Below are 72089 nucleotides of genomic sequence, written 5' to 3' on the forward strand. Positions count from 1 at the left end.
TGGAGGGCCACACTACCGTTCATCATGCCCTCAGTTGGCGAGAGGAAAATCTTGTACTCGTTGCGGAAGAAGTGGACATGGAACGAATGAGTGCAACTCTGGTGGGAGAGCAGTCATGAGGCCGCCAAACGCAGGGAGAAATCAGCAAGGAAGGGGTGGTCGAGCCCAAGCTACTGGGCGGGTGTACGCAATTACTGGTGCGGAAGCAGCAAGTTCAGGTACACTTATCACCAGTACTTGCTTGTTATATGGAATGCAATGTTGTGTGCTGTTTGATTCGGGGGCGACGCACTCCTTCATCTCGAAGGCGTGTGTTGAAAAGCTGGGAATAGTGGAGAGAGATATGCAGTTTGAATTGGTGGTATCTACACCAGCGGCTGGAGAGCTTAGGACATCTACCGTATGCATTAGATGTCCTATTGTGGTAGAGGGGCATAGTTATAAGGTGAATTTAATCTGTTTACCTTTGAAGGACTTGGAGATAATTCTAGGAATGGATTGGCTAGCTGCCAACCATATTATTATTGATTGTGGCAAGAAGGAATTAGTGTTTCCTGAAGAGGATGAAGAATACTTGGGTGTAACTTTCGGTCAATTGAAAGAGGATATAATGGAAGGTGCAAGCTGTTTTCTCATCATGACGCATGAAGATAAGGAGTTAAGGGGGTTGACAGAAGCACGGATGTACAAGGGGAGCAGTATTGAGAGCACGGTTGTGAATGAATTTCTGGACGTATTTCCAGAAGAGATACCAGGATTGCCTCCTGTTAGAGAGATTGAATTCACCATTGATTTGGTGACAACAGCTGCACCTATATCTGTTCAACCTTACCGGATGGCGCCTGTAGAATTGACCGAGCTTAAGAAACAGATTGAAGAACTTATGGAGAAGCAATTCATCAGACCAAGTGTATCACCATGGGGAGCTCCTGTACTCTTGGTGAAAAAGAAAGATGGTAGCTCTCGGTTATGTATAGACTACAGGAAATTAAATAAGCTGACCATCAAGAACAAATACCCGTTGCCAAGGATAGATGATTTGCTGGATCAGCTGCATGGAGCAACGGTATTTTCAAAAATCGATTTGCGTTCAGGATATCACCAAATAAGGGTTAAGGAGGACGACATCCAGAAGACAGCATTTAGATCACGTTATGGACATTATGAGTACGTGGTCATGCCATTTGGAGTAACGAACGCTCCAGCCATCTTCATGGATTACATGAACCGGATATTCAGACCCTATTTGGATAAGTTTGTAGTTGTGTTTATAGATGATATTCTCATCTACTCCAAAACCAATGCCGAACATGAGGAGCATTTGAGAACAGTACTAACCGTATTGAGGGAGAAAGAGTTGTACGCAAAGCTGTCAAAGTGTGAATTCTGGTTAAAGGAGGTGCAGTTTTTGGGACATGTGATCTCGGCTGAAGGCATTTCAGTGGATCCCTCTAAGGTGAGAGCAGTGTTGGATTGGAAGAGCCCTCGTTCAGTCACAGAAGTGAGGAGTTTTGTGGGACTAGCAGGCTATTACAGACGTTTCATAGAGGGGTTCGCCAAGATAGTGGCTCCACTTACTCAGTTGACTAGAAAGGATCATCCATTCGCTTGGACTGATGAGTGTGAGGAACGGTTCCAGGAGCTGAAGGCGAAACTGACGAGCGCCCCAGTTTTAATTATCCCAGACACGTCCAAGCCATTTGAAGTATACTGTGACGCTTCTCACCATGGTTTAGGCTGTGTGCTCATGCAAGAGAGACGTGCAGTAGCTTACGCGTCTCGCCAGTTGAAGATTCATGAAAAGAATTATCCCACTCACGATTTGGAGTTAGCAGCAGTTGTGTTCGCATTAAAGATTTGGAGGCACTATCTATACGGATCAACATTTCAAGTCTTTAGTGATCACAAGAGCCTCAAATATTTGTTTGATCAGAGGGAGCTGAATATGAGGCAAAGACGTTGGTTGGAGTTTTTAAAAGATTATGATTTCGAACTGCTGTATCACCCTGGGAAAGCCAATGTAGTGGCAGACGCTCTGAGCAGGAAGGCAGTGCAAGTTTCGTTTATGATGGTGAAAGAGTTTAATTTGGTGGAGAGTTTTAGGGATTTGAGATTACAATTTGATCTAGGAGCGGATGTGATAAGGTGCTGTAATCTTAGAATTTCCAGTGATGTGTTTGACAGAATTTGGAAGAAGCAAAGAGAGGATGAAGAATTGGTGAAGATCTTTGATGCACTCGGTACAGACAAAGCTAAGGAGTTTAATGCTGGAACAGATGGTATGTTACGTTACCTTGGTAGGACGTGCATTCCCAACGATGGCGAGCTGAAGCGGATTATTTTGGAGGAAGCTCATCACAGTCGTCTTAGCATGCACCCTGGCATGACTAAGATGTATCAAGACCTACGAAAATCGTTTTGGTGGCCTGGAATGAAGAGTGATGTTGCACGCTTTGTGGCATCTTGCTTGACCTGTCAACGTGCAAAGGCTGAACACCAACGTCCAGGAGGGTTGCTTCAATCACTGGAAATTCCAGAATGGAAGTGGGACAGCATCTCCATGGATTTTGTGACTCACCTGCCACGAACAGTGAGGAATCATGACTCAATTTGGGTGATCGTGGACAGACTAACGAAGAGCGCTCACTTCCTACCAGTGAATTTGAAGATGTCAATGACGAATTTGGCTAAGTTGTATATCAAGGAGATCGTTCGTCTTCATGGAGTGCCCTCAAGCATCATTTCTGACCGAGACACGAGATTTACATCTCGGTTTTGGCAATCACTGCAAGGCGAATTGGGAAGCAAGCTGCAGATGAGTTCAGCATATCATCCGCAAACTGACGGCCAATCTGAACGTACCATCCAGACACTAGAAGATTTATTGAGGACATGCGTCCTAGACCACTTAGGCGCATGGGATGAGGTCTTGCCACTGGTGGAGTTCACATACAACAATAGTTTCCAATCTAGCATTGGAATGGCGCCGTTTGAAGCTCTCTATGGGAGGAAGTGCAGAACGCCACTTTGCTGGTTCCAGGAAGGGGAGAACGTAATAACTGGACCTGAACTCATCCAGCAAACAACCGAGAAGGTTAAGTTGATCCAAGACAGATTGAAGACGTCCCTGAGCAGGCAGAAATCTTATGCGGATAGAAGAAGGAGGCCTTTGGAGTTTGCTGCAGGAGATCACGTATTCTTGAGACTGAATCCAATCACTGGAGTGGGAAGAGTTGTTCGTCCAAAGAAGCTGTCTCCCAAGTTCATAGGACCGTATCAGATTTTAAAGAAGATTGGACCAGTAGCCTATGAACTCGCGTTACCTCCTCAATTATCAAATTTACATCCGGTCTTCCATGTGTCTCAGCTTAGGAGATACATATCTAATCCTTCTCATGTCTTGGAGCTGGAAAACATCCAACTGCGCCAAGACAGAACATTGGAACTACAACCAGTCCGCATTGAAGATGAACGTACCAAGCTGCATAAAGGAAAAGACATCCGTTTGGTAAAGATTGTATGGGACGAAAAGACTGGAGATTCAACGTGGGAAGTAGAGAGTGCAATGAGGAACTTATATCCACACCTATTCACGGGTAATTTCTAAATTTTCGAGGACGAAAATTTTTGTAGATAGGGAGAATGTGAGATCCTTAATAATTAGCTTAAATTAATCCTGGCACCTCACCCTTAATGCTTGCCACCTCATTCCCAGCCATTTAAAACCCACTTCCTAATCTGATCAAAATTCTGTCTGACGTGCACGAAGCACCACGCTCATCATTCTCTGAAACATTAAAACGCACTAAACTCTGCATGCACACACGCCACTTGTCACGTTGGAATCCTCTAAATCAGAGTTTGGTGTGCATGTGGCAACCTGTGACACGTTCTTCCAATTGAACGTTGGTTTAACCAAAACCAGACTTTTCGAAAACTCTCTCTCACTTGCACGAACTCATCTTCAACCTCTGAACTCACCCTTTCATCTTCTCCAACTTCTCTCTAAAAACCCTAAACTTCTCTCTGCTGTAATCCTTACGTTTCTTCTCCAATCGCGTTTTCAGCACCGTAGGAACAACCACTGCACTAAGAGCTATCCATTGGACCGAACAGCTTCAAAGACTGACACTGGTGAGTCCCTTTCGTAGTTCGTCCTTAGGTTCTGGAAAAATAGAGTTTTAGTTGCATGCAAACTGGTATTCTAAGAGTTCTGTAATCTGTGGTTAGATTTGGTTCTGGAAGAGTCAAGAATCCTAAGCAAAACGTAGTTGGACGAAGCCATTTTATACATCTAGAACAAGCTTGAATTTCAATCCGGGTAAGGGAAGTTTATATGTTTAATTTATACTGTTTGATTTATGATCTGAGATGCATGTATGGAAAGCATGATGTTTGAGTATTTAGAAACGTTTACTGATATGGAATATGATTTCTGGTTTGTTTTGCATGTGTGAAAAATATGAAGTTGAGTTGTTAGAAATGATCACTGATATCTGATATGCATTCTGGTTTGGATGAATCTGTCATGAACTGATACGGCTTGTATGAATTATATTTGATGTTGAATTTGTTTTAAATGCATGTTGAGTTGATTATGGATGAATGGAGAATGGCTATTGTGTGGTTGGAATGATTTTAAATGTTGAAATCTGCATGATGATGATGTTTGAAGGGAATTAAACCTGAAATGGAAGTATAAAGTTGGAAAATGGAAATCTGGAAAAATTCTGCTAAGTGTGAAAAATCTAAATTTTCTAATCCTTCTCTGTTGCTAAAAGGACGTTCGTCACTGTACGGTCTTAGACCGTTCGGTTTTTGGTTAACATGACTTAGATTGGAATTCATTCATTTGGAATGAATTCTGCTCGAGAACGAGCGTCCCCCAATTGAGTGAATGAGCGTTCGTTCTGCTCAGTATAGATCAAGATTTAAAACTTTATAAATAAGTGACGTTCGGTCTTAAGTCGAGCGTTCGTCCTCAATGGCGTTCGGCCTCATGTCGAGCGTTCGTCCTTATTGTTGTTCGACCTTATGTCGAACGTTAGTTCTAGAGAGCGTTCGTCCTTATACTGAACGTTCGTCCAAAGTTGGCGTTCGGTCCTATACCGAAACGCTCGTCCTATAAAGCGCTTGGGTTATAACCAGCGTTAGTGCTGATTCGTGCTTGGTCATTGACCTAGCGTTCGTCCACAGCAGGGTTCGGTTTCTAACTGAACGCTCGTCCTTATTATTGAATTCTGAGCGAACGTAATTGACGTTCGTCCAAAGTAAATTTCTGAACGTTCATTCATTGACAGTAAGAGTTGTTTCTGTACTTTAAATATTCTGGTTATTTATCTAAGTTATTCTGTAAGATAATTATTTCTTTTGATTCAACCTAAAGTTCTTGTACTCAACATCTTCTAAGTATTATTCTGAACTTCTAAATTCAATCTCATCTAAATTCTTTAAGAATTCTTAATGTCCATCAGTGAATAAGAGTTCGTTTCTTTTGTTCAGAAACGTGAAATCAAAGTTCTGTAATAAGTTCGTTTTATTTGAGTAAAGAATGCATGACGTTAATGTTAAGAGAGTGGAACACAGAATGAAAATGTGAAAATGAGAAATGTTTAATGTGGACGAATGATATGTTGAACGAATTATTGGAATTGGATTTTTACGAGCGTTCCAGGGAGGAACGTCTCTTATATGATTGAATATTGAATTGGTAAGGTATGACTGTGGTTAGTTAATGCTGGCTTGGTCCATCCTGATATTCCGTGATACACCTCTTCAAGTAGAAGGGGGTAGTCATGCGTGGGAATGGCAGGAGGTCCTTAGTCCATAAGTTAACATGGGCGACGTAAGAACGGACTTACCTCGAGTGGCAGCTGTTTGGTGTTACCCAGTTACTACACCACTCGGGTGCAAGGACGCCTGTAACTACATGGTTCATACAGTCCGGACGGTCGGTCTTATTATATACCTTTATATGATTATTATTTGATGAATTACATGCTGTATGTGTGTTTAGAAATGTAACTGTATGTGTTGATTGTATAAATTAAATATTATAAGCTTACCCTTGCATTTCCATTGTGTTGTCTCTTGTACATGTATACTCCGTCTTGTCAAATGCAATGATCATCCGTTGTGGATGTGAGCAGATGGTGGTGCATCCCTTGAAGCAATGCTGGAAGAAGAAAATTTGGACGACTCCAATCTGGTTGAAGTTGAAGTAAAGGCCGAGCCTTAGAGTGCTCGTTGTAGTTAGGCTGTATATGTTAGCATAGTTATAACGTTCGGCCACCTATTTTGTAAGGCCGTTCGCCTTATTCATCTCTGATGTATTTTGGTGCTCGTTAGTTTATGTATTTAAGAGCGTTCACTCTTGGTTTCATTGTATGCGTATATACGCGTCCTATGTACTGATGCCGTTAGGCTTTTAATCCTGTTTTAATGCAAAGACTGTTTGTGATTACTGTTAATTGTAATTAATTCTGAATTATAGTGATTACTGTATTTTGGGATGTTACAGTGATCAAACTATAAAATTTAACATTTTAATAATAAATATTTTTTTTACACAAAATAGTCTGTCACATTTAGAAAATAATTGAATGATTAAATTTATGTTTAAATATAAAATCTGTTTTAGTTTGTAAAATATTTAAAATTAAAATGAATATAAGGTATAAGAAAAAAAAATTCATTGGACGGTCAACCAATGAGGCTAGCGAATCTAAAAGGCAACCGAGAGGGTTGGACGGTCGACCAATGAGGCTAGCGAATCTAAAAGGCAACCGAGAGGGTAGTGATGTCTTTTCACCGTGAAAGGTTAATAGAGGTGGCGCCAACATAATGTCACGTGGCAGTGCATTAAATAAGCTCCCACTCACACATCACTTGCCACCTCACGGTAACTGTTTTCCTTTTTCTCTTTGAGTTTTCTTTTCTCTCTCTTCAGTTCTCAATTCGCATTCATTATGCACTCATCAGAGCATCGTTCTTCTCAGCGTGCGTTTCCGTTGCAGCAATGGAGTTTGAGCGCCCAACCGCCGCACCGCTCAACTCGCCATGACTACGACGAGGCCTCCATGGAGCGCAGCAAGAGCTTCGTCAACGCCTTGCAAGTTTCCTCTCTCTTATCTCTTATTTTTTCTTCTTTGCCGTTCTTGCTTTAATTTGAGGTCTGTGTTTGTTTGATTGACTTCACCAATGGCATTTCGGATGCATTTTCTCTTTTTCCTTTTCGCAATTTCATTCGTCGCGTATCTTCTCAGCGTGCGTTTTCGGTTCCGTTGCAGCAATGGAGTATGAGCGCCCAACCGCCGCACCGCTCAACTCCGCCATGACCTACGACGAGGCCTCCATGGTTTCGTCAACGCCTTGCAGGTTTTTTCTCGCTTATCTCTTATCTTTTCTCTTTTCTTTACCGTTCTTGTTTTAATTTCAGATGTCTGTTTGGTTGACTTTGCCGTTCTTTGCAGTTTGGGAGTTGTTTTCTTTTAGGTAAATGTTTTCCAATGTGTGGGGTTGGGGTTGGGGTTGGGTTGGCTTTCTTTCTGCTTTTATCTGTCATGCAGTGGTTGTCGTATCACTGGTTCACCTTGTTGTTGCTGGTTTATTACACAAGTCACTTTTGTTTATAGTGAGTACACAAATCACTTATGGTTGTCACCTGTGTGCAAACAACTTCTAATTATAATGTTTGGACCTTCCCTTATAGATAAGACTTTGCAGAAAAAAATAATAAGAACCTCAAGTGGTGAACAAGTTTAACTGTTTAAGTTTAATTCATGCTATAGAAAGTTACAAAAATTACAATAGCTTTGGACACTCACAAACAATACTTAACACACCACTATAACACTGGAAAATTGAAAGAATTAGAGATTAGGATGTCTACATAGGCTACGGAGGTTAGACCATCTAGGGTGCCAACATTGGGATCTTGTAAGTTGATGGTTATTGGATTTGCCTGATTTTAACAATCATAATGAGCTTTTAGACCATCACATCTAAGGTGCTAAGTTTTTGAAGGGTTATATGAATCATGCAAAGAGTTAAAGTTTGACACTATGAATTCTCGAGCTTTGAAGTTAATTGGTTATGGTGTTGAGAATTTTAAAGTTTATGTACTTTTTAAGTCTAACTAAGTACTGTTTCTTTGTACTCATGTCATGTCCATGATTTTATACAACTAGTGCTAAATTTTATACAATCTGCCACGATACTTAATTTTACTTACTATATTATTTCCCACCAAAATGTCTAATTCATGTTTCTCACTATTTTTTTTTCAAAGTGGTGTAAATAATTATGGTGTTTTCTATGCGTTCTACTGGCTTGTAAACACAAGGCAAATAAATAAATTTAAAATAATTCAGAGAGTTTTTAAGCGTGATAATTGAGAAAAATAAATTAATTTCAGATCTTTCTAAGCTAATTGTATTTTTTTTATTAAGTTGTGTTTAGGGTCTAATTTATTGTTTTTATGACATTTTTGATTTACAGAGTAAAATTCTTGATTTTGTAAATGTGTTAATACAATGATTTTAGCTATTATTTTAGGGTAATTATAATTTTGATTAATTCTAACTTAGTAAAAACTATAATTCTCATTTTAATTCCTAGATACAGTGGAGATTAATAATTGTTCTGTGAATTCTATTCCATTAAAAAAGAAACTAGGATTTTATTGTGTTGAGAGTTAGTTCACTGTCATTTCAATTTAAGGATTTTAACTAATAAGTTCTTTTATTTATAATTTTTACTAACGAGCTTTTGATTTTGACTGAGTTTCTAGCTTTGTTTTTGTTTTTGCATGCGGTACATACTACATAGTATTACAACTATGTGTTATTTTTTTACTTGAATAATAGTAAATAAATAAATAAGTATAAAATACTATCAACTAATACATGATTAAATTGAATGAATTTTTAAGAAAATAAAAACTTAATTGAAAAATAAATAACTTTCTATAGTTTAAATGTTTATTTTTTTCCTTTCAGTTTTAAAAAAATTAAAGAAAAGCAGAATAAGATTTTCTTTATAAAAGGTTTAAAGTGTATAAAAGGAAATCAGTGGAAGTGTATAAAAGGTTAAAACTGTAACATCCCTAAATAATGATATTACCATTAACCAGACTGATCACATTTACAGAGATAAACAGTTCAGTCTTAAGAATATTACAGTAGCTCAGAATTTTAAAACTTAACATACAGCACGTACAGTAAAATCTGCAGTGTTCAGAATTCATAAAAAAATAAACAGAAACCAGTTCTGATTATCCATTCTGTAGAATTTAAATACAGAATATCAAAATACAGTCCAGCACTTGACAGAATTCCAAATTTTCAGATAAATACAAAACAGATCTGCAGAACTATATATATATACAACTGCCAAAAATACTGCACAACACACTAGACTAAAACTGCTACGGAATCGCGCCTCTACTGTTCAGCTTTTACTTCAACTTCAACCAGGTTTGCATCTTCCAAATTTTCTTCTTCCAGTAATACTTCAAGAGATGCATCACCCTCTGCTCACATCCACAACGGATGATCATTGCATTTTGACAAGACGGATTATACATGGACAGTAAACAGCACCAGGAAAATTGCAAGGGTAAGCTTATATTGTTTAATTAATACAACATACATACAGTTCACAATTTAATTCACAGATACATCAAACAACTTAATCATAAAATTTAACATATAAATCTATATAAAACAGACTGTACTGAACTGTATGAACCATGTAGTTACAGGCGTCCTTGCACCCAAGTGGTGTGGTAGCCGGGATATACCTAATCAGCTTCCACATGCGGTTAATCCTTCGCCCCTGCTAAGTGAGGGATACGAATGACCTCCACTTGAGGTTAATCATTCGCCCCTGCTAAGTGAGGGATACGAATGACCTCCTGCCATTCCCACGCATGACTACCCCCTTCTACGTGAAGATGAGCATCACGGAATATCAGGATGGACCAAGCCATCAGTAACTTGTCCATGTTCATACTTTACAAATTTAGCATTTAATACAACTGAGAAGCTCCTCCATGGAACGCTCATTCAAGTTCAAAATCATATAATCATATCATGTCGTGTTCAACCATCATATCCTTTCATAATTATAATATCTCCATTCTGTATTTCACTCTCTTAATATTAACGTCATGCATTCTTTAATCAAATAAAATGAACTTATCACAGAACCTTTGATTTCACGTTTCTGAACAAAAGAAACGAGTCATTTATTCACTTAATATGCTTCAACTCTTGATAATTTGAAAATACTGATCTTTAGAAGAGATGAATAATACATTGAAAGATTTTAAGTGTAAAGAATCTAGATAGAACCCAAGGAATAAAACCAGTGATAAGTGTTTAGATACACCAGCAATATAATTGATTTCAGAAGAACAGCACTGGCAGTCCAAGTACGAACGTAATTTAACAATTTGGACGAACGCCAGTTATGTTCGCTCAAAATTCAATAATAGGGACGAGCGTTCAGTTTAGAAACCGAACCCCGCTTTGGAACGAACGCTAAGTCAATGACCGAGCACAATCAGAACGAACGTTGGTATAAACCGAACGTTGGGTAGGACGAACGTTTAGGTATATGACCGAACACCAGTTATGAACGAACGTTCAATATAGAAACGAACGCTCTGTAGACGAACGTTCAACAGAAGGTCGAACTTCATTTAGGACGAACGTTATTAAGGACGGACGCTCTACTTAAGGCCGAACGTCACTCATTTATAAAGTTTTAAATATTTAAATATTACTGAGCTAGACGAACGCTCAGATCATCAACTAGGGACGCTCATTCTCGGGCAGAATTCTTTCCAAATGAAAGAATTCTAGTCTAAGTAAGCTTAACTGAAAACCGAACGGTTTAAGACCGTACAGGGACGAACGTCCTTTATCAGTACAGAGACCAGATTTCTCAACTCTTAACAGAATTTTCCAGATTTCGATTTTTATGAACTTGACAACTTTCCTTTCAGATTTAATACATCAAATCATACAGATTTCAACATTTGGATCATTCCAAATATACAATCACCATACTCCATTTATACAGAATCAAATCAATATACATTTAAATCAAAAATCAGCAACAACATATATAATACAATTAAGCAGTGTTCATTCATGACAGATTCAATCGATCTAATCATTCCAACTCTATAACATTCACACATCTTTCATGCGTATCCAAAACAACATGCAAATGAACCAGAATTTATATCTCATATCAGTAAACGTTCATAAGGCTCAAATATCAGATTTCATATACATGCAACTCAGATTATAAAATCAAGCAGTATGAATTAAACATATAAGCTTCCCTTACCCGGATTGAAGTTCCAACTTGTCCTAGATGAAAATGGCTTTATCCAACTATGCTTCTATTATATTCTTGATTCTTCCAAAACAAATCTAATCAAAAATTGCAGAACTCTGAGACTACATACTTGCATGCACTAAAACTCTATTCTTCCAGAAACCTAAGAACGAAATACAGTAAGAAGGCTTACCAGATTGGATTCAGTTTCTGTTTGGTCCAAAATGGAGATCACAGCAGTACTAACATTCCTATGGTGCTGCAATTGTGATCAGAGAGGAAACGTGAGTTTTCTGATAGAGAGAAGTTAAGGATTCTTAGAGAGAAATTTGGAGAAAATGAAGAGTTTGGTTTTCTGAGGAAGAAGATGAATGAGTGTGCAGGTGAAAGGGTTCTCAGAAAACTTTGGTTTTGTTAAAGTAACGTTTGCTTGAACAAACATGTCCAAGACTGACACCTGCATACTAAATTCTGATTTGTAAGTTTCTAACGTGACAAGTGGCAGGTGTGCATGTAAGGAGTGGTGCGTTTTTAATGTTGCAGAGAATGATGGTGGTTCAGTTTTCTGTGCATTGCAGAGGTGAAAATCAGAGTTGAAAGTGGGTTTTTAATTACCCGCAACAGTGACGTGGTGTGTGTGTTAGTGGTGTGATGTCAGGATTAAATTTGCTAATTATCCAGGGTCTCACATTCTCCCTAACTACAAAAATTTTCGTCCTCGAAAATTCAGAATTTACCTATGAATAAGTGTGGATATAAGTCCCTCATTGCACTCTCCACCTCCCACGTTGAATCTCCATTCTTGGCATCCCACACTACCTTCACCAATCGAACATCCTTCCTCTTGTGTAATTTAGTGCGAACATCATCAATGCGGATTGGTTGCAACTCCAGCGTTCGATCAGGTTGTAGTTGAATGTCTTCCAGTTCTAAAACATGAGAGGGATTGGCTATATACTTTCTGAGTTGAGACACATGGAAAACAGGATGAAGGTTTGATAGTTGAGGAGGCAAAGCAAGCTCATAAGCTACTGGTCCAATCTTCTTCAGAATTTGATACGGTCCTATGAACTTGGGAGACAGCTTCTTTGGACGAACAACTCTTCCCACTCCAGTGATTGGATTCAACCTTAAAAATACATGGTCTCCTGCTGCAAACTCCAAGGGTCTTCTCCTCCTATCTGCATAAGATTTCTGTCTGCTCAAGGATGTCTTCAATCTGTCCTGAATCAATTTCACTTTATCAGTAGTTTGCTGGATAAGTTCTGGTCCAGTTAGCACATTCTCTCCTTCCTGAAACCAGCAAAGTGGCGTTCTGCACTTCCTTCCATAGAGAGCTTCAAAAGGCGCCATACCAATGCTAGACTGGAAACTGTTATTGTATGTGAATTCCACCAGTGGCAAGACCTCATCCCATGCGCCTAAATGGTCCAGGACACACGTCCTAAGCAAATCTTCTAACGTCTGGATGGTCCTTTCAGATTGGCCATCTGTTTGCGGATGATACGCAGAACTCATCTGTAGCTTGCTTCCCAATTCACCTTGTAAAGATTGCCAAAACCGAGATGTGAATCTCGTGTCTCGGTCAGAAACTATGCTTGAAGGCACTCCATGAAGACGCACTATCTCCTTGATGTACAGCTTAGCCAAATTTGTCATTGACATCTTCAAATTCACGGCTAAGAAGTGGGCGCTCTTAGTTAATCTGTCCACAATTACCCAGATTGAATCGTGATTCTTGACTGTGCGTGGCAGATGAGTCACAAAGTCCATGGAAATGCTGTCCCACTTCCATTCAGGAATCTCCAATTGTTGAAGCAATCCACCTGGACGTTGGTGTTCAGCCTTGGCGCGTTGACAGGTTAAGCAAGATGCCACAAAGCGTGCAACATCACTCTTCATTCCCGGCCACCAGAAAGATTTCCTAAGATCTTGATACATCTTAGTCATACCGGGGTGTATGCTAAGACGACTATGATGAGCTTCTTCCAATATAATACGTTTCAGCTCTCCATCATTGGGAATGCAAGTTCTTCCCAAATAACGCAACATACCATCCGTTCCAGCATTAAACTCCTTAGCTTTTTCTGAACCGAGTGCATCAAATATCTTCAACAGTTCTTCATCCTCACGTTGCTTCATCCAGATTCTGTCAAACACATCACTAGAAATTCTAAGATTACAGCACCTTATTACGTTCTCTCCTAATTCAAATTGTAATCTTAGATCTCTAAAATTCTCCACCAAGTTCAGCTCCTTCACCATCATCAATGAGACTTGTACTGTATTCCTGCTTAGGGCGTCTGCCACTACGTTGGCTTTCCCAGGGTGATATAGCAGTTCAAAATCATAATCTTTTAAAAATTCCAGCCAACGTCTTTGCCTCATATTCAGCTCCCTCTGATCAAACAAATATTTGAGGCTCTTGTGATCACTAAAGACTTGGAACGTTGATCCGTATAAATAGTGCCTCCAAATCTTTAGTGCAAAAACGACAGCTGCCAACTCCAGGTCGTGTGTGGGATAATTGCGTTCATGAATCTTCAACTGGCGAGACGCGTACGCTACTGCACGTCTCTCTTGCATGAGCACACAGCCCAAACCTTGGTGAGATGCGTCACAGTACACTTCAAATGGCTTGGACGTGTCTGGAATAATCAAAACTGGCGCGCTCGTCAATTTCATCTTCAGCTCCTGGAACCGTTCCTCACACAGATCAGTCCAAGCGAATGGCTGATCCTTTCTAGTCAATCTAGTAAGAGGAGCCACTATCTTGGCGAACCCCTCTATGAAACGTCTGTAATAACCAGCCAGCCCCACAAAACTCCTCACTTCAGTGACTGAACGCGGGCTCTTCCAATCTAACACTGCTTGCACTTTAGAGGGATCTACTGAAATACCTTCAGACGATATCACATGCCCCAGAAACTGCACCTCCTTTAACCAGAATTCACACTTGGACAGCTTTGCGTACAACTCTTTCTCCCTCAACACGGTTAGTACTGTTCTCAAGTGTTCTTCATGTTCAGCATTGGTTTTGGAGTAGATGAGAATATCATCTATGAACACAACTACAAATTTATCCAAATAGGGTCTAAATATCCGGTTCATGTAATCCATGAAGATGGCTGGAGCGTTCGTTACTCCAAATGGCATTACCACGTACTCATAATGCCCATAACGTGATCTGAATGCTGTCTTCTGGATGTCGTCCTCCTTAACCCTTATCTGGTGATATCCTGAACGCAAATCAATCTTAGAAAATACTGTTGCTCCATGCAGCTGATCCAACAAATCATCTATTCTTGGCAACGGGTATTTGTTCTTGATGGTCAGCTTGTTTAATTGCCTGTAATCTATACATAACCGAGAGCTGCCATCTTTCTTTTTCACCAAGAGTACCGGAGCTCCCCATGGTGATACGCTCGGTCTAATGAATTTCTTCTCCATAAGCTCTTCAATTTGCTTCTTGAGTTCAACCAACTCTGCAGGTGCCATTCGGTAAGGTTGAACAGATATAGGAGCTGCCGTTGTCACCAAATCAATGGTGAATTCGACTTCTCTAACAGGAGGCAATCCTGGTATCTCTTCTGGAAAAACGTCCAGAAATTCACTCACCACTGCTCGTTCCGTACTGCTCTCATTGGACGTCCGTGCTTCCGTCAACCCTCCTAACTCCTTGTCTTCATGTGTCATAATGAGAAAACAGCTTGCACCTTCCATTATATCCTCCCTTAACTGACCGAATGTAACTCCCACACATTCTTCATCATCTTCAGGAAACACTAATTCCTTCTTGCCACAATCTATAATAATATGGTTGGTAGCCAACCAATCCATTCCTAGAATTATTTCCAAGTCCTTCAAAGGTAAACAGATTAAGTTCACCTTATAACTATGCCCCTCAACCACAATAGGACATCTAATGCACACGGTAGATGTTCTAAGCTCTCCAGCCGCTGGTGTTGATACCACCAAGTCAAACTGCAGATCTCTCTCTACTATTCCCAGCTTTTCAACACACGCCTTCGAGATGAAGGAGTGCGTTGCCCCAGAGTCAAACAGCACACAACAAGGCACTCCAAACAGCAAGCATTCACCAGTTATAAGATTACCTGCGTTCTCTGCTTCCGCTCCAGTGATAGCGTACACTCTCCCCACTGCTTGTGCACGTCCACCCCGTGGCTGATTTCTGCCAGTGTTTGGTGGTCTCATCACTGCTCTTCCACTCATGTTACACTCGTTCTCCACGTGCCCATTTCGTCCACATCTGTTACAGTGCTTTCCTCCTACCAGTTGAGGGCAGGATGAACGGTAATGCGGCCCTCCACAGTGAAAGCAAGTTACACTGCCTTGTCCAGCTTGTCCTACAGGAACCAGTGCTTGAGAACCACTTGTATTGGCTGATTGATTTGGACGAGCGTAAGGTAGTCTCCTCTGAACAGAACTTCCCCTGGACACAATTGGTCCCCTACTAACTTGCGGTTGTTTCTTCTGTCGTTCAACCTCTGCCATATTTTTCTCCAATACCTTAGCTCGCTCAACCATACTGGGAAAAGACCGGATACATAAGCTGGATATCAACACCTTCAAATCACTCCTCAATCCGTTCTCAAACTTCCTACACTGCCATTCTTCATTGGCTGCCATCGTATAGAACCGAACAAGGTGCTTGAACTTGTTGGTATACTCTGAAACTGTCATCCCACCTTGAACTAGTTGTAAAAACTCCACTTCCTTCGCAAACCGTACGCTGTCAGGAAAGTACTCCTCGTAAAATTTACCACGAAATACTTCCCAAGTGACAGGACGTTGAGCTTCTATCAGAATAGCTCTTGTGCTCGCCCACCAGTGGCTTGCTTCCCCAGTCAGTAAATATTCTGTGTAAGCCAACCTATTCTCGTCCGGACACCTCTTTGCATTGAAAATTCTCTCCATGTCTCCTAGCCACTGATCCGCCTCATCAGGGAGGCCCTTTCCATTGAATTTAGCTGGATGATGCTGGAGGAAACTCTCCAAACTCCATTCAGCGTTTGGTTGAGCAGCGTGTGGAGTGGCGTTTGAAGAGGATGCTCCAGGCGTACCTCTAGTGGCAGCAAGGATGTCCATCAATTGTCTCTGTGTGTTTTCAGCAGTAACACGTGAGGCTTCTAAACCCTGCATGGCTGCCTGATTCTGCTGCATCAGGGTGGTGTTCTGTTCCATAAGGGTGGTATTTTGTCGTTGGAGTCTCTCAATAACGTCCTCCAACAATCTAGAGCGGTTGGAAGTATCAGGTTCATTCGGTTGAGGAGGGGGAGGCAATCTAGGTGCCATTAGTTCTCTGGATACAGAGAAAACGAGCGTTAGTTATGTCCAAGAGTTAAATAATAATAACTCATTAAACATATAATAAGCACACAGCAAAACACAGTGCACTCATAACCCTACAGTGTCCTTAAGAGAACAAAACTGCTCTGATACCACTAATGTAACATCCCAAAATAATGATAATTACCATTAACCAGACTGATCACATTTACAGAGATAAACAGTGCAGTCTTAAGAATATTACAGTAGCTCAGAATTTTAAAACTTAACATACAGCACGTACAGTAAAATCTGCAGTGTTCAGAATTCATAAAAAAATAAACAGAAACCAGTTCTGATTATCCATTCTGTAGAATTTAAATACAGAATATCAAAATACAGTCCAGCACTTGACAGAATTCCAAATTTTCAGATAAATACAAAACAGATCTGCAGAACTATATATATATACAACTGCCAAAAATACTGCACAACACACTAGACTAAAACTGCTACGGAATCGCGCCTCTACTGTTCAGCTTTTACTTCAACTTCAACCAGGTTTGCATCTTCCAAATTTTCTTCTTCCAGTAATACTTCAAGAGATGCATCACCCTCTGCTCACATCCACAACGGATGATCATTGCATTTTGACAAGACGGATTATACATGGACAGTAAACAGCACCAGGAAAATTGCAAGGGTAAGCTTATATTGTTTAATTAATACAACATACATACAGTTCACAATTTAATTCACAGATACATCAAACAACTTAATCATAAAATTTAACATATAAATCTATATAAAACAGACTGTACTGAACTGTATGAACCATGTAGTTACAGGCGTCCTTGCACCCAAGTGGTGTGGTAGCCGGGATATACCTAATCAGCTTCCACATGCGGTTAATCCTTCGCCCCTGCTAAGTGAGGGATACGAATGACCTCCACTTGAGGTTAATCATTCGCCCCTGCTAAGTGAGGGATACGAATGACCTCCTGCCATTCCCACGCATGACTACCCCCTTCTACGTGAAGATGAGCATCACGGAATATCAGGATGGACCAAGCCATCAGTAACTTGTCCATGTTCATACTTTACAAATTTAGCATTTAATACAACTGAGAAGCTCCTCCATGGAACGCTCATTCAAGTTCAAAATCATATAATCATATCATGTCGTGTTCAACCATCATATCCTTTCATAATTATAATATCTCCATTCTGTATTTCACTCTCTTAATATTAACGTCATGCATTCTTTAATCAAATAAAATGAACTTATCACAGAACCTTTGATTTCACGTTTCTGAACAAAAGAAACGAGTCATTTATTCACTTAATATGCTTCAACTCTTGATAATTTGAAAATACTGATCTTTAGAAGAGATGAATAATACATTGAAAGATTTTAAGTGTAAAGAATCTAGATAGAACCCAAGGAATAAAACCAGTGATAAGTGTTTAGATACACCAGCAATATAATTGATTTCAGAAGAACAGCACTGGCAGTCCAAGTACGAACGTAATTTAACAATTTGGACGAACGCCAGTTATGTTCGCTCAAAATTCAATAATAGGGACGAGCGTTCAGTTTAGAAACCGAACCCCGCTTTGGAACGAACGCTAAGTCAATGACCGAGCACAATCAGAACGAACGTTGGTATAAACCGAACGTTGGGTAGGACGAACGTTTAGGTATATGACCGAACACCAGTTATGAACGAACGTTCAATATAGAAACGAACGCTCTGTAGACGAACGTTCAACAGAAGGTCGAACTTCATTTAGGACGAACGTTATTAAGGACGGACGCTCTACTTAAGGCCGAACGTCACTCATTATAAGTTTTAATATTTAAATATTACTGAGCTAGACGAACGCTCAGATCATCAACTAGGGACGCTCATTCTCGGGCAGAATTCTTTCCAAATGAAAGAATTCTAGTCTAAGTAAGCTTAACTGAAAACCGAACGGTTTAAGACCGTACAGGGACGAACGTCCTTTATCAGTACAGAGACCAGATTTCTCAACTCTTAACAGAATTTTCCAGATTTCGATTTTTATGAACTTGACAACTTTCCTTTCAGATTTAATACATCAAATCATACAGATTTCAACATTTGGATCATTCCAAATATACAATCACCATACTCCATTTATACAGAATCAAATCAATATACATTTAAATCAAAATCAGCAACAACATATATAATACAATTAAGCAGTGTTCATTCATGACAGATTCAATCGATCTAATCATTCCAACTCTATAACATTCACACATCTTTCATGCGTATCCAAAACAACATGCAAATGAACCAGAATTTATATCTCATATCAGTAAACGTTCATAAGGCTCAAATATCAGATTTCATATACATGCAACTCAGATTATAAAATCAAGCAGTATGAATTAAACATATAAGCTTCCCTTACCCGGATTGAAGTTCCAACTTGTCCTAGATGAAAATGGCTTTATCCAACTATGCTTCTATTATATTCTTGATTCTTCCAAAACAAATCTAATCAAAAATTGCAGAACTCTGAGACTACATACTTGCATGCACTAAAACTCTATTCTTCCAGAAACCTAAGAACGAAATACAGTAAGAAGGCTTACCAGATTGGATTCAGTTTCTGTTTGGTCCAAAATGGAGATCACAGCAGTACTAACATTCCTATGGTGCTGCAATTGTGATCAGAGAGGAAACGTGAGTTTTCTGATAGAGAGAAGTTAAGGATTCTTAGAGAGAAATTTGGAGAAAATGAAGAGTTTGGTTTTCTGAGGAAGAAGATGAATGAGTGTGCAGGTGAAAGGGTTCTCAGAAAACTTTGGTTTTGTTAAAGTAACGTTTGCTTGAACAAACATGTCCAAGACTGACACCTGCATACTAAATTCTGATTTGTAAGTTTCTAACGTGACAAGTGGCAGGTGTGCATGTAAGGAGTGGTGCGTTTTTAATGTTGCAGAGAATGATGGTGGTTCAGTTTTCTGTGCATTGCAGAGGTGAAAATCAGAGTTGAAAGTGGGTTTTTAATTACCCGCAACAGTGACGTGGTGTGTGTGTTAGTGGTGTGATGTCAGGATTAAATTTGCTAATTATCCAGGGTCTCACAAAAACTGTATGAAGTTTTTTAATTTTTCTTTATCTGAACATAATGTATTCATGTTCCAATAGGTCTTTTATTCAGTTTAAGGAGTTTAAGGAATAAAGGCACATTATTCAAAAAAATCATGAAGCTTGGTAGCAAAAACGCACCTTGTGTAGTTATTGCATAATCATCGCACAATTCATTAGGATTTAGGATTTATTATTAGTATTTTGTTGTTTTCTTATAACTTGTTATTTTCACCCTATCTTTTTACCTTCTAATCATATTTCTATCATTAATTGACTTTACGAAGACATAAAAGCTTTGAATTTACTTCATAATTTCAGGTGGTACACTTTTTCTATTTCATAGAAAGGCTTTGAGGTACTTTAGAAAGTATGGATATAATTGGAGAAAGAAAAGGATGGAAAGACGGTGAAAAGAAGCTCATGAGGTTTCTTATTCTATTTCATAGCTAGTTTCTTTTACTGTTTTAGAGATTTCAGTTTTATTTTGCTGTTTATAAAATATCTTTGCTGTTTCAAGAGTAGTAGTTTTAGTTTCTATCCTTGTTTTATATTCCTGTTTCAGATTGATAGTGAGATTCTTAGTTATTGTTGTTTTTAGATAGTGATTTTCTATCCCTTTCTCTTAACTTCCTTTTTATGTTTCAAACTTGTTTAGGTCCATACATTGAGGTTCTTAGTTGAGTTTTCCAGGTTTTGCATGATTACTTGTCTACTATTTTTAGTTCTTGATTGTGAATGATTTATTGAGTTTCTAATTTGAGTTCATAGTTTCTAGCTAGATTTTACAATTTCTTTTAATAGAATTGAATAGTTTTTTACACAATTTCTTTTAATAGAATTGATAGTTTTTACATGAAATGTGAGTTTCGAACTAGTTTTTGACAGATTTTATCTTTGTGAGATTTGAACCTTGCCTTACTTTCTTTCACTGTGTGATGCGTTCCTGTTTATTTACATTTCAGAACTTGTATTGTTTATGTTATGCATTCGTGAATGATTTTATGCATTCATTTTTCATAACACCTCCCTTGATATGTTAATTAATGTGATTATTCTATTTGTATGGTTTATTACTGTATTTATGGGATGTTATATAGTTTTCAAAACAAAAAATAAATTTAGAGAAATAAAATAAAGACAACCATTTAAATTTTTATACACCAATTAAATAATAAATGAAATCATTTAACTTAAATAATGAGTGATCAAACTATAAAATTTAACATTTAATAATAAATATTTTTTTTACACAAAATAGTCTGTCACATTTAGAAAATAATTGAATGATTAAATTTATGTTTAAATATAAATCTGTTTTAGTTTGTAAAATATTTAAAATTAAAATGAATATAAGGTATAAGAAAAAAAAATTCATTGGACGGTCAACCAATGAGGCTAGCGAATCTAAAAGGCAACCGAGAGGGTTGGACGGTCGACCAATGAGGCTAGCGAATCTAAAAGGCAACCGAGAGGGTAGTGATGTCTTTCACCGTGAAAGGTTATAGAGGTGGCGCCAACATAATGTCACGTGCAGTGCATTAAATAAGCTCCCACTCACAACATCACTTGCCACCTCACGGTAACTGTTTTCCTTTTTCTCTTGAGTTTTCTTTTCTCTCTCTTCAGTTCTCATTCGCATTCATTATGCACTCATCAGAGCATCGTTCTTCTCAGCGTGCGTTTCCGTGCAGCAATGGAGTTTGAGCGCCCAACCGCCGCACCGCTCAACTCGCATGACTAAGACGAGGCCTCATGGAGCGCAGCAAGAGCTTCGTCAACGCCTTGCAAGTTTCCCTCTCTCTTATCTCTTATTTTTCTTCTTTGCCGTTCTTGCTTTAATTTGAGGTCTGTGTTTGTTTGATTTGACTTCACCAATGGCATTTCGGATGCATTTTCTCTTTTTTCCTTTCGCAATTTCATTCGTCGCGTATCTTCTCAGCGTGCGTTTTCGGTTCCGTTGCAGCAATGGAGTATGAGCGCCAACCGGCCCCCACCACTCACTCCGCCTGACCTACGACGAGGCCTCCATGGTTTCGTCAACGCCTTGCAGGTTTTTTCTCGCTTATCTCTTATCTTTTCTCTTTTCTTTACCGTTCTTGTTTTAATTTCAGATGTCTGTTTGGTTGACTTTGCCGTTCTTTGCAGTTTGGGAGTTGTTTTCTTTTAGGTAAATGTTTTCCAATGTGTGGGGTTGGGGTTGGGGTTGGGTTGGCTTTCTTTCTGCTTTTATCTGTCATGCAGTGGTTGTCGTATCACTGGTTCACCTTGTTGTTGCTGGTTTATTACACAAGTCACTTTTGTTTATAGTGAGTACACAAATCACTTATGGTTGTCACCTGTGTGCAAACAACTTCTAATTATAATGTTTGGACCTTCCCTTATAGATAAGACTTTGCAGAAAAAAATAATAAGAACCTCAAGTGGTGAACAAGTTTAACTGTTTAAGTTTAATTCATGCTATAGAAAGTTACAAAAATTACAATAGCTTTGGACACTCACAAACAATACTTAACACACCACTATAACACTGGAAAATTGAAAGAATTAGAGATTAGGATGTCTACATAGGCTACGGAGGTTAGACCATCTAGGGTGCCAACATTGGGATCTTGTAAGTTGATGGTTATTGGATTTGCCTGATTTTAACAATCATAATGAGCTTTTAGACCATCACATCTAAGGTGCTAAGTTTTTGAAGGGTTATATGAATCATGCAAAGAGTTAAAGTTTGACACTATGAATTCTCGAGCTTTGAAGTTAATTGGTTATGGTGTTGAGAATTTTAAAGTTTATGTACTTTTTAAGTCTAACTAAGTACTGTTTCTTTGTACTCATGTCATGTCCATGATTTTATACAACTAGTGCTAAATTTTATACAATCTGCCACGATACTTAATTTTACTTACTATATTATTTCCCACCAAAATGTCTAATTCATGTTTCTCACTATTTTTTTTTCAAAGTGGTGTAAATAATTATGGTGTTTTCTATGCGTTCTACTGGCTTGTAAACACAAGGCAAATAAATAAATTTAAAATAATTCAGAGAGTTTTTAAGCGTGATAATTGAGAAAAATAAATTAATTTCAGATCTTTCTAAGCTAATTGTATTTTTTTTATTAAGTTGTGTTTAGGGTCTAATTTATTGTTTTTATGACATTTTTGATTTACAGAGTAAAATTCTTGATTTTGTAAATGTGTTAATACAATGATTTTAGCTATTATTTTAGGGTAATTATAATTTTGATTAATTCTAACTTAGTAAAAACTATAATTCTCATTTTAATTCCTAGATACAGTGGAGATTAATAATTGTTCTGTGAATTCTATTCCATTAAAAAAGAAACTAGGATTTTATTGTGTTGAGAGTTAGTTCACTGTCATTTCAATTTAAGGATTTTAACTAATAAGTTCTTTTATTTATAATTTTTACTAACGAGCTTTTGATTTTGACTGAGTTTCTAGCTTTGTTTTTGTTTTTGCATGCGGTACATACTACATAGTATTACAACTATGTGTTATTTTTTACTTGAATAATAGTAAATAAATAAATAAGTATAAAATACTATCAACTAATACATGATTAAATTGAATGAATTTTTAAGAAAATAAAAACTTAATTGAAAAATAAATAACTTTCTATAGTTTAAATGTTTATTTTTTTCCTTTCAGTTTTAAAAAAATTAAAGAAAAGCAGAATAAGATTTTCTTTATAAAAGGTTTAAAGTGTATAAAAGGAAATCAGTGGAAGTGTATAAAAGGTTAAAACTGTATGAAGTTTTTTAATTTTTCTTTATCTGAACATAATGTATTCATGTTCCAATAGGTCTTTTATTTCAGTTTAAGGAGTTTAAGGAATAAAGGCACATTATTCAAAAAAATTCATGAAGCTTGGTAGCAAAAACGCACCTTGTGTAGTTATTCAATAATCATCACAATTCATTAGGATTTAGGATGTTATTATTAGTTTTTGTTGTTTTCTTATAACTTGTTATTTTCACCCTATCTTTTACCTTCTAATCATATTTCTATCATTAATTTGACTTTACGAAGACATAAAAGCTTTGAATTTTACTTCATAATTTCAGGTGGTACACTTTTTCTATTTCATAGAAAGGCTTTGAGGTACTTTAGAAAGTATGGATATAATATGTACAAAATTCTACAATTTAGTAAGGTGTGGTGGATAATATGTACAAAATTCTACAATTTAATGAGGTGTGGTGGATAATTAGTACCAACTGTTTTGTGCATACAATGGATTACGGCTTTGCTAATCATCATCGGGCAAAGGAGGGTTTAGGAGGTAGAGTTCGTCTTATTTTGTCTGGAGCAACACGTTTATCTGCACATGTGGGGAAGGTTACTTACGGGTTGTGACTTCTTGTAATGTCCGACAAGGATATGGTATGTTCTTTTTAAATATGAGAATCAAACTTATATCATGCTACCACTTTTCAAGAAAAATGTCATTAATTTGATTTCCATGTGATGGTGACACAAACATATGCTCTTAGTTGAAAATGATTTTTTATCAACAAATATTGGTATTTTATTTTTATCCAAGGATTACATATGTTATAATATTTTAAAGAGTGTTTGTCACAGTTCAAAATAGCACTAGGTAGAATGGAACCAGTTTTATAATTGTTCCCTTGTTGTAAAGGAAGAGTTTCTTGTCTACAATATCAATTGTGCAATTAACCATGATAATTTTACTATGTCTTTCTATTTGTTTTGTTACAAGTGATTTATACATCTTGTGGGAGTCTTCGCAATAAATACTTTGCAACCCAACTAGGAGCGGAGAAAGTAGTTGACTTCATAAAAGGTATTCTTTGAAATTTGTAATTCCATATATTTCTCGTTCATTTTAGAAAAAATTTCGTTATCTACCGATGAGTTATTATGTTTATCTTTTTCACTATGAAATTATTCAAGTTCATTATTGCTCTAAAACTAATTGAATTTTATTGGCTTTAAGAAAGAATAAGATACTTGCTGAAATGGAAACTGTTACCCAGTGTTTGGGTCCACCAATAACTGTCAACGATCAAAATGTAACAAATGTTTGGTTGAAGATGAAAGATAAGGTACAATATTGCATTTGATTTGTTATGTCTTCAAATATAATTAGTTGTAGTAATTGTCCGCAATTGAAAATTGTTTGTCTTATCATGATTTTTCTTTATTGTGTAGCTTGAGGCTTGAATTATGTACTACTCGATGAAGTCGTAGTTGTTTCCAACGCTACCACCCTCATTATTGGCACTGTTGTGTCCCTCGACTCCCAAGAGCTACTCCTTCAATTGTAGTAGTGACAGATAAAAATCTTATGTTCTCCTTATGACACTATTTATTTTGAACCAAGAATTGTTTAGCATTGTTGAGTACCATTTGGAGGCATAGGGCGTAGGGCATAGGGCATAGGGCATAGGGCATAGGGCATAGGGCATAGGGCATAGGGCATAGGGCATAGGGCATAGGGCATAGGGCATAGGGCATAGGGCATAGGGCATAGGGCATAGGGCATAGGGCATAGGGCATAGGGCATAGGGCATAGGGCATAGGGCATAGGGCATAGGGCATAGGGCATAGGGCATAGGGCATAGGGCATAGGGCATAGGGCATAGGGCATAGGGCATAGGGCATAGGGCATAGGGCATAGGGCATAGGGCTTAAAGGCTTAGGTCAAAGTATGATTAGGATTAGGGCTTAGTAGTATACTAAGACATAAGACTTAGGCCTTAAAGGTTAGAACTTAGTGCTCTGCCATTTGAGTTCAAATTTGTTCTCAAAGTTTGAATTGCTTCAACTAATGGTTTTGTTGTTGTGGTTGTTTTCTTTTTAACATTGCTTACTTGTTGTATTTTGTAGATTTTTTTGAAACGGAAATTTAAGTTTCCGAAAGAGGATGAGGCGCACAAATAAAATCAAAACATTATGGTAGAGATATCTTTTCATCTTTTCATTCAAGTATTCCACAGTGTGATGCATTGCTGTTTATTTACATTTCAGAACATTTATTGTTTATGTTATGCATTCATGAATGATTTATGCATTCATTTTTCATAACACCTCTCTTTGATTTTGGACTTGATTTTTATCTCTTTCTACCTCACCTATACCTTGGCCACATTACAAGCCTTGATTGCAGTCCTATTGATCTCGAGTGTATTTCTAATTCAATTGGTGCGATTAGAAGTTTTCCAAGTTTATGATAGGGTAAATTTGCATAATGTGTTGAGAGTTAAACACCTAGATGTTGAAGTCTGAGGTTATTCTTATATTGACATACTATAGAGAGAGACCGAAACACCTCATATCCTAGGACCGGTGGGTTATGCAATTTTCCACCTTCATTTTAGGGCCATTCAGGATTTGTATGATGTATGCAATTTGATGTCCTGTCTATGAATGAGATTTGTCACAATTGTTGTCTGCATACTTTGATTTTTAAATACTGTCTTCTTGCTTGCATGCATTTGGGATAATTAAGGTTGATTTTTCTTTTCCTTTCTTTTTTTATCTATGGGAAAATTATGAGACTTGTAGTTTACGGGCAAAGGCTATGGATGAAGGGCGATTGTTTGAGAAGCTGAAAGGCTCCCAAAAATACAAATTTAGTATGTTCCTATCATATTTTTCTATACTATACTGCAGATAACTTGCCTTTGAATATTTTTAACCTTTGATTTCACGCAGAAATTCAAAAAGATTATATTCTGTTGACTAACAAAGAATATGCGTCAGACATTCCTAAAGATGCCTAATGCAAAGTCAGTTTGGGAGTTGTTTCTTTTAGGTAAATGTTTTCTTTGGTTGAAATTATTATCCTAATTTTTTTGATTCTGATGTTTCTTTTATTTGTGCAGTGTTTTCACTCCTTAACATCCTAGATCGTGTTTTATGGCATGTGTGAACTCCTCATGAAAAATGAAGATGGAATTTATCCAGGTAATTTTACTTAGTTTCTTTCTTCAACAGACATAGACTGTTGTTGCAATTTTGGAGTTTATCCATGAGTTCTCTTTTGTAGTAGGAGGGCATGTGCCTTTTCCGAAGGGCATTTGTAAGCTCATTCCAATGTTTTATTGGAGGAAGTCGCTGTCTTAGTCTCTCTTGGACTGTAGCAGTCCACCAGTGCATTGCATATCCTTGAAAACTTAGGGTAGCAAGAGAGACTTTTCTTTTTACTCCCACTTGATGGCAAGCACAAATTTGCTCTACCTTCATTTCCCAATCTGGGTAAGCCTCAACATTATCTTTTCCATGAAAATGAGGCAATACTACATTAACTTCCTTAAGGGTAGGAGGATTTTCAAATTCCCTCCTATGTCTTCTTGATGAAGAAGGTTGATGATAATATTCTCCTACTCTTAAGGCCTCTTGTTCATATTGGGACTCTCCACTATAACTTCTCTCCCTAATTCGGACTTGTTCCTTTCTCAAAAGTTTCAACTCATTTTCAACCATGGCACTATGTAGCTCTCTTTGGACTTTTTCTTGACTTATTTTTCTCTCAATCTCATTGAGTTGATTGACGAGAGTTTGGAATGAAAATTGATCTTTGGGAGGATCACTAATTCTAGGGGATTGTCTTCCAGACATTTTGATGAACTTAAAAGTTTTCTTGAAGTAAAGACTAGAATTTTTTCACTTGAGGACAATATTCCAGAAGAGAGGTGAACCGTATAGGTTGCTTAAATACGAAGTCTTGCCTTGCCAAATATATCCCTAGTTACTTACTAAAACTCTTTAAATCAAAATTACCTCTAAATTCATTAAATGTTTAAAGACACACTCAAACTCAAAGAAAACTAGACCCTAAATGCGGACTTCTAAGACTTGGCCTATGCGCTTCCAAAAATTGAAAGAAGTGAGATCTCCTAAGTGAGGCTTGGAACTTTGTATCCAAGACACACTCACTGTCTACCAATTTTATATGAACAATTAAAAGCAAAGTTTGCAAGTGATGGAAGAACACTTGTGAATTCTTCCAAGTCACTTATTTAATGGCCAATTACAAGTATTTTTGCAAGAAATAGAAATCAAACAATCAAGAGAATAGAAAGTAAAAGTGGTGTGCAGCTCTGGCTTCTCTCAAAGGAAGTGAATTTGGTTGATTCACACTAATCTCACAGCTGCTAAGTGAAATATGCTGCTGTTGCAGCAACCAGATTTTATGCAGACCAGTGAAGAACGTGGTTCTGTGCACCAAAAATCAGCCCCAAGGTTGATCTTTCCTTGCTCCAATCCACTCCCTAAGATGCTACCAGTGTTGTGGGACGTTTTGAGATAGTTCTGCACCCAACATAGAGCTCATACAAACCACCAATAATCAATTATTAAGCCAGAAAATCAACACTGCTGCTGCCCGAAAACTGTTAAACCAGAATGCACAACTGTAGTTTTATCAAACAGCTTATGTGCAGGATTTTCAAACAACTTAAATCAATGTTTCCAATAAATGGTGGCACTCAAAATGAACTTAGGAAAGGATCTAGAGTGGATTTGAAAAGCAAGAAACAAAGATAAGTTGCAGCTATGATCAATTCGAACCCAAATTTAAACTAGGCAAAGTGTTTGACAAAATGCCTGGCAGAAGGCTGAAAAATGTGCATCAGAGTTTTCAAATTTGCTTAGTACAGGTTCAAACAGCTTTTTACAGTGCAGTTTATGGTAAGATTTGAATTGTGCACTTCTTTTAATTCAATTGAACCAAGCTTTTGCTACCAATCTAACATTGAATCTGATGTATTAATCATACCAAACTCTGAATTTTCAAAATCTGCAACTTATATCAGAAAAAGTGTTGAAAATTGGTGGTTTAGATGGTCAATTTGCACAAACGTGTTTGGACTTTCAATTTAATGGTTCGAGCAACTTTAGTTTACCAAATATGACTTGTGCAAGCTGCCAGCAGAGGCTAAATGCTAGCAAATCAAAATTTCACTAGTTCAGTTGCCTTTTAACACCAAATTTTACCAATTCACCAACCAAACTTCAGCTGAGGATTCAAACAAAACTGTAAACAACTTTTATGACTCCAGGACAGCAAATTAAACTTGAACAAGACTCTAGAAATGCATTAAGAGATGTCCAGAAGTGAGTTCTAAGCTGGACAGATTCAAAAATCAGGAAAAGACTCAATCAAAGTGTGTGCAGCTCGGTCCAACTGCTCTAGCAATGAATTCTGGATTCTGCTGACTGGTGCAACCAGTTTTTATTGTCTTAGACAATACAATGTTCATATGGTATGCACACAACGCAGTCCAAGAATTCAAACACAACCAGAAAGCAAATTTCCACACGTTGTAGTTCAGAAAATTTAAAGCAGATTCAAAAACTACATCAATTGGCAGTGCACTGTGATGGAATTCAAGATGCACTTGAGCTCTTTAATCATTGCTCATCTGATGTGCTTCTATTGAAAAACACATCCAGTTTCACAGATTTATCCAGGCACCAAAATTACTCAGGATTTTGACAAAATTCAAGCAAATCACATGACTGGACAAAACAATGCAGATTTTAAAAAAAAATTAAAAGACTCAAATCAATGAATTGATCCGATTGAAATGATGAACAATAAAGCAATTAAAAGCTGGAACAAACGAATCAACACAATGGAATCTACTGGAATTGAAAAACTTAAGGAAACAGTGCACAGATTCAAGAAAAACACGAAGGAAGTGTTTATGACAGTATGGAATGGGAAGAACACTTAGCTGGAGCGTGATGCAGAACCTAGGCTCTGAATACCACTTGATGAGTTGCTCCAGCAAGAGTGACAGGTTGAATGCAGCGGAAAATGGAAACCAGAGATGGGCAGCGGAGATGCAGAGTGAAAATCAGTTGTATAAGTGATGGTTGAAGAGTTGTTTGGGAGGTTGAAAGCTAGCTCAGGCGGCCTTCCACTGGAAGGAAGCTAGATGAAGAAGGGAAGCTCATTGGAATGACTTTTGGACAGAGTTTAAGGTGCTGAAAATGCATGAGCAGAGTAAAACTCAATATTCTTCAAAAGTGATTACAAAGGAGATCTAGGAGTGAATTTATAGAAGGAATTCAGCTCCTATTTTGGGTATCAACGGTGCTAAAAGATTCCTACAAATGTGGATCTAATGCCACGTGTGCAAGCATAAGGTGGGTGCTAAAGATCTAGAATGAGCACCATATACACGTGCTTTAAAGTGAAGATGGGCTAAGCACTCCTAGACCTTGCACTGGTGCACCTTCATGGCCTGCAATTATGCTTTCCTTGGCTAGCTTCTAGTATTTGACCTTAATTATTTGATGGGCTTGGGCCCAAGTATCATGTTTTTTGTGCAATTGTTCTATTGCAAAGGTTTGATGATTTTGTTGATGTTACTTATGTTATTACAGACATTGGGTCAAAGCAAATGCGGATTCGAACCTCTGCTCCGGATGTTTAGCAGTTTGGATTTACTCAAGCAGAAACTCGAGTTTTACAACTCCCAAGGTAGATTATTGTCTATCTATGCTAGTACTCTGACATTTTTATCATGCACTCTCATTATTTTTGTCATTTATTTTGTTTGTTTGAGATAAGCTATATACAGAGTTGTAGTTTTATCAATTGTTTGTCCTACTAATGTTTTGTTCAATGTAAAGTTGTGTTCAGTCGGAGATCAAATTTTTATTATGTTTTGTGAGGCTAACTTGGCCTAAGTCTATTGGCAAATTGAGAGAGTTTAGTGTAACTGACTTGCTAATTGTTTCTTGTGCAGATTACTTAAACTGGAGCGCAATCAAGATAACAAAAGAGAAAATTTCTATTGCATTTACTTCAACTTTTAAAATTGTTTACTACTACGACATTCACTTCCAATTTTTTAAATTTGTTTGCTGATTTATATTCTTCATTTCCATTTAGTTCCATCTCAATTAGAGTCTAATTGGATTCAAGTATTTCTGAGTAGACAACAGCAACAACACCTCAGTGTGGAGCTTGGAGCAGGCTAGAAACAACCATCCAAATAGGGAAGTTGTCTAACTTACCTTTGTTTTGAATTGTTGCTTCGGTTTTAGGTCTTAAGTGATAGTATTGAATCGATACCCTACTTATTGAAGTTTAAATATCTGTGCAGCTTTGGATTGATGAAAATAGGAAGGTTAGTGCACAAGATTTAAAATTGAGTGCAACTAGGATCCATTTTCCACGTCAATTGTGCAAGACCGGGAAAGGGAGAATTCTTTATCTTGTGCATTGTATCTTGCAATCTGTTTAGGCAAGAGAATATTAAGCTGTGTGATATATGTGTGCAGGATTGAAAATCAGACCAAAAGAATTGAATTAAAGGAGCACAAAGTTGTCCAGAAACAACAAAAGTGGAGCACGTGATTTTTGTTTACCTTTATTTTGTCCACAAAGTTTACCTTTCTTTTGTTTCAACATATTAATTCTAACTCCTTTGGCAGCCTTCTTGGATAATTGATGAAGAATTTGACATGGGTTATCGCGGGAAGAAATCTGCACCAATTGTGACTAAATCTTCAGTTGAACACTACAGGTAATATATTAATATTTTTTTCCTTAGGTAATTCTTAGTTGATTCAAAAGCTTGGTGTCATGAGTTGAAGTGCTTAGCATATGAGAGATTCCCCTTTTGTACATAAGTTTGCATATTGAATCCTTGTTTATATGTTTTGATATTTTGTTTTTTTGCATATGATATGATAATATTTTTATTTTCTACCATTTTGTTCTTTTGAGCTTAATTCATATATACTGGTTTGCAGGGTGCCAATCCAACAAAATGAATTATGAGCATAGAGGTAAATTTTTTTTTGGATTCCCTTGCCTTCTGTTTTCTGTGTTTTTTCCATCTTAATTTTGCTGCTCGCTTGGAAGTAGTTACCCTACACGTGGGAGTTTTCTGCATCATTCATGTGTTGACATTTGCTTGTATTTGGGGTTTGAGTATTTATTATTATTTTTATGTCTATTTTTATTTCATTGAGCTGGGACCTTACATTTATTCTGATTTCTATTGATGAATACTTGGCATCGGTGGTGATGCATTGGAATATCTTTTTTGGGATATCTTCATATATATTGTATTTATTACCACGTGTTTGCTAAGCTCAGTTGATTATTTAAAATGTCTTTGATATGTTCAGTAGCATTATTCTAGGCATAAGCTAGTTTTTGTATTTTTAGTTGCAAGTTTGTAAGTACCTGTAGTCATAACTTAGTTAGATGAATTGGAAATTGCTTAGTTGTTGTTTAGAGTATTATAGTAGTATTAGGTTTGATCAGATTTTATATGTTCATTCTAATTTATATTTTGTAGATTAGTTTTAAATTCAACTTTGCATAGTGAATTTTTGTTTAGTATTTGTTTGTATTGTTTTTAAGCTTTCTACATTAATTTTTACCAATTAGAACTTGTTGAGATAGTTTTTGTTATATTTCCCTTGGTTTAGTAACTCATAATTCTGCATAGCTTTTAAATAGGCATAGTTTTAGTTGATAGATTTTAGTGAATAGGTTAAAATTCGAATCTGTGATCAATTTTAGTAGTTAACTTTTTTTCTAGCTTTCATTAGTTGTGAAACTTGTAGAAATGAGGTAGTTAGTTTTTAATTGGTGTTTGTATGAGTACTTATGTTATGTGCTGTTTTTCTTGATTTCATTCAGTTTCTTATATATATATATATATATATATATGTATATATGTATATATGTATATATGTATATATGTATATATGTATATATGTATATATGTATATATGTATATATGTATATATGTATATATGTATATATGTATATATATGTATATATGTATATATATGTATATATGTATATATATGTATATATGTATATATATATATGTATATATATATATATATATAGTCAAGATTTTATATTTTCTCCCAAATGACGTAAATATGAGTTCAGTTAAGTAATTTTGAAGTCGTGTGCATAGTTACTTTGTTATTAGATATCACTTTTGTATTTAGTTGTAGAATAAATGTATAAGTGTGATTTCCTACAGAACCAATCTCTATGCAGGTAGCTTTCTTAATTAAATTCCTTAGTATGTTTCATTGAGCTGCTGAGACTTTACATTTATTCTGATTTATACTGATGAATACTTGACATAGGTGGTGATGCATTGGAATCTCTGGTGCTGCATTCTTTTGGGATATCTTCATATATATGATATTTAATACTACGTGTTTGCTATGCTCAAATCATTATTTAAAATCTGATATTAATAAGAATTGCAGGATCTTTTTGGTCTTTGATCTATTCAGTAGCATTAGTCTAGGCATAAGCTAGTTTTTGTATTTTTAGTTTCATGTTTGTAAATACCTGTAGTCATAACATAGTTAGATGAATTTGAAATTGCTCAGTTATTGTTTAGTTGATTATAGTAGTATTAGGTTTGTTCAGATTTTATATGTTCATTCTAATTTATAGTTATTAGATTAGTTTTAAATTTCAGCTTTGCATAGTGAATTTTTGTATAGTACTTTTTTGTATTGTTTTTAAGCTTTCTACATTAATTTTTACCTATTAGAACTTGTTGAGATAGCTTCTGTTACATTTCCCTTGGTTTAGTAAGTCATAATTCTGCATAGCTTTCAAAAAGGCGTAGTTTTAGTGGATAGATTTTAGTGAATAGGTCAAAATTCGAATCTAGCATGAATTATAGTAGTTAACTTTGTTTCTAGCTTTTATTAGTTGTTTGAAACCTGTAGGAATCAGGTTAGTTAGTTTTTAAGTTGTGTTTGTAGGAGTACTTATTGTTATGTGCTGTTTTTGTTGATTTAATCCAGTTTGTTAGATTTATATAGTCAGATTGTATATTTTCACCCTTTTGAAGCAAATATGAGTTCAGTTAGTTCAGTTAACTGATTTTAAAGTTGTGTGCATAGTTACTTTGTTATTAGGTAGTGTTAAAATCATATTTTAGAACTAGTGCAGTTTTATTAGCCTAATTTTATTAGTTAGTGCTGTAATTTTTAGTAGTATAGGTATATTTTGATTTGCTAATGATTCTTAGTAACTTGTTCAGTCTTTTGTAACCTTTTAACATTCAAAACTTGTTTTGGCACTTACCTTGAGGTTTTATTATAGGGTAGTTACAATTCTTGCATTTTAACTTAAGACTGTCAAGTAAGTTAGGCTTTAGGTAGACAAATTTTTGGTTTGTGATAGAAATAGATATTGTAGTAGTTCTTAGACTGTTTGAACCATTTTGAATATGTTTAGATAGCTTTTATGTTGTATATGTGATAGATTAGTGCAATTTATAGTTTCTATGTAGTACAACTTAAGATGAACCTGTAAGCCTAACTGACTTGCTAATTGTTTCTTGTGCAGATTGCTTAAACTGGAGTGCAATCAAGATAACAAAAGAGAAAATTTCTATTGCATTTACTTCAACTTTTAAAATTGTTTACTACTACGACATTCACTTCCAATTTTTTAAATTTGTTTGCTGATTTATGTGCAGATGTCAGTTTGATTTTGGTATATTCTTGATTGCCATTTAGTTCCATCTCAATTAGAGTCTAATTGGAGTCAAGTATTTCTGAGTAGACAGCAGCAACAACACCTCAGTGTGGAGCTTGGAGCAGGCTAGAAACAACCATCCAAATAGGGAAGTTGTCTAACTTACCCTTGTTTTGAATTGTTGCTTCGGTTTTAGCTCTTAAGTGATAGTATTGAATGGATACCCTACTGATTGAAGTTTAAATATCTGTGCAGCTTTGGATTGATGAGAATAGGAAGCTTAGTGCACAAGATTGTAAATTAAGTGCAACTAGGATCCATTTTCCACGTCAATTGTGCAAGACCGGGAAAGGGAGAATTCTTTATCTTGTGCATTGTATCTTGCAATCTGTTTAGCCAAGAGAATATTAAGTTGTGTGATATATTTGTGCAGGATTGAAAATCAGACCAAAAGAATGGAATTAAAGGAGCACAAAGTTGTCCTGAAACAACAAAAGTGGAGCACGTGATTTTTGTTTACCTTTATTTTGTCCACAAAGTTTACCTTTATTTTGTTTCAACATATTAATTCTAACTCCTTTGGCAGCCTTCATGGGTAATTGCTGAAGAATTTGGCATGGGTTATCGCGAGAAGAAATCTGCACCAATTGTGACTAAATCTTCAGTTGAACAATACAGGTACTATATTAATCTTTTTTTCTTTAGGTAATTTTTAGTTGATTCAAAAACTTGATTTCATGTGTTGAAGTGCTTAGCATATGACAGATTCCCCTTTTGTACATAAGTTTGCATATTGGATCCTTGTTTATATGTTTTGATATTTTGTTTTTTTGCATATGATATGATAATTTTTTTATTTTCTAGCATTTTGTTCTTTTGAGCTTAATTCATATATATACTGGTTTGCAGGGTGCCAATCCGGCAGAATGAATTATGAGCATGGAGGTAAATTTTATTTTTAATTCCCTTGCCTTTTGTTTTCTGTGCTTTTTCCATCTTAATTTTGCTGCTTGCCTGGAAGTAGTTACCCTACATGTGGGAGTTTTCTGCAGTATTCATGTGTTGACATTTACTTGTATTTGGGGTTTGAGTATTTATTACAATTTTTATGTCTATTTTGTTGTTTATTTGGTGGAGAGTTTGATCTTGATTGAGCTGAGAGGAGAATAAGATATTTTCTGCAATGAAGTTTTGTTTTTGATATATTGAATATCTACTCTATTCAGAGAGTTTCAATTCTTTAATTATATCTCTATGCTTATATTGTGCCAGTTATGGGTATCCTTGGCTCCTGAACTACTTTCACCCAATGGTCTTTATCATGTTGACAAAAAAATCGCCAGCCTGCAATGCTCATGGACTCGGACTTTATTGTGTACCTTTATACGATACCTTGGGTATGTCACCCCTTCGTTATCTTGTTTCTACACCATGTTCATGCTTATACTCAAATGCAATTAAAATTTACTTTTGTCATCTATTATTGTACAAAGAGTTGCTGCTATCAAGGAACTGTTATCTCAAAAGCTTTGATGTTGTGAGAAAAGTTGCAACATTTGTGGCCATGTAATATTTTTTTTCTATTTAATCCTTAATCGCATCCTTGACCATAATCATAATCCTTACTCTAACCCTAATCATAACTCTTACCCTAATCTTAGCTCTAAATATAAGCATACAACTTGAGACTTGCTGGTAAAACCTTAATAGAAGGTTCAATTATTTAAGATTATGTTTTTCTTAAACTTCATTCTTTTTCGTGGCTGCAGGGGTTGAATGATAGTTCATCTAAAACATCCTTGATATAAGAAAGAAACGCTCATGCCCTAGCCATAATCCCTACCGGAATTGGTGAGCTTTAATTTACCAGCTTTCAAAATTCTACAATTTAGTAAGGTGTGGTGGATAATATGTACAAAATTCTACAATTTAATGAGGTGTGGTGGATAATTAGTACCAACTGTTTTGTGCATACAATGGATTACGGCTTTGCTAATCATCATCGGGCAAAGGAGGGTTTAGGAGGTAGAGTTCGTCTTATTTTGTCTGGAGCAACACGTTTATCTGCACATGTGGGGAAGGTTACTTACGGGTTGTGACTTCTTGTAATGTCCGACAAGGATATGGTATGTTCTTTTTAAATATGAGAATCAAACTTATATCATGCTACCACTTTTCAAGAAAAATGTCATTAATTTGATTTCCATGTGATGGTGACACAAACATATGCTCTTAGTTGAAAATGATTTTTTATCAACAAATATTGGTATTTTATTTTTATCCAAGGATTACATATGTTATAATATTTTAAAGAGTGTTTGTCACAGTTCAAAATAACACTAGGTAGAATGGAACCAGTTTTATAATTGTTCCCTTGTTGTAAAGGAAGAGTTTCTTGTCTATAATATCAATTGTGCAATTAACCATGATAATTTTACTATGTCTTTCTATTTGTTTTGTTACAAGTGATTTGTACATCTTGTGGGAGTCTTCGCAATAAATACTTTGCAACCCAACTAGGAGCGGAGAAAGTAGTTGACTTCATAAAAGGTATTCTTTGAAATTTGTAATTCCATATATTTCTCGTTCATTTTAGAAAAAATTTCGTTATCTACCGATGAGTTATTATGTTTATCTTTTTCACTATGAAATTATTCAAGTTCATTATTGCTCTAAAACTAATTGAATTTTATTGGCTTTAAGAAAGAATAAGATACTTGCTGAAATGGAAACTGTTACCCAGTGTTTGGGTCCACCAATAACTGTCAACCGATCAAAATGTAACAAATGTTTGGTTGAAGATGAAAGATAAGGTACAATATTGCATTTGATTTGTTTATGTCTTCAAATATAATTAGTTGTAGTAATTGTCCGCAATTGAAAATTGTTTGTCTTATCATGATTTTCTTTATTGTGTAGCTTGGAGGCTTGAATTATGTACTACTCGATGAGTCGTAGTTGTTTCCAACGCTACCACCCTCATTATTGGACTGTTGTGTCCCTCGACTCCCAAGAGCTACTCCTTCAATTGTAGTTGTGACAGATAAGAAATCTTATGTTCTCCTTATGACACTATTTATTTTGAACCAAGAATTGTTTAGCATTGTTTGAGTACCATTTGGAGGCATAGGGCGTAGGGCGTAGGGCGTAGGGCTAGGGCGTAGGGCGTAGGGCATAGGGCATAGGGCATAGGGCATAGGGCATAGGGCATAGGGCATAGGGCATAGGGCATAGGGCATAGGGCATAGGGCATAGGGCATAGGGCATAGGGCCTAGGGCATAGGGCATAGGGCATAGGGCATAGGGCATAGGGCATAGGCATAGGGCATAGGGCATAGGGCATAGGGCATAGGGCATAGGGCATAGGGCATAGCATAGGCATAGGGCATAGGGCAAGGGCATAGGGCATAGGGCTTAGGGCTTAAAGGCTTAGGTCAAAGTATGATTAGGGATTAGGGCTTAGTATACTAAGACATAAGACTTAGGCCTTAAAGGTTAGAACTTAGTGCTCTGCCATTTGAGTTCAAATTTGTTCTCAAAGTTTGAATTGCTTCAACTAATGGTTTTGTTGTTGTGGTTGTTTTCTTTTTAACATTGCTTACTTGTTGTTTTTGTAGATTTTTTTGAAACGGAAATTTAAGTTTCCGAAGAGGATGAGGCGCACAAATAAAATCAAAACATTATGGTAGAGATATCTTTTCATCTTTTCATTCAAGTATTCCACAGTGTGATGCATTGCTGTTTATTTACATTTCAGAACATTTATTGTTTATGTTATGCATTCATGAATGATTTATGCATTCATTTTTCATAACACCTCTCTTTGATTTTGGACTTGATTTTTATCTCTTTCTACCTCACCTATACCTTGGCCACATTACAAGCCTTGATTGCAGTCCTATTGATCTCGAGTGTATTTCTAATTCAATTGGTGCGATTAGAAGTTTTCCAAGTTTATGATAGGGTAAATTTGCATAATGTGTTGAGAGTTAAACACCTAGATGTTGAAGTCTGAGGTTATTCTTATATTGACATACTATAGAGAGACCGAAACACCTCATATCCTGGACCGGTGGGTTATGCAATTTTCCACCTTCATTTTAGGGCCATTCAGGATTTGTATGATGTATGCAATTTGATGTCCTGTCTATGAATGAGATTTGTCACAATTGTTGTCTGCATACTTTGATTTTTAAATACTGTCTTCTTGCTTGCATGCATTTGGGATAATTAAGGTTGATTTTTCTTTTCCTTTCTTTTTTATCTATGGGAAAATTATGAGACTTGTAGTTTACGGGCAAAGGCTATGATGAAGGGCGATTGTTTGAGAAGCTGAAAGGCTCCCAAAATACAAATTTAGTATGTTCCTATCATATTTTTCTATACTATACTGCAGATAACTTGCCTTTGAATATTTTTAACCTTTGATTTCACGCAGAAATTCAAAAAGATTATATTCTGTTGACTAACAAAGAATATGCGTCAGACATTCCTAAAGATGCCTAATGCAAAGTCAGTTTGGGAGTTGTTTGCTTTTAGGTAAATGTTTTCTTTGGTTGAAATTATTATCCTAATTTTTTTGATTCTGATGTTTCTTTTTATTTGTGCAGTGTTTTCACTCCTTAACATCCTAGATCGTGTTTTATGGCATGTGTGAACTCCTCATGAAAAATGAAGATGGAATTTATCCAGGTAATTTTACTTAGTTTCTTTCTTCAACAGACATAGACTGTTGTTGCAATTTTGGAGTTATCCATGAGTTCTCTTTTGTAGTAGGAGGGCATGTGCCTTTTCCGAAGGGCATTTGTAAGCTCATTCCAATGTTTTATTGGAGGAAGTCGCTGTCTTAGTCTCTCTTGGACTGTAGCAGTCCACCAGTGCATTGCATATCCTTGAAAACTTAGGGTAGCAAGAGACTTTTCTTTCTTCTCCCACTTGATGGCAAGCACAAATTTGCTCTACCTTCATTTCCCAATCTGGGTAAGCCTCAACATTATCTTTTCCATGAAAATGAGGCAATACTACATTAACTTCCTTAAGGGTAGGAGGATTTTCAATTCCCTCCTATGTCTTCTTGATGAAGAAGGTTGATGATATATTCTCCTACTCTTAAGGCCTCTTGTTCATATTGGGACTCTCCACTATAACTTCTCTCCCTATTCGGACTTGTTCCTTTCTCAAAAGTTTCAACTCATTTTCAACCATGGCAATGTAGCTCTCTTTGGACTTTTTCTTGACTTATTTTTCTCTCAATCTCATTGAGTTGATTGACGAGAGTTTGGAATGAAAATTGATCTTTGGGAGGATCACTAATTCTAGGGATTGTCTTCCAGACATTTTGATGAACTTAAAAGTTTTCTTGAAGTAAAGACTAGAATTTTTTCACTTGAGGACAATATTCCAGGTAAGAGAGGTGAACCGTATAGGTTGCTTAAATACGAAGTCTTGCCTTGCCAAATATATCCCTAGTTACTTACTAAAACTCTTTAAATCAAAATTACCTCTAAATTCATTAAATGTTTAAAGACACACTCAAACTCAAAGAAAACTAGACCCTAATGCGGACTTCTAAGACTTGGCCTATGCGCTTCCAAAATTGAAAGAAGTGAGATCTCCTAAGTGAGGCTTGGAACTTTGTATCCAAGACACACTCACTGTCTACCAATTTTATATGAACAATTAAAAGCAAAGTTTGCAAGTGATGGAAGAACACTTGTGAATTCTTCCAAGTCACTTATTTAATGGCCAATTACAAGTATTTTTGCAAGAAATAGAAATCAAACAATCAAGAGAATAGAAAGTAAAAGTGGTGTGCAGCTCTGGCTTCTCTCAAAGGGTGAATTTTCATTTCACACTAATCTCACAGCTGCTAAGTGAAATATGCTGCTGTTGCAGCAACCAGATTTTATGCAGACCAGTGAAGAACGTGGTTCTGTGCACCAAAAATCAGCCCCAAGGTTGATCTTTCCTTGCTCCAATCCACTCCCTAAGATGCTACCAGTGTTGTGGGACGTTTTTGAGATAGTTCTGCACCCAACATAGAGCTCATACAAACCACCAATAATCAATTATTAAGCCAGAAAATCAACCTGCTGCTGCCCGAAAACTGTTAAACCAGAATGCACAACTGTAGTTTTATCAAACAGCTTATGTGCAGGATTTTCAACAACTTAAATCAATGTTTCCAATAAATGGTGGCACTCAAAATGAACTTAGGAAAGGATCTAGAGTGGATTTGAAAAGCAAGAAACAAAGATAAGTTGCAGCTATGATCAATTCGAACCCAAATTTAAACTAGGCAAGTGTTTGACAAAATGCCTGGCAGAAGGCTGAAAAATGTGCATCAGAGTTTTCAAATTTGCTTAGTACAGGTTCAAACAGCTTTTTACAGTGCAGTTTATGGTAAGATTTGAATTGTGCACTTCTTTTAATTCAATTGAACCAAGCTTTTGCTACCAATCTAACATTGAATCTGATGTATTAATCATACCAAACTCTGAATTTTCAAAATCTGCAACTTATATCAGAAAAAGTGTTGAAAATTGGTGGTTTAGATGGTCAATTTGCACAAACGTGTTTGGACTTTCATTTAATGGTTCGAGCAACTTTAGTTTACCAAATATGACTTGTGCAAGCTGCCAGCAGAGGCTAAATGCTAGCAAATCAAAATTTCACTAGTTCAGTTGCCTTTTAACACCAAATTTTACCAATTCACCAACCAAACTTCAGCTGAGGATTCAACAAAACTGTAAACAACTTTTATGACTCCAGGACAGCAAATTAAACTTGAACAAGACTCTAGAAATGCATTAAGAGATGTCCAGAAGTGAGTTCTAAGCTGGACAGATTCAAAAATCAGGAAAAGACTCAATCAAAGTGTGTGCAGCTCGGTCCAACTGCTCTAGCAATGAATTCTGGATTCTGCTGACTGGTGCAACCAGTTTTTATTGTCTTAGACAATACAATGTTCATATGGTATGCACACAACGCAGTCCAAGAATTCAAACACAACCAGAAGCAAATTTCCACACGTTGTAGTTCAGAAAATTTAAAGCAGATTCAAAAACTACATCAATTGGCAGTGCACTGTGATGGAATTCAAGATGCACTTGAGCTCTTTAATCATTGCTCATCTGATGTGCTTCTATTGAAAAACACATCCAGTTTCACAGATTTATCCAGGCACCAAAATTACTCAGGATTTTTGACAAAATTCAAGCAAATCACATGACTGGACAAAACAATGCAGATTTTAAAAAAAAATTAAAAGACTCAAATCAATGAATTGATCCGATTGAAATGATGAACAATAAAGCAATTAAAAGCTGGAACAAACGAATCAACACAATGGAATCTACTGGAATTGAAAAACTTAAGGAAACAGTGCACAGATTCAAGAAAAACACGAAGGAAGTGTTTATGACAGTATGGAATGGGAAGAACACTTAGCTGGAGCGTGATGCAGAACCTAGGCTCTGAATACCACTTGATGAGTTGCTCCAGCAAGAGTGACAGGTTGAATGCAGCGGAAAATGGAAACCAGAGATGGGCAGCGGAGATGCAGAGTGAAAATCAGTTGTATAAGTGATGGTTGAAGAGTTGTTTGGGAGGTTGAAAGCTAGCTCAGGCGGCCTTCCACTGGAAGGAAGCTAGATGAAGAAGGGAAGCTCATTGGAATGACTTTTGGACAGAGTTTAAGGTGCTGAAAATGCATGAGCAGAGTAAAACTCAATATTCTTCAAAAGTGATTACAAAGGAGATCTAGGAGTGAATTTATAGAAGGAATTCAGCTCCTATTTTGGGTATCAACGGTGCTAAAAGATTCCTACAAATGTGGATCTAATGCCACGTGTGCAAGCATAAGGTGGGTGCTAAAGATCTAGAATGAGCACCATATACACGTGCTTTAAAGTGAAGATGGGCTAAGCACTCCTAGACCTTGCACTGGTGCACCTTCATGGCCTGCAATTATGCTTTCCTTGGCTAGCTTCTAGTATTTGACCTTAATTATTTGATGGGCTTGGGCCCAAGTATCATGTTTTTTGTGCAATTGTTCTATTGCAAAGGTTTGATGATTTTGTTGATGTTACTTATGTTATTACAGACATTGGGTCAAAGCAAATGCGGATTCGAACCTCTGCTCCGGATGTTTAGCAGTTTGGATTTACTCAAGCAGAAACTCGAGTTTTACAACTCCCAAGGTAGATTATTGTCTATCTATGCTAGTACTCTGACATTTTTATCATGCACTCTCATTATTTTTGTCATTTATTTTGTTTGTTTGAGATAAGCTATATACAGAGTTGTAGTTTTATCAATTGTTTGTCCTACTAATGTTTTGTTCAATGTAAAGTTGTGTTCAGTCGGAGATCAAATTTTTATTATGTTTTGTGAGGCTAACTTGGCCTAAGTCTATTGGCAAATTGAGAGAGTTTAGTGTAACTGACTTGCTAATTGTTTCTTGTGCAGATTACTTAAACTGGAGCGCAATCAAGATAACAAAAGAGAAAATTTCTATTGCATTTACTTCAACTTTTAAAATTGTTTACTACTACGACATTCACTTCCAATTTTTTAAATTTGTTTGCTGATTTATATTCTTCATTTCCATTTAGTTCCATCTCAATTAGAGTCTAATTGGATTCAAGTATTTCTGAGTAGACAACAGCAACAACACCTCAGTGTGGAGCTTGGAGCAGGCTAGAAACAACCATCCAAATAGGGAAGTTGTCTAACTTACCTTTGTTTTGAATTGTTGCTTCGGTTTTAGGTCTTAAGTGATAGTATTGAATCGATACCCTACTTATTGAAGTTTAAATATCTGTGCAGCTTTGGATTGATGAAAATAGGAAGGTTAGTGCACAAGATTTAAAATTGAGTGCAACTAGGATCCATTTTCCACGTCAATTGTGCAAGACCGGGAAAGGGAGAATTCTTTATCTTGTGCATTGTATCTTGCAATCTGTTTAGGCAAGAGAATATTAAGCTGTGTGATATATGTGTGCAGGATTGAAAATCAGACCAAAAGAATTGAATTAAAGGAGCACAAAGTTGTCCAGAAACAACAAAAGTGGAGCACGTGATTTTTGTTTACCTTTATTTTGTCCACAAAGTTTACCTTTCTTTTGTTTCAACATATTAATTCTAACTCCTTTGGCAGCCTTCTTGGATAATTGATGAAGAATTTGACATGGGTTATCGCGGGAAGAAATCTGCACCAATTGTGACTAAATCTTCAGTTGAACACTACAGGTAATATATTAATATTTTTTTCCTTAGGTAATTCTTAGTTGATTCAAAAGCTTGGTGTCATGAGTTGAAGTGCTTAGCATATGAGAGATTCCCCTTTTGTACATAAGTTTGCATATTGAATCCTTGTTTATATGTTTTGATATTTTGTTTTTTTGCATATGATATGATAATATTTTTATTTTCTACCATTTTGTTCTTTTGAGCTTAATTCATATATACTGGTTTGCAGGGTGCCAATCCAACAAAATGAATTATGAGCATAGAGGTAAATTTTTTTTTGGATTCCCTTGCCTTCTGTTTTCTGTGTTTTTTCCATCTTAATTTTGCTGCTCGCTTGGAAGTAGTTACCCTACACGTGGGAGTTTTCTGCATCATTCATGTGTTGACATTTGCTTGTATTTGGGGTTTGAGTATTTATTATTATTTTTATGTCTATTTTTATTTCATTGAGCTGGGACCTTACATTTATTCTGATTTCTATTGATGAATACTTGGCATCGGTGGTGATGCATTGGAATATCTTTTTTGGGATATCTTCATATATATTGTATTTATTACCACGTGTTTGCTAAGCTCAGTTGATTATTTAAAATGTCTTTGATATGTTCAGTAGCATTATTCTAGGCATAAGCTAGTTTTTGTATTTTTAGTTGCAAGTTTGTAAGTACCTGTAGTCATAACTTAGTTAGATGAATTGGAAATTGCTTAGTTGTTGTTTAGAGTATTATAGTAGTATTAGGTTTGATCAGATTTTATATGTTCATTCTAATTTATATTTTGTAGATTAGTTTTAAATTCAACTTTGCATAGTGAATTTTTGTTTAGTATTTGTTTGTATTGTTTTTAAGCTTTCTACATTAATTTTTACCAATTAGAACTTGTTGAGATAGTTTTTGTTATATTTCCCTTGGTTTAGTAACTCATAATTCTGCATAGCTTTTAAATAGGCATAGTTTTAGTTGATAGATTTTAGTGAATAGGTTAAAATTCGAATCTGTGATCAATTTTAGTAGTTAACTTTTTTTCTAGCTTTCATTAGTTGTGAAACTTGTAGAAATGAGGTAGTTAGTTTTTAATTGGTGTTTGTATGAGTACTTATGTTATGTGCTGTTTTTCTTGATTTCATTCAGTTTCTTATATATATATATATATATATATGTATATATGTATATATGTATATATGTATATATGTATATATGTATATATATGTATATATGTATATATGTATATATGTATATATGTATATATGTATATATGTATATATATATATGTATATATGTATATATATGTATATGTATATATATATATGTATATATATATCTATATAGTCAAGATTTTATATTTTCTCCCAAATGACGTAAATATGAGTTCAGTTAAGTAATTTTGAAGTCGTGTGCATAGTTACTTTGTTATTAGATATCACTTTTGTATTTAGTTGTAGAATAAATGTATAAGTGTGATTTCCTACAGAACCAATCTCTATGCAGGTAGCTTTCTTAATTAAATTCCTTAGTATGTTTCATTGAGCTGCTGAGACTTTACATTTATTCTGATTTATACTGATGAATACTTGACATAGGTGGTGATGCATTGGAATCTCTGGTGCTGCATTCTTTTGGGATATCTTCATATATATGATATTTAATACTACGTGTTTGCTATGCTCAAATCATTATTTAAAATCTGATATTAATAAGAATTGCAGGATCTTTTTGGTCTTTGATCTATTCAGTAGCATTAGTCTAGGCATAAGCTAGTTTTTGTATTTTTAGTTTCATGTTTGTAAATACCTGTAGTCATAACATAGTTAGATGAATTTGAAATTGCTCAGTTATTGTTTAGTTGATTATAGTAGTATTAGGTTTGTTCAGATTTTATATGTTCATTCTAATTTATAGTTATTAGATTAGTTTTAAATTTCAGCTTTGCATAGTGAATTTTTGTATAGTACTTTTTTGTATTGTTTTTAAGCTTTCTACATTAATTTTTACCTATTAGAACTTGTTGAGATAGCTTCTGTTACATTTCCCTTGGTTTAGTAAGTCATAATTCTGCATAGCTTTCAAAAAGGCGTAGTTTTAGTGGATAGATTTTAGTGAATAGGTCAAAATTCGAATCTAGCATGAATTATAGTAGTTAACTTTGTTTCTAGCTTTTATTAGTTGTTTGAAACCTGTAGGAATCAGGTTAGTTAGTTTTTAAGTTGTGTTTGTAGGAGTACTTATTGTTATGTGCTGTTTTTGTTGATTTAATCCAGTTTGTTAGATTTATATAGTCAGATTGTATATTTTCACCCTTTTGAAGCAAATATGAGTTCAGTTAGTTCGTTAACTGATTTTAAAGTTGTGTGCATAGTTACTTTGTTATTAGGTAGTGTTAAAATCATATTTTAGAACTAGTGCAGTTTTATTAGCCTAATTTTATTAGTTAGTGCTGTAATTTTTAGTAGTATAGGTATATTTTTTTGCTAATGATTCTTAGTAACTTGTTCAGTCTTTTGTAACCTTTTAACATTCAAAACTTGTTTTGGCACTTACCTTGAGGTTTTATTATAGGGTAGTTACAATTCTTGCATTTTAACTTAAGACTGTCAAGTAAGTTAGGCTTTAGGTAGACAAATTTTTGGTTTGTGATAGAAATAGATATTGTAGTAGTTCTTAGACTGTTTGACCATTTTGAATATGTTTAGATAGCTTTTATGTTGTATATGTGATAGATTAGTGCAATTTATAGTTTCTATGTAGTACAACTTAAGATGAACCTGTAAGCCTAACTGACTTGCTAATTGTTTCTTGTGCAGATTGCTTAAACTGGAGTGCAATCAAGATAACAAAAGAGAAAATTTCTATTGCATTTACTTCAACTTTTAAAATTGTTTACTACTACGACATTCACTTCCAATTTTTTAAATTTGTTTGCTGATTTATGTGCAGATGTCAGTTTGATTTTGGTATATTCTTGATTGCCATTTAGTTCCATCTCAATTAGAGTCTAATTGGAGTCAAGTATTTCTGAGTAGACAGCAGCAACAACACCTCAGTGTGGAGCTTGGAGCAGGCTAGAAACAACCATCCAAATAGGGAAGTTGTCTAACTTACCCTTGTTTTGAATTGTTGCTTCGGTTTTAGCTCTTAAGTGATAGTATTGAATGGATACCCTACTGATTGAAGTTTAAATATCTGTGCAGCTTTGGATTGATGAGAATAGGAAGCTTAGTGCACAAGATTGTAAATTAAGTGCAACTAGGATCCATTTTCCACGTCAATTGTGCAAGACCGGGAAAGGGAGAATTCTTTATCTTGTGCATTGTATCTTGCAATCTGTTTAGCCAAGAGAATATTAAGTTGTGTGATATATTTGTGCAGGATTGAAAATCAGACCAAAAGAATGGAATTAAAGGAGCACAAAGTTGTCCTGAAACAACAAAAGTGGAGCACGTGATTTTTGTTTACCTTTATTTTGTCCACAAAGTTTACCTTTATTTTGTTTCAACATATTAATTCTAACTCCTTTGGCAGCCTTCATGGGTAATTGCTGAAGAATTTGGCATGGGTTATCGCGAGAAGAAATCTGCACCAATTGTGACTAAATCTTCAGTTGAACAATACAGGTACTATATTAATCTTTTTTTCTTTAGGTAATTTTTAGTTGATTCAAAAACTTGATTTCATGTGTTGAAGTGCTTAGCATATGACAGATTCCCCTTTTGTACATAAGTTTGCATATTGGATCCTTGTTTATATGTTTTGATATTTTGTTTTTTTGCATATGATATGATAATTTTTTTATTTTCTAGCATTTTGTTCTTTTGAGCTTAATTCATATATATACTGGTTTGCAGGGTGCCAATCCGGCAGAATGAATTATGAGCATGGAGGTAAATTTTATTTTTAATTCCCTTGCCTTTTGTTTTCTGTGCTTTTTCCATCTTAATTTTGCTGCTTGCCTGGAAGTAGTTACCCTACATGTGGGAGTTTTCTGCAGTATTCATGTGTTGACATTTACTTGTATTTGGGGTTTGAGTATTTATTACAATTTTTATGTCTATTTTGTTGTTTATTTGGTGGAGAGTTTGATCTTGATTGAGCTGAGAGGAGAATAAGATATTTCTGCAATGAAGTTTTGTTTTTGATATATTGAATATCTACTCTATTCAGAGAGTTTCAATTCTTTAATTATATCTCTATGCTTATATTGTGCCAGTTATGGGTATCCTTGGCTCCTGAACTACTTTCACCCAATGGTCTTTATCATGTTGACAAAAAAATCGCCAGCCTGCAATGCTCATGGACTCGGACTTTATTGTGTACCTTTATACGATACCTTGGGTATGTCACCCCTTCGTTATCTTGTTTCTACACCATGTTCATGCTTATACTCAAATGCAATTAAAATTTACTTTTGTCATCTATTATTGTACAAAGAGTTGCTGCTATCAAGGAACTGTTATCTCAAAAGCTTTGATGTTGTGAGAAAAGTTGCAACATTTGTGGCCATGTAATATTTTTTTTCTATTTAATCCTTAATCGCATCCTTGACCATAATCATAATCCTTACTCTAACCCTAATCATAACTCTTACCCTAATCTTAGCTCTAAATATAAGCATACAACTTGAGACTTGCTGGTAAAACCTTAATAGAAGGTTCAATTATTTAAGATTATGTTTTTCTTAAACTTCATTCTTTTTCGTGGCTGCAGGGGTTGAATGATAGTTCATCTAAAACATCCTTGATATAAGAAAGAAACGCTCATGCCCTAGCCATAATCCCTACCGGAATTGGTGAGCTTTAATTTACCAGCTTTCAAAATTCTACAATTTAGTAAGGTGTGGTGGATAATATGTACAAAATTCTACAATTTAATGAGGTGTGGTGGATAATTAGTACCAACTGTTTTGTGCATACAATGGATTACGGCTTTGCTAATCATCATCGGGCAAAGGAGGGTTTAGGAGGTAGAGTTCGTCTTATTTTGTCTGGAGCAACACGTTTATCTGCACATGTGGGGAAGGTTACTTACGGGTTGTGACTTCTTGTAATGTCCGACAAGGATATGGTATGTTCTTTTTAAATATGAGAATCAAACTTATATCATGCTACCACTTTTCAAGAAAAATGTCATTAATTTGATTTCCATGTGATGGTGACACAAACATATGCTCTTAGTTGAAAATGATTTTTTATCAACAAATATTGGTATTTTATTTTATCCAAGGATTACATATGTTATAATATTTTAAAGAGTGTTTGTCACAGTTCAAAATAACACTAGGTAGAATGGAACCAGTTTTATAATTGTTCCCTTGTTGTAAAGGAAGAGTTTCTTGTCTATAATATCAATTGTGCAATTAACCATGATAATTTTACTATGTCTTTCTATTTGTTTTGTTACAAGTGATTTGTACATCTTGTGGGAGTCTTCGCAATAAATACTTTGCAACCCAACTAGGAGCGGAGAAAGTAGTTGACTTCATAAAAGGTATTCTTTGAAATTTGTAATTCCATATATTTCTTGTTCATTTTAGAAAAAATTTCGTTATCTACCGATGAGTTATTATGTTTATCTTTTTCACTATGAAATTATTCAAGTTCATTATTGCTCTAAAACTAATTGAATTTTATTGGCTTTAAGAAAGAATAAGATACTTGCTGAAATGGAAACTGTTACCCAGTGTTTGGGTCCACCAATAACTGTCAACGATCAAAATGTAACAAATGTTTGGTTGAAGATGAAAGATAAGGTACAATATTGCATTTGATTTGTTATGTCTTCAAATATAATTAGTTGTAGTAATTGTCCGCAATTGAAAATTGTTTGTCTTATCATGATTTTTCTTTATTGTGTAGCTTGGAGGCTTGAATTATGTACTACTCGATGAAGTCGTAGTTGTTTCCAACGCTACCACCCTCATTATTGGAACTGTTGTGTCCCTCGACTCCCAAGAGCTACTCCTTCAATTGTAGCAGTGACAGATAAGAAATCTTATGTTCTCCTTATGACACTATTTATTTTGAACCAAGAATTGTTTAGCATTGTTTGAGTACCATTTGGAGGCATAGGGCGTAGGGCGTAGGGCGTAGGGCGTAGGGCGTAGGGCGTAGGGCGTAGGGCATAGGGCATAGGGCATAGGGCATAGGGCATAGGGCATAGGGCATAGGGCATAGGGCATAGGGCATAGGGCATAGGGCATAGGGCATAGGGCATAGGGCATAGGGCATAGGGCATAGGGCATAGGGCATAGGGCATAGGGCATAGGGCATAGGGCATAGGGCATAGGGCATAGGGCATAGGGCATAGGGCATAGGGCATAGGGCATAGGGCATAGGGCATAGGGCATAGGGCATAGGGCTTAGGGCTTAAAGGCTTAGGTCAAAGTATGATTAGGGATTAGGGCTTAGTATACTAAGACATAAGACTTAGGCCTTAAAGGTTAGAACTTAGTGCTCTGCCATTTGAGTTCAAATTTGTTCTCAAAGTTTGAATTGCTTCAACTAATGGTTTTGTTGTTGTGGTTGTTTTCTTTTTAACATTGCTTACTTGTTGTATTTTGTAGATTTTTTTGAAACGGAAATTTAAGTTTCCGAAAGAGGATGAGGCGCACAAATAAAATCAAAACATTATGGTAGAGATATCTTTTCAGCTTTTCATTCAAGTATTCCACAGTGTGATGCATTGCTGTTTATTTACATTTCAGAACATTTATTGTTTATGTTATGCATTCATGAATGATTTATGCATTCATTTTTCATAACACCTCTCTTTGATTTTGGACTTGATTTTTATCTCTTTCTACCTCACCTATACCTTGGCCACATTACAAGCCTTGATTGGAGTCCTATTGATCTCGAGTGTATTTCTAATTCAATTGGTGCGATTAGAAGTTTTCCAAGTTTATGATAGGGTAAATTTGCATAATGTGTTGAGAGTTAAACACCTAGATGTTGAAGTCTGAGGTTATTCTTATATTGACATACTATAGAGAGAGACCGAAACACCTCATATCCTGGGACCGGTGGGTTATGCAATTTTCCACCTTCATTTTAGGGCCATTCAGGATTTGTATGATGTATGCAATTTGATGTCCTGTCTATGAATGAGATTTGTCACAATTGTTGTCTGCATACTTTGATTTTTAAATACTGTCTTCTTGCTTGCATGCATTTGGGATAATTAAGGTTGATTTTTCTTTTCCTTTCTTTTTTTATCTATGGGAAAATTATGAGACTTGTAGTTTACGGGCAAAGGCTATGGATGAAGGGCGATTGTTTGAGAAGCTGAAAGGCTCCCAAAAATACAAATTTAGTATGTTCCTATCATATTTTTCTATACTATACTGCAGATAACTTGCCTTTGAATATTTTTAACCTTTGATTTCACGCAGAAATTCAAAAAGATTATATTCTGTTGACTAACAAAGAATATGCGTCAGACATTCCTAAAGATGCCTAATGCAAAGTCAGTTTGGGAGTTGTTTGCTTTTAGGTAAATGTTTTCTTTGGTTGAAATTATTATCCTAATTTTTTTGATTCTGATGTTTCTTTTATTTGTGCAGTGTTTTCACTCCTTAACATCCTAGATCGTGTTTTATGGCATGTGTGAACTCCTCATGAAAAATGAAGATGGAATTTATCCAGGTAATTTTACTTAGTTTCTTTCTTCAACAGACATAGACTGTTGTTGCAATTTTGGAGTTTATCCATGAGTTCTCTTTTGTAGTAGGAGGGCATGTGCCTTTTCCGAAGGGCATTTGTAAGCTCATTCCAATGTTTTATTGGAGGAAGTCGCTGTCTTAGTCTCTCTTGGACTGTAGCAGTCCACCAGTGCATTGCATATCCTTGAAAACTTAGGGTAGCAAGAGAGACTTTTCTTTCTTCTCCCACTTGATGGCAAGCACAAATTTGCTCTACCTTCATTTCCCAATCTGGGTAAGCCTCAACATTATCTTTTCCATGAAAATGAGGCAATACTACATTAACTTCCTTAAGGGTAGGAGGATTTTCAAATTCCCTCCTATGTCTTCTTGATGAAGAAGGTTGATGATAATATTCTCCTACTCTTAAGGCCTCTTGTTCATATTGGGACTCTCCACTATAACTTCTCTCCCTAATTCGGACTTGTTCCTTTCTCAAAAGTTTCAACTCATTTTCAACCATGGCACTATGTAGCTCTCTTTGGACTTTTTCTTGACTTATTTTTCTCTCAATCTCATTGAGTTGATTGACGAGAGTTTGGAATGAAAATTGATCTTTGGGAGGATCACTAATTCTAGGGGATTGTCTTCCAGACATTTTGATGAACTTAAAAGTTTTCTTGAAGTAAAGACTAGAATTTTTTCACTTGAGGACAATATTCCACGAAGAGAGGTGAACCGTATAGGTTGCTTAAATACGAAGTCTTGCCTTGCCAAATATATCCCTAGTTACTTACTAAAACTCTTTAAATCAAAATTACCTCTAAATTCATTAAATGTTTAAAGACACACTCAAACTCAAAGAAAACTAGACCCTAAATGCGGACTTCTAAGACTTGGCCTATGCGCTTCCAAAAATTGAAAGAAGTGAGATCTCCTAAGTGAGGCTTGGAACTTTGTATCCAAGACACACTCACTGTCTACCAATTTTATATGAACAATTAAAAGCAAAGTTTGCAAGTGATGGAAGAACACTTGTGAATTCTTCCAAGTCACTTATTTAATGGCCAATTACAAGTATTTTTGCAAGAAATAGAAATCAAACAATCAAGAGAATAGAAAGTAAAAGTGGTGTGCAGCTCTGGCTTCTCTCAAAGGAAGTGAATTTGGTTGATTCACACTAATCTCACAGCTGCTAAGTGAAATATGCTGCTGTTGCAGCAACCAGATTTTATGCAGACCAGTGAAGAACGTGGTTCTGTGCACCAAAAATCAGCCCCAAGGTTGATCTTTCCTTGCTCCAATCCACTCCCTAAGATGCTACCAGTGTTGTGGGACGTTTTGAGATAGTTCTGCACCCAACATAGAGCTCATACAAACCACCAATAATCAATTATTAAGCCAGAAAATCAACACTGCTGCTGCCCGAAAACTGTTAAACCAGAATGCACAACTGTAGTTTTATCAAACAGCTTATGTGCAGGATTTTCAAACAACTTAAATCAATGTTTCCAATAAATGGTGGCACTCAAAATGAACTTAGGAAAGGATCTAGAGTGGATTTGAAAAGCAAGAAACAAAGATAAGTTGCAGCTATGATCAATTCGAACCCAAATTTAAACTAGGCAAAGTGTTTGACAAAATGCCTGGCAGAAGGCTGAAAAATGTGCATCAGAGTTTTCAAATTTGCTTAGTACAGGTTCAAACAGCTTTTTACAGTGCAGTTTATGGTAAGATTTGAATTGTGCACTTCTTTTAATTCAATTGAACCAAGCTTTTGCTACCAATCTAACATTGAATCTGATGTATTAATCATACCAAACTCTGAATTTTCAAAATCTGCAACTTATATCAGAAAAAGTGTTGAAAATTGGTGGTTTAGATGGTCAATTTGCACAAACGTGTTTGGACTTTCAATTTAATGGTTCGAGCAACTTTAGTTTACCAAATATGACTTGTGCAAGCTGCCAGCAGAGGCTAAATGCTAGCAAATCAAAATTTCACTAGTTCAGTTGCCTTTTAACACCAATTTTACCAATTCACCAACCAAACTTCAGCTGAGGATTCAAACAAAACTGTAAACAACTTTTATGACTCCAGGACAGCAAATTAAACTTGAACAAGACTCTAGAAATGCATTAAGAGATGTCCAGAAGTGAGTTCTAAGCTGGACAGATTCAAAAATCAGGAAAAGACTCAATCAAAGTGTGTGCAGCTCGGTCCAACTGCTCTAGCAATGAATTCTGGATTCTGCTGACTGGTGCAACCAGTTTTTATTGTCTTAGACAATACAATGTTCATATGGTATGCACACAACGCAGTCCAAGAATTCAAACACAACCAGAAAGCAAATTTCCACACGTTGTAGTTCAGAAAATTTAAAGCAGATTCAAAAACTACATCAATTGGCAGTGCACTGTGATGGAATTCAAGATGCACTTGAGCTCTTTAATCATTGCTCATCTGATGTGCTTCTATTGAAAAACACATCCAGTTTCACAGATTTATCCAGGCACCAAAATTACTCAGGATTTTGACAAAATTCAAGCAAATCACATGACTGGACAAAACAATGCAGATTTTAAAAAAAAATTAAAAGACTCAAATCAATGAATTGATCCGATTGAAATGATGAACAATAAAGCAATTAAAAGCTGGAACAAACGAATCAACACAATGGAATCTACTGGAATTGAAAAACTTAAGGAAACAGTGCACAGATTCAAGAAAAACACGAAGGAAGTGTTTATGACAGTATGGAATGGGAAGAACACTTAGCTGGAGCGTGATGCAGAACCTAGGCTCTGAATACCACTTGATGAGTTGCTCCAGCAAGAGTGACAGGTTGAATGCAGCGGAAAATGGAAACCAGAGATGGGCAGCGGAGATGCAGAGTGAAAATCAGTTGTATAAGTGATGGTTGAAGAGTTGTTTGGGAGGTTGAAAGCTAGCTCAGGCGGCCTTCCACTGGAAGGAAGCTAGATGAAGAAGGGAAGCTCATTGGAATGACTTTTGGACAGAGTTTAAGGTGCTGAAAATGCATGAGCAGAGTAAAACTCAATATTCTTCAAAAGTGATTACAAAGGAGATCTAGGAGTGAATTTATAGAAGGAATTCAGCTCCTATTTTGGGTATCAACGGTGCTAAAAGATTCCTACAAATGTGGATCTAATGCCACGTGTGCAAGCATAAGGTGGGTGCTAAAGATCTAGAATGAGCACATATACACGTGCTTTAAAGTGAAGATGGGCTAAGCACTCCTAGACCTTGCACTGGTGCACCTTCATGGCCTGCAATTATGCTTTCCTTGGCTAGCTTCTAGTATTTGACCTTAATTATTTGATGGGCTTGGGCCCAAGTATCATGTTTTTTGTGCAATTGTTCTATTGCAAAGGTTTGATGATTTTGTTGATGTTACTTATGTTATTACAGACATTGGGTCAAAGCAAATGCGGATTCGAACCTCTGCTCCGGATGTTTAGCAGTTTGGATTTACTCAAGCAGAAACTCGAGTTTTACAACTCCCAAGGTAGATTATTGTCTATCTATGCTAGTACTCTGACATTTTTATCATGCACTCTCATTATTTTTGTCATTTATTTTGTTTGTTTGAGATAAGCTATATACAGAGTTGTAGTTTTATCAATTGTTTGTCCTACTAATGTTTTGTTCAATGTAAAGTTGTGTTCAGTCGGAGATCAAATTTTTATTATGTTTTGTGAGGCTAACTTGGCCTAAGTCTATTGGCAAATTGAGAGAGTTTAGTGTAACTGACTTGCTAATTGTTTCTTGTGCAGATTACTTAAACTGGAGCGCAATCAAGATAACAAAAGAGAAAATTTCTATTGCATTTACTTCAACTTTTAAAATTGTTTACTACTACGACATTCACTTCCAATTTTTAAATTTGTTTGCTGATTTATATTCTTCATTTCCATTTAGTTCCATCTCAATTAGAGTCTAATTGGATTCAAGTATTTCTGAGTAGACAACAGCAACAACACCTCAGTGTGGAGCTTGGAGCAGGCTAGAAACAACCATCCAAATAGGGAAGTTGTCTAACTTACCTTTGTTTTGAATTGTTGCTTCGGTTTTAGGTCTTAAGTGATAGTATTGAATCGATACCCTACTTATTGAAGTTTAAATATCTGTGCAGCTTTGGATTGATGAAAATAGGAAGGTTAGTGCACAAGATTTAAAATTGAGTGCAACTAGGATCCATTTTCCACGTCAATTGTGCAAGACCGGGAAAGGGAGAATTCTTTATCTTGTGCATTGTATCTTGCAATCTGTTTAGGCAAGAGAATATTAAGCTGTGTGATATATGTGTGCAGGATTGAAAATCAGACCAAAAGAATTGAATTAAAGGAGCACAAAGTTGTCCAGAAACAACAAAAGTGGAGCACGTGATTTTTGTTTACCTTTATTTTGTCCACAAAGTTTACCTTTCTTTTGTTTCAACATATTAATTCTAACTCCTTTGGCAGCCTTCTTGGATAATTGATGAAGAATTTGACATGGGTTATCGCGGAAGAAATCTGCACCAATTGTGACTAAATCTTCAGTTGAACACTACAGGTAATATATTAATATTTTTTCCTTAGGTAATTCTTAGTTGATTCAAAAGCTTGGTGTCATGAGTTGAAGTGCTTAGCATATGAGAGATTCCCCTTTTGTACATAAGTTTGCATATTGAATCCTTGTTTATATGTTTTGATATTTTGTTTTTTTGCATATGATATGATAATATTTTTATTTTCTACCATTTTGTTCTTTTGAGCTTAATTCATATATACTGGTTTGCAGGGTGCCAATCCAACAAAATGAATTATGAGCATAGAGGTAAATTTTTTTTTGGATTCCCTTGCCTTTGTTTTCTGTGTTTTTCCATCTTAATTTTGCTGCTCGCTGGAAGTAGTTACCCTACACGTGGGAGTTTTCTGCATCATTCATGTGTTGACATTTGCTTGTATTTGGGGTTTGAGTATTTATTATTATTTTTATGTCTATTTTTATTTCATTGAGCTGGGACCTTACATTTATTCTGATTTCTATTGATGAATACTTGGCATCGGTGGTGATGCATTGGAATATCTTTTTTGGGATATCTTCATATATATTGTATTTATTACCACGTGTTTGCTAAGCTCAGTTGATTATTTAAAATGTCTTTGATATGTTCAGTAGCATTATTCTAGGCATAAGCTAGTTTTTGTATTTTTAGTTGCAAGTTTGTAAGTACCTGTAGTCATAACTTAGTTAGATGAATTGGAAATTGCTTAGTTGTTGTTTAGAGTATTATAGTAGTATTAGGTTTGATCAGATTTTATATGTTCATTCTAATTTATATTTTGTAGATTAGTTTTAAATTCAACTTTGCATAGTGAATTTTTGTTTAGTATTTGTTTGTATTGTTTTTAAGCTTTCTACATTAATTTTTACCAATTAGAACTTGTTGAGATAGTTTTTGTTATATTTCCCTTGGTTTAGTAACTCATAATTCTGCATAGCTTTTAAATAGGCATAGTTTTAGTTGATAGATTTTAGTGAATAGGTTAAAATTCGAATCTGTGATCAATTTTAGTAGTTAACTTTTTTCTAGCTTTCATTAGTTGTGAAACTTGTAGAAATGAGGTAGTTAGTTTTTAATTGGTGTTTGTATGAGTACTTATGTTATGTGCTGTTTTTCTTGATTTCATTCAGTTTCTTATATATATATATATATATATATGTATATATGTATATATGTATATATGTATATATGTATATATGTATATATGTATATATGTATATATGTATATATGTATATATGTATATATGTATATATGTATATATGTATATATGTATATATGTATATATGTATATATATGTATATATGTATATATATATATATGTATATATATATATATAGTCAAGATTTTATATTTTCTCCCAAATGACGTAAATATGAGTTCAGTTAAGTAATTTTGAAGTCGTGTGCATAGTTACTTTGTTATTAGATATCACTTTTGTATTTAGTTGTAGAATAAATGTATAAGTGTGATTTCCTACAGAACCAATCTCTATGCAGGTAGCTTTCTTAATTAAATTCCTTAGTATGTTTCATTGAGCTGCTGAGACTTTACATTTATTCTGATTTATACTGATGAATACTTGACATAGGTGGTGATGCATTGGAATCTCTGGTGCTGCATTCTTTTGGGATATCTTCATATATATGATATTTAATACTACGTGTTTGCTATGCTCAAATCATTATTTAAAATCTGATATTAATAAGAATTGCAGGATCTTTTTGGTCTTTGATCTATTCAGTAGCATTAGTCTAGGCATAAGCTAGTTTTTGTATTTTTAGTTTCATGTTTGTAAATACCTGTAGTCATAACATAGTTAGATGAATTTGAAATTGCTCAGTTATTGTTTAGTTGATTATAGTAGTATTAGGTTTGTTCAGATTTTATATGTTCATTCTAATTTATAGTTATTAGATTAGTTTTAAATTTCAGCTTTGCATAGTGAATTTTTGTATAGTACTTTTTTGTATTGTTTTTAAGCTTTCTACATTAATTTTTACCTATTAGAACTTGTTGAGATAGCTTCTGTTACATTTCCCTTGGTTTAGTAAGTCATAATTCTGCATAGCTTTCAAAAAGGCGTAGTTTTAGTGGATAGATTTTAGTGAATAGGTCAAAATTCGAATCTAGCATGAATTATAGTAGTTAACTTTGTTTCTAGCTTTTATTAGTTGTTTGAAACCTGTAGGAATCAGGTTAGTTAGTTTTTAAGTTGTGTTTGTAGGAGTACTTATTGTTATGTGCTGTTTTTGTTGATTTAATCCAGTTTGTTAGATTTATATAGTCAGATTGTATATTTTCACCCTTTTGAAGCAAATATGAGTTCAGTTAGTTCAGTTAACTGATTTTAAAGTTGTGTGCATAGTTACTTTGTTATTAGGTAGTGTTAAAATCATATTTTAGAACTAGTGCAGTTTTATTAGCCTAATTTTATTAGTTAGTGCTGTAATTTTTAGTAGTATAGGTATATTTTGATTTGCTAATGATTCTTAGTAACTTGTTCAGTCTTTTGTAACCTTTTAACATTCAAAACTTGTTTTGGCACTTACCTTGAGGTTTTATTATAGGGTAGTTACAATTCTTGCATTTTAACTTAAGACTGTCAAGTAAGTTAGGCTTTAGGTAGACAAATTTTTGGTTTGTGATAGAAATAGATATTGTAGTAGTTCTTAGACTGTTTGAACCATTTTGAATATGTTTAGATAGCTTTTATGTTGTATATGTGATAGATTAGTGCAATTTATAGTTTCTATGTAGTACAACTTAAGATGAACCTGTAAGCCTAACTGACTTGCTAATTGTTTCTTGTGCAGATTGCTTAAACTGGAGTGCAATCAAGATAACAAAAGAGAAAATTTCTATTGCATTTACTTCAACTTTTAAAATTGTTTACTACTACGACATTCACTTCCAATTTTTTAAATTTGTTTGCTGATTTATGTGCAGATGTCAGTTTGATTTTGGTATATTCTTGATTGCCATTTAGTTCCATCTCAATTAGAGTCTAATTGGAGTCAAGTATTTCTGAGTAGACAGCAGCAACAACACCTCAGTGTGGAGCTTGGAGCAGGCTAGAAACAACCATCCAAATAGGGAAGTTGTCTAACTTACCCTTGTTTTGAATTGTTGCTTCGGTTTTAGCTCTTAAGTGATAGTATTGAATGGATACCCTACTGATTGAAGTTTAAATATCTGTGCAGCTTTGGATTGATGAGAATAGGAAGCTTAGTGCACAAGATTGTAAATTAAGTGCAACTAGGATCCATTTTCCACGTCAATTGTGCAAGACCGGGAAAGGGAGAATTCTTTATCTTGTGCATTGTATCTTGCAATCTGTTTAGCCAAGAGAATATTAAGTTGTGTGATATATTTGTGCAGGATTGAAAATCAGACCAAAAGAATGGAATTAAAGGAGCACAAAGTTGTCCTGAAACAACAAAAGTGGAGCACGTGATTTTTGTTTACCTTTATTTTGTCCACAAAGTTTACCTTATTTTGTTTCAACATATTAATTCTAACTCCTTTGGCAGCCTTCATGGGTAATTGCTGAAGAATTTGGCATGGGTTATCGCGAGAAGAAATCTGCACCAATTGTGACTAAATCTTCAGTTGAACAATACAGGTACTATATTAATCTTTTTTTCTTTAGGTAATTTTTAGTTGATTCAAAAACTTGATTTCATGTGTTGAAGTGCTTAGCATATGACAGATTCCCCTTTTGTACATAAGTTTGCATATTGGATCCTTGTTTATATGTTTTGATATTTTGTTTTTTTGCATATGATATGATAATTTTTTTATTTTCTAGCATTTTGTTCTTTTGAGCTTAATTCATATATATACTGGTTTGCAGGGTGCCAATCCGGCAGAATGAATTATGAGCATGGAGGTAAATTTTATTTTTAATTCCCTTGCCTTTTGTTTTCTGTGCTTTTTCCATCTTAATTTTGCTGCTTGCCTGGAAGTAGTTACCCTACATGTGGGAGTTTTCTGCAGTATTCATGTGTTGACATTTACTTGTATTTGGGGTTTGAGTATTTATTACAATTTTTATGTCTATTTTGTTGTTTATTTGGTGGAGAGTTTGATCTTGATTGAGCTGAGAGGAGAATAAGATATTTCTGCAATGAAGTTTTGTTTTTGATATATTGAATATCTACTCTATTCAGAGAGTTTCAATTCTTTAATTATATCTCTATGCTTATATTGTGCCAGTTATGGGTATCCTTGGCTCCTGAACTACTTTCACCCAATGGTCTTTATCATGTTGACAAAAAAATCGCCAGCCTGCAATGCTCATGGACTCGGACTTTATTGTGTACCTTTATACGATACCTTGGGTATGTCACCCCTTCGTTATCTTGTTTCTACACCATGTTCATGCTTATACTCAAATGCAATTAAAATTTACTTTTGTCATCTATTATTGTACAAAGAGTTGCTGCTATCAAGGAACTGTTATCTCAAAAGCTTTGATGTTGTGAGAAAAGTTGCAACATTTGTGGCCATGTAATATTTTTTTTCTATTTAATCCTTAATCGCATCCTTGACCATAATCATAATCCTTACTCTAACCCTAATCATAACTCTTACCCTAATCTTAGCTCTAAATATAAGCATACAACTTGAGACTTGCTGGTAAAACCTTAATAGAAGGTTCAATTATTTAAGATTATGTTTTTCTTAAACTTCATTCTTTTTCGTGGCTGCAGGGGTTGAATGATAGTTCATCTAAAACATCCTTGATATAAGAAAGAAACGCTCATGCCCTAGCCATAATCCCTACCGGAATTGGTGAGCTTTAATTTACCAGCTTTCAAAATTCTACAATTTAGTAAGGTGTGGTGGATAATATGTACAAAATTCTACAATTTAATGAGGTGTGGTGGATAATTAGTACCAACTGTTTTGTGCATACAATGGATTACGGCTTTGCTAATCATCATCGGGCAAAGGAGGGTTTAGGAGGTAGAGTTCGTCTTATTTTGTCTGGAGCAACACGTTTATCTGCACATGTGGGGAAGGTTACTTACGGGTTGTGACTTCTTGTAATGTCCGACAAGGATATGGTATGTTCTTTTTAAATATGAGAATCAAACTTATATCATGCTACCACTTTTCAAGAAAAATGTCATTAATTTGATTTCCATGTGATGGTGACACAAACATATGCTCTTAGTTGAAAATGATTTTTTATCAACAAATATTGGTATTTTATTTTTATCCAAGGATTACATATGTTATAATATTTTAAAGAGTGTTTGTCACAGTTCAAAATAACACTAGGTAGAATGGAACCAGTTTTATAATTGTTCCCTTGTTGTAAAGGAAGAGTTTCTTGTCTATAATATCAATTGTGCAATTAACCATGATAATTTTACTATGTCTTTCTATTTGTTTTGTTACAAGTGATTTGTACATCTTGTGGGAGTCTTCGCAATAAATACTTTGCAACCCAACTAGGAGCGGAGAAAGTAGTTGACTTCATAAAAGGTATTCTTTGAAATTTGTAATTCCATATATTTCTCGTTCATTTTAGAAAAAATTTCGTTATCTACCGATGAGTTATTATGTTTATCTTTTTCACTATGAAATTATTCAAGTTCATTATTGCTCTAAAACTAATTGAATTTTATTGGCTTTAAGAAAGAATAAGATACTTGCTGAAATGGAAACTGTTACCCAGTGTTTGGGTCCACCAATAACTGTCAACGATCAAAATGTAACAAATGTTTGGTTGAAGATGAAAGATAAGGTACAATATTGCATTTGATTTGTTATGTCTTCAAATATAATTAGTTGTAGTAATTGTCCGCAATTGAAAATTGTTTGTCTTATCATGATTTTTCTTTATTGTGTAGCTTGGAGGCTTGAATTATGTACTACTCGATGAAGTCGTAGTTGTTTCCAACGCTACCACCCTCATTATTGGAACTGTTGTGTCCCTCGACTCCCAAGAGCTACTCCTTCAATTGTAGCAGTGACAGATAAGAAATCTTATGTTCTCCTTATGACACTATTTATTTTGAACCAAGAATTGTTTAGCATTGTTTGAGTACCATTTGGAGGCATAGGGCGTAGGGCGTAGGGCGTAGGGCGTAGGGCGTAGGGCGTAGGCGTAGGGCGTAGGGCATAGGGCATAGGGCATAGGGCATAGGGCATAGGGCATAGGGCATAGGGCATAGGGCATAGGGCATAGGGCATAGGGCATAGGGCATAGGGCATAGGGCATAGGGCATAGGGCATAGGGCATAGGGCATAGGGCATAGGGCATAGGGCATAGGGCATAGGGCATAGGGCATAGGGCATAGGGCATAGGGCATAGGGATGGCATAGGGCATAGGGCTTAGGGCTTAAAGGCTTAGGTCAAAGTATGATTAGGGATTAGGGCTTAGTATACTAAGACATAAGACTTAGGCCTTAAAGGTTAGAACTTAGTGCTCTGCCATTTGAGTTCAAATTTGTTCTCAAAGTTTGAATTGCTTCAACTAATGGTTTTGTTGTTGTGGTTGTTTTCTTTTTAACATTGCTTACTTGTTGTATTTTGTAGATTTTTTTGAAACGGAAATTTAAGTTTCCGAAAGAGGATGAGGCGCACAAATAAAATCAAAACATTATGGTAGAGATATCTTTTCAGCTTTTCATTCAAGTATTCCACAGTGTGATGCATTGCTGTTTATTTACATTTCAGAACATTATTGTTTATGTTATGCATTCATGAATGATTTATGCATTCATTTTTCATAACACCTCTCTTTGATTTTGGACTTGATTTTTATCTCTTTCTACCTCACCTATACCTTGGCCACATTACAAGCCTTGATTGGAGTCCTATTGATCTCGAGTGTATTTCTAATTCAATTGGTGCGATTAGAAGTTTTCCAAGTTTATGATAGGGTAAATTTGCATAATGTGTTGAGAGTTAAACACCTAGATGTTGAAGTCTGAGGTTATTCTTATATTGACATACTATAGAGAGAGACCGAAACACCTCATATCCTGGGACCGGTGGGTTATGCAATTTTCCACCTTCATTTTAGGGCCATTCAGGATTTGTATGATGTATGCAATTTGATGTCCTGTCTATGAATGAGATTTGTCACAATTGTTGTCTGCATACTTTGATTTTTAAATACTGTCTTCTTGCTTGCATGCATTTGGGATAATTAAGGTTGATTTTTCTTTTCCTTTCTTTTTTATCTATGGGAAAATTATGAGACTTGTAGTTTACGGGCAAAGGCTATGGATGAAGGGCGATTGTTTGAGAAGCTGAAAGGCTCCCAAAAATACAAATTTAGTATGTTCCTATCATATTTTCTATACTATACTGCAGATAACTTGCCTTTGAATATTTTAACCTTTGATTTCACGCAGAAATTCAAAAAGATTATATTCTGTTGACTAACAAAGAATATGCGTCAGACATTCCTAAAGATGCCTAATGCAAAGTCAGTTTGGGAGTTGTTTGCTTTTAGGTAAATGTTTCTTTGGTTGAAATTATTATCCTAATTTTTTGATTCTGATGTTTCTTTATTTGTGCAGTGTTTTCACTCCTTAACATCCTAGATCGTGTTTTATGGCATGTGTGAACTCCTCATGAAAAATGAAGATGGAATTTATCCAGGTAATTTTACTTAGTTTCTTTCTTCAACAGACATAGACTGTTGTTGCAATTTGGAGTTTATCCATGAGTTCTCTTTTGTAGTAGGAGGGCATGTGCCTTTTCCGAAGGGCATTTGTAAGCTCATTCCAATGTTTTATTGGAGGAAGTCGCTGTCTTAGTCTCTCTGGACTGTAGCAGTCCACCAGTGCATTGCATATCCTTGAAAACTTAGGGTAGCAAGAGAGACTTTTCTTTCTTCTCCCACTTGATGGCAAGCACAAATTTGCTCTACCTTCATTCCCAATCTGGGAAGCCTCAAACATTATCTTTTCCATGAAAATGAGGCAATACTACATTAATTCCTTAAGGGGTAGGAGGATTTTCAAATTCCCTCCTATGTCTTCTTGATGAAGAAGGTTGATGATAATATTCTCCTACTCTTAAGGCCTCTTGTTCATATTGGGACTCCACTATAACTTCTCTCCCTAATTCGGACTTGTTCCTTTCTCAAAAGTTTCAACTCATTTCAACCATGGCACTATGTAGCTCTCTTGGACTTTTTCTTGACTTATTTTCTTCAATCTCATTGAGTTGATTGACGAGAGTTTGGAATGAAAATTGATCTTTGGGAGGATCACTAATTCTAGGGGATTGTCTTCCAGACATTTTGATGAACTTAAAGTTTTCTTGAAGTAAAGACTAGAATTTTTCACTTGAGGACAATATTCCACGAAGAGAGGTGAACCGTATAGGTTGCTTAAATACGAAGTCTTGCCTTGCCAAATATATCCCTAGTTACTTACTAAACTCTTTAAATCAAAATTACCTCTAAATTCATTAAATGTTTAAAGACACACTCAAACTCAAAGAAAACTAGACCCTAAATGCGGACTTCTAAGACTTGGCCTATGCGCTTCCAAAAATTGAAAGAAGTGAGATCTCCTAAGTGAGGCTTGGAACTTTGTATCCAAGACACACTCACTGTCTACCAATTTTATATGAACAATTAAAAGCAAAGTTTGCAAGTGATGGAAGAACACTTGTGAATTCTTCCAAGTCACTTATTTAATGGCCAATTACAAGTATTTTGCAAGAAATAGAAATCAAACAATCAAGAGAATAGAAAGTAAAAGTGGTGTGCAGCTCTGGCTTCTCTCAAAGGAAGTGAATTTGGTTGATTCACACTAATCTCACAGCTGCTAAGTGAAATATGCTGCTGTTGCAGCAACCAGATTTATGCAGACCAGTGAAGAACGTGGTTCTGTGCACCAAAAATCAGCCCCAAGGTTGATCTTTCCTTGCTCCAATCCACTCCCTAAGATGCTACCAGTGTTGTGGGACGTTTTGAGATAGTTCTGCACCCAACATAGAGCTCATACAAACCACCAATAATCAATTATTAAGCCAGAAAATCAACATGCTGCTGCCCGAAAACTGTTAAACCAGAATGCACAACTGTAGTTTTATCAAACAGCTTATGTGCAGGATTTTCAAACAACTTAAATCAATGTTTCCAATAAATGGTGGCACTCAAAATGAACTTAGGAAAGGATCTAGAGTGGATTGAAAAGCAAGAAACAAAGATAAGTTGCAGCTATGATCAATTCGAACCCAAATTTAAAACTAGGCAAAGTGTTTGACAAAATGCCTGGCAGAAGGCTGAAAAAATGTGCATCAGAGTTTTCAAATTGCTTAGTACAGGTTCAAACAGCTTTTACAGTGCAGTTTATGGTAAGATTTGAATTGTGCACTTCTTTAATTCAATTGAACCAAGCTTTTGCTACCAATCTAACATTGAATCTGATGTATTAATCATACCAAACTCTGAATTTTCAAAATCTGCAACTTATATCAGAAAAAGTGTTGAAAATTGGTGGTTTAGATGGTCAATTTGCACAAACGTGTTTGGACTTTCAATTTAATGGTTCGAGCAACTTTAGTTTACCAAATATGACTTGTGCAAGCTGCCAGCAGAGGCTAAATGCTAGCAAATCAAAATTTCACTAGTTCAGTTGCCTTTTAACACCAAATTTTACCAATTCACCAACCAAACTTCAGCTGAGGATTCAAACAAAACTGTAAACAACTTTTATGACTCCAGGACAGCAAATTAAACTTGAACAAGACTCTAGAAATGCATTAAGAGATGTCCAGAAGTGAGTTCTAAGCTGGACAGATTCAAAAATCAGGAAAAGACTCAATCAAAGTGTGTGCAGCTCGGTCCAACTGCTCTAGCAATGAATTCTGGATTCTGCTGACTGGTGCAACCAGTTTTTATTGTCTTAGACAATACAATGTTCATATGGTATGCACACAACGCAGTCCAAGAATTCAAACACAACCAGAAAGCAAATTTCCACACGTTGTAGTTCAGAAAATTTAAAGCAGATTCAAAAACTACATCAATTGGCAGTGCACTGTGATGGAATTCAAGATGCACTTGAGCTCTTTAATCATTGCTCATCTGATGTGCTTCTATTGAAAAACACATCCAGTTTCACAGATTTATCCAGGCACCAAAATTACTCAGGATTTTTGACAAAATTCAAGCAAATCACATGACTGGACAAAACAATGCAGATTTTAAAAAAAAATTAAAAGACTCAAATCAATGAATTGATCCGATTGAAATGATGAACAATAAAGCAATTAAAAGCTGGAACAAACGAATCAACACAATGGAATCTACTGGAATTGAAAAACTTAAGGAAACAGTGCACAGATTCAAGAAAAACACGAAGGAAGTGTTTATGACAGTATGGAATGGGAAGAACACTTAGCTGGAGCGTGATGCAGAACCTAGGCTCTGAATACCACTTGATGAGTTGCTCCAGCAAGAGTGACAGGTTGAATGCAGCGGAAAATGGAAACCAGAGATGGGCAGCGGAGATGCAGAGTGAAAATCAGTTGTATAAGTGATGGTTGAAGAGTTGTTTGGGAGGTTGAAAGCTAGCTCAGGCGGCCTTCCACTGGAAGGAAGCTAGATGAAGAAGGGAAGCTCATTGGAATGACTTTTGGACAGAGTTTAAGGTGCTGAAAATGCATGAGCAGAGTAAAACTCAATATTCTTCAAAAGTGATTACAAAGGAGATCTAGGAGTGAATTTATAGAAGGAATTCAGCTCCTATTTTGGGTATCAACGGTGCTAAAAGATTCCTACAAATGTGGATCTAATGCCACGTGTGCAAGCATAAGGTGGGTGCTAAAGATCTAGAATGAGCACCATATACACGTGCTTTAAAGTGAAGATGGGCTAAGCACTCCTAGACCTTGCACTGGTGCACCTTCATGGCCTGCAATTATGCTTTCCTTGGCTAGCTTCTAGTATTTGACCTTAATTATTTGATGGGCTTGGGCCCAAGTATCATGTTTTTTGTGCAATTGTTCTATTGCAAAGGTTTGATGATTTTGTTGATGTTACTTATGTTATTACAGACATTGGGTCAAAGCAAATGCGGATTCGAACCTCTGCTCCGGATGTTTAGCAGTTTGGATTTACTCAAGCAGAAACTCGAGTTTTACAACTCCCAAGGTAGATTATTGTCTATCTATGCTAGTACTCTGACATTTTTATCATGCACTCTCATTATTTTTGTCATTTATTTTGTTTGTTTGAGATAAGCTATATACAGAGTTGTAGTTTTATCAATTGTTTGTCCTACTAATGTTTTGTTCAATGTAAAGTTGTGTTCAGTCGGAGATCAAATTTTTATTATGTTTTGTGAGGCTAACTTGGCCTAAGTCTATTGGCAAATTGAGAGAGTTTAGTGTAACTGACTTGCTAATTGTTTCTTGTGCAGATTACTTAAACTGGAGCGCAATCAAGATAACAAAAGAGAAAATTTCTATTGCATTTACTTCAACTTTTAAAATTGTTTACTACTACGACATTCACTTCCAATTTTTTAAATTTGTTTGCTGATTTATATTCTTCATTTCCATTTAGTTCCATCTCAATTAGAGTCTAATTGGATTCAAGTATTTCTGAGTAGACAACAGCAACAACACCTCAGTGTGGAGCTTGGAGCAGGCTAGAAACAACCATCCAAATAGGGAAGTTGTCTAACTTACCTTTGTTTTGAATTGTTGCTTCGGTTTTAGGTCTTAAGTGATAGTATTGAATCGATACCCTACTTATTGAAGTTTAAATATCTGTGCAGCTTTGGATTGATGAAAATAGGAAGGTTAGTGCACAAGATTTAAAATTGAGTGCAACTAGGATCCATTTTCCACGTCAATTGTGCAAGACCGGGAAAGGGAGAATTCTTTATCTTGTGCATTGTATCTTGCAATCTGTTTAGGCAAGAGAATATTAAGCTGTGTGATATATGTGTGCAGGATTGAAAATCAGACCAAAAGAATTGAATTAAAGGAGCACAAAGTTGTCCAGAAACAACAAAAGTGGAGCACGTGATTTTTGTTTACCTTTATTTTGTCCACAAAGTTTACCTTTCTTTTGTTTCAACATATTAATTCTAACTCCTTTGGCAGCCTTCTTGGATAATTGATGAAGAATTTGACATGGGTTATCGCGGGAAGAAATCTGCACCAATTGTGACTAAATCTTCAGTTGAACACTACAGGTAATATATTAATATTTTTTTCCTTAGGTAATTCTTAGTTGATTCAAAAGCTTGGTGTCATGAGTTGAAGTGCTTAGCATATGAGAGATTCCCCTTTTGTACATAAGTTTGCATATTGAATCCTTGTTTATATGTTTTGATATTTTGTTTTTTTGCATATGATATGATAATATTTTTATTTTCTACCATTTTGTTCTTTTGAGCTTAATTCATATATACTGGTTTGCAGGGTGCCAATCCAACAAAATGAATTATGAGCATAGAGGTAAATTTTTTTTTGGATTCCCTTGCCTTCTGTTTTCTGTGTTTTTTCCATCTTAATTTTGCTGCTCGCTTGGAAGTAGTTACCCTACACGTGGGAGTTTTCTGCATCATTCATGTGTTGACATTTGCTTGTATTTGGGGTTTGAGTATTTATTATTATTTTTATGTCTATTTTTATTTCATTGAGCTGGGACCTTACATTTATTCTGATTTCTATTGATGAATACTTGGCATCGGTGGTGATGCATTGGAATATCTTTTTTGGGATATCTTCATATATATTGTATTTATTACCACGTGTTTGCTAAGCTCAGTTGATTATTTAAAATGTCTTTGATATGTTCAGTAGCATTATTCTAGGCATAAGCTAGTTTTTGTATTTTTAGTTGCAAGTTTGTAAGTACCTGTAGTCATAACTTAGTTAGATGAATTGGAAATTGCTTAGTTGTTGTTTAGAGTATTATAGTAGTATTAGGTTTGATCAGATTTTATATGTTCATTCTAATTTATATTTTGTAGATTAGTTTTAAATTCAACTTTGCATAGTGAATTTTTGTTTAGTATTTGTTTGTATTGTTTTTAAGCTTTCTACATTAATTTTTACCAATTAGAACTTGTTGAGATAGTTTTTGTTATATTTCCCTTGGTTTAGTAACTCATAATTCTGCATAGCTTTTAAATAGGCATAGTTTTAGTTGATAGATTTTAGTGAATAGGTTAAAATTCGAATCTGTGATCAATTTTAGTAGTTAACTTTTTTTCTAGCTTTCATTAGTTGTGAAACTTGTAGAAATGAGGTAGTTAGTTTTTAATTGGTGTTTGTATGAGTACTTATGTTATGTGCTGTTTTTCTTGATTTCATTCAGTTTCTTATATATATATATATATATATATATATATGTATATATGTATATATGTATATATGTATATATGTATATATGTATATATGTATATATGTATATATGTATATATGTATATATGTATATATGTATATATGTATATATGTATATATGTATATATGTATATATATGTATATATGTATATATATGTATATATGTATATATATATATGTATATATATATCTATATAGTCAAGATTTTATATTTTCTCCCAAATGACGTAAATATGAGTTCAGTTAAGTAATTTTGAAGTCGTGTGCATAGTTACTTTGTTATTAGATATCACTTTTGTATTTAGTTGTAGAATAAATGTATAAGTGTGATTTCCTACAGAACCAATCTCTATGCAGGTAGCTTTCTTAATTAAATTCCTTAGTATGTTTCATTGAGCTGCTGAGACTTTACATTTATTCTGATTTATACTGATGAATACTTGACATAGGTGGTGATGCATTGGAATCTCTGGTGCTGCATTCTTTTGGGATATCTTCATATATATGATATTTAATACTACGTGTTTGCTATGCTCAAATCATTATTTAAAATCTGATATTAATAAGAATTGCAGGATCTTTTTGGTCTTTGATCTATTCAGTAGCATTAGTCTAGGCATAAGCTAGTTTTTGTATTTTTAGTTTCATGTTTGTAAATACCTGTAGTCATAACATAGTTAGATGAATTTGAAATTGCTCAGTTATTGTTTAGTTGATTATAGTAGTATTAGGTTTGTTCAGATTTTATATGTTCATTCTAATTTATAGTTATTAGATTAGTTTTAAATTTCAGCTTTGCATAGTGAATTTTTGTATAGTACTTTTTTGTATTGTTTTTAAGCTTTCTACATTAATTTTTACCTATTAGAACTTGTTGAGATAGCTTCTGTTACATTTCCCTTGGTTTAGTAAGTCATAATTCTGCATAGCTTTCAAAAAGGCGTAGTTTTAGTGGATAGATTTTAGTGAATAGGTCAAAATTCGAATCTAGCATGAATTATAGTAGTTAACTTTGTTTCTAGCTTTTATTAGTTGTTTGAAACCTGTAGGAATCAGGTTAGTTAGTTTTTAAGTTGTGTTTGTAGGAGTACTTATTGTTATGTGCTGTTTTTGTTGATTTAATCCAGTTTGTTAGATTTATATAGTCAGATTGTATATTTTCACCCTTTTGAAGCAAATATGAGTTCAGTTAGTTCAGTTAACTGATTTTAAAGTTGTGTGCATAGTTACTTTGTTATTAGGTAGTGTTAAAATCATATTTTAGAACTAGTGCAGTTTTATTAGCCTAATTTTATTAGTTAGTGCTGTAATTTTTAGTAGTATAGGTATATTTTGATTTGCTAATGATTCTTAGTAACTTGTTCAGTCTTTTGTAACCTTTTAACATTCAAAACTTGTTTTGGCACTTACCTTGAGGTTTTATTATAGGGTAGTTACAATTCTTGCATTTTAACTTAAGACTGTCAAGTAAGTTAGGCTTTAGGTAGACAAATTTTTGGTTTGTGATAGAAATAGATATTGTAGTAGTTCTTAGACTGTTTGAACCATTTTGAATATGTTTAGATAGCTTTTATGTTGTATATGTGATAGATTAGTGCAATTTATAGTTTCTATGTAGTACAACTTAAGATGAACCTGTAAGCCTAACTGACTTGCTAATTGTTTCTTGTGCAGATTGCTTAAACTGGAGTGCAATCAAGATAACAAAAGAGAAAATTTCTATTGCATTTACTTCAACTTTTAAAATTGTTTACTACTACGACATTCACTTCCAATTTTTTAAATTTGTTTGCTGATTTATGTGCAGATGTCAGTTTGATTTTGGTATATTCTTGATTGCCATTTAGTTCCATCTCAATTAGAGTCTAATTGGAGTCAAGTATTTCTGAGTAGACAGCAGCAACAACACCTCAGTGTGGAGCTTGGAGCAGGCTAGAAACAACCATCCAAATAGGGAAGTTGTCTAACTTACCCTTGTTTTGAATTGTTGCTTCGGTTTTAGCTCTTAAGTGATAGTATTGAATGGATACCCTACTGATTGAAGTTTAAATATCTGTGCAGCTTTGGATTGATGAGAATAGGAAGCTTAGTGCACAAGATTGTAAATTAAGTGCAACTAGGATCCATTTTCCACGTCAATTGTGCAAGACCGGGAAAGGGAGAATTCTTTATCTTGTGCATTGTATCTTGCAATCTGTTTAGCCAAGAGAATATTAAGTTGTGTGATATATTTGTGCAGGATTGAAAATCAGACCAAAAGAATGGAATTAAAGGAGCACAAAGTTGTCCTGAAACAACAAAAGTGGAGCACGTGATTTTTGTTTACCTTTATTTTGTCCACAAAGTTTACCTTTATTTTGTTTCAACATATTAATTCTAACTCCTTTGGCAGCCTTCATGGGTAATTGCTGAAGAATTTGGCATGGGTTATCGCGAGAAGAAATCTGCACCAATTGTGACTAAATCTTCAGTTGAACAATACAGGTACTATATTAATCTTTTTTTCTTTAGGTAATTTTTAGTTGATTCAAAAACTTGATTTCATGTGTTGAAGTGCTTAGCATATGACAGATTCCCCTTTTGTACATAAGTTTGCATATTGGATCCTTGTTTATATGTTTTGATATTTTGTTTTTTTGCATATGATATGATAATTTTTTTATTTTCTAGCATTTTGTTCTTTTGAGCTTAATTCATATATATACTGGTTTGCAGGGTGCCAATCCGGCAGAATGAATTATGAGCATGGAGGTAAATTTTATTTTTAATTCCCTTGCCTTTTGTTTTCTGTGCTTTTTCCATCTTAATTTTGCTGCTTGCCTGGAAGTAGTTACCCTACATGTGGGAGTTTTCTGCAGTATTCATGTGTTGACATTTACTTGTATTTGGGGTTTGAGTATTTATTACAATTTTTATGTCTATTTTGTTGTTTATTTGGTGGAGAGTTTGATCTTGATTGAGCTGAGAGGAGAATAAGATATTTCTGCAATGAAGTTTTGTTTTTGATATATTGAATATCTACTCTATTCAGAG

At 35.3% G+C, this 72089-nt stretch overlaps 2 long non-coding RNA genes across 2 annotated transcripts; one reads left to right on the forward strand and one right to left on the reverse strand.

The window, feature by feature from the left end:
- Positions 1 to 6601: 6601 nt before the first annotated feature.
- LOC148197282 (uncharacterized) lies at positions 6602 to 20162 on the forward strand. Its single transcript, XR_015780491.1, has 3 exons — positions 6602 to 7111; positions 7290 to 7377; positions 20088 to 20162. It is a non-coding gene; the product is annotated as an uncharacterized LOC148197282 (long non-coding RNA).
- On the reverse strand, positions 16909 to 19435 carry LOC148197283 (uncharacterized). Its single transcript, XR_015780058.1, has 3 exons — positions 19268 to 19435; positions 19084 to 19169; positions 16909 to 17258 (listed from the first exon to the last, which is right to left on the reverse strand). It is a non-coding gene; the product is annotated as an uncharacterized LOC148197283 (long non-coding RNA).
- Positions 20163 to 72089: the final 51927 nt, after the last annotated feature.

The sequence above is a fragment of the Vigna umbellata genome, chromosome 6 (assembly GCF_029865625.1).
Source record: "Vigna umbellata cultivar VRB3 chromosome 6, Vumbellata_1.0, whole genome shotgun sequence".
Taxonomy (NCBI): domain Eukaryota; kingdom Viridiplantae; phylum Streptophyta; class Magnoliopsida; order Fabales; family Fabaceae; genus Vigna; species Vigna umbellata.